At 38.8% G+C, this 72,089-nt stretch overlaps 1 protein-coding gene across 1 annotated transcript; it reads left to right on the top strand.

Annotated features, from left to right (window-relative positions):
* The first annotated feature begins 19,634 nt into the window (after nucleotides 1-19,634).
* ERICH1 (glutamate rich 1) lies at nucleotides 19,635-70,539 on the top strand. Its single transcript, XM_054383815.1, has 6 exons — nucleotides 19,635-19,656; nucleotides 28,691-28,885; nucleotides 38,637-38,771; nucleotides 62,617-62,994; nucleotides 65,220-65,414; nucleotides 70,452-70,539. The coding sequence occupies exons 1-6, from the start codon at nucleotides 19,635-19,637 to the stop codon at nucleotides 70,523-70,525; spliced, it is 999 nt and encodes a 332-aa protein (XP_054239790.1). The 3' UTR covers nucleotides 70,526-70,539.
* The last annotated feature ends 1,550 nt before the right edge of the window (nucleotides 70,540-72,089 follow it).

Raw genomic sequence — 72,089 nt, 5'->3', positions numbered from 1 at the left:
GGAGATGCTCCCTAACAGTTTGCTTTCCCATCCTTCCATTAAGTGATGTCATTTACACTACTGCTGGAGATGGTGAAGATAAGGCTGCTGTGCAGTAGGTGCAGGCAAAACAAATACACACTTGTCCACCGCTCTGCTTAGACACACACAGTTTCTCAGCATGACTCATTCTTGTTCTACTCCCACCATTTATAACTGGCCTTTCCTATGCAGTCCCTAACTGGCAGCCTGCTGACACTTCCAGCCTTTCTTCTTGCCTGGCATTTTCACTAGCAAAAGTAAAGGTTTTGGAACTGTACTAAATTCAGATTGGTACTAATGGACTTGCCCTTCCTAATTAGCATCACTCATGATTTAACTTTCCTGAGTTTCAGCATTACAATTTTATGATTTACTTTAAAATGCATTAATCCCTGCTTTGTAGCTGCAGCACTTCAGCAGGTTTCAGGATATCTAAGTTCTCTGGCTTAACTGGCCACACTGACTTAGAATAGTTATTCTTTAGGAAAAACATTACATGAATCACTTTATATTCTTTTGAACTGCTGTGGATATCTCGCATAGCAAACATAGGGTTTATATATTAATCCACTTCAGTGTGAATTAGCAATGTTGCTTCTTCTTCATAGTTAAATCATCCAGCATTTGATTAAAGAAGGGAATTTCAAAGAATTTCCTAATAACATCCATTTATTAAAAAAAAAAAAAGTAAGAAATTCAGCATCGAACTATTGGTTTCAGTAACAGCGACGCAGGTCCTACACATACACATTTACTAAAATCTCACAAAGCTATAAATTGCTTCAAAAAATATTTTTTATTACTTCTTTTGGGGACACAGACACATATATATTTGGAAGTGGTGGATTTTTGCTTCATTACTGATTACTGAGACATCCCCTACTAGTCAAAGCAGGCAGAAAACTAGCATCACTTCTAGGATCCCACAGAGATCTGCTTTCTTCCAATATGAAACAATCTCTAACTCTTTTGAAAGTGGTCAAAATCCAGTAAAATAATTCTGGGATTAAATTGTGAGGTAACAATGTCAATATCCACCTATTGCTGCAGAAGAAACACTTTATTATGGAGAACAACAAAGAATTATACCATAAATGCTACTCAATTACTTTAAAATACTAATTTATTTGCCTGGTAGGAAAATCAGCCATGCTGTGAAAGAAACAAGGCAGAAGGAATAAATCTGACCTTTTACTCTGTGAATGTCAACTTTAGATACCTTAGCAGTATGGAAGATGCATGGCAGATAACCCTCTCATCCATCTCCTGAATATGCATGTTTTACTACATTAAATAATGAGATCTTAGAAGTCTTTTGCAACTGAAATTATTCTATGATTCTGTAATAACTGACCAAGAAAACGTGAACACTCAGCATTCTGGCACCCTCTTAGATGTAGACAAGTAAATTTACAAACCCTGTTCTTGATGCAAATCTTATCAACTCTCCATATATGATGTCCTGTGCCATTCTGAGACATTCAGGTACCAGTAGCCAAGCCACCTGCACAGTGACAAGGAATGATACAGAATCTATAGAAGACCACACCTTCCTCAAGTGCCAGCAGGAGATAAGCATGGTTACAGGAGGGCATGTACTATTTCATGAGAGGTGTGGGGAACTTGCACTAAGTTCCAAGAGATCATGTTAAGGAAGAATCTATAAGTCATAGAAATTAAGAAGTCCTAGAGGTTTTCCTCAGTCCTCCACCACAAAACCTCATTCATTGCTTTGCACCATACAAGTGACAGTTACCATGGGTATTGGCCTCCTGTTTGTGTAAAATGATGAAACAATTATTTGGTATTTTCAATCAAATAAAATTCTGATATGACAATCTGTGGTAAATGCTTAGAACAGACTTATTCTGAGACACTTCTACATCTGGTGTGCTAACTGTGGCTCAGTAAAGTTAAATGTGTATTTTTGAAGACAAAATCATAGCAGTTTTGCCCACAGAACAGGTAGCATGAGATTCAGTTCTCCTACGTCTGAACTTCTCACCCCCATGCATCCTTTGCAGTCAGTCTGAGCTATTTAGATACCTTCCTTAGAATGAGATTAATTGCACTTTACACTGACTAGATCTCCGCTGACTATAAATGCAAGGGCATCAAGCTCAGATGAGACATCTGCACTGTAAGAATTCCACACACTGTGATAAATGCAAATAAGAAATATGCACTAAGTCCCTATTTACATTATTTTTGGCTGCTGAAACACCCCTACATGTGCCATTTTAGATAGCAATGCCCTCCCAGCTAGCAAAGCACCCTAGCTCCCCAGTGAATACAGAAGCAGCTCCACTACCCAGCTATAGCAGAAGTTAACAGAATGAATGATTTTCCCAGGGTCTCAGGAAGAGTTCATAGCTTCTTTTTTTGTTCAGTGCTCGTTCTCGCAGACATGGACACACATTAATAATACAGACTTTGCTTTGTTGTGATGTTAATTAATATTTGCAAAAAACATAAGAAACTTCGATGATCCATAATTATGAGGTATTGTTATTCTGGTTTTTACATTGTTTGACTTCTGCTCATACTGCCTAGTTTTACTCTTATGGGAAGGTTGCCACAGACATCAGACTCTCATGTTTCAAGCATTTGAGCTTCATAAAGCGACATTTCAGCAGTAGAAAGTCAATAAAGGACTCATTAAGAGCTTGTAGACATGACTTGCCAATCATGGTCCTCAGTACATGGATGTTGGTTCATTAAAATTAGTGATGCTTGTTCAAAGATTCAATCAGGCACAAAAGATGTATGAAAACAGGGTGTTGTTTGGATTTCAAGTGAGAATCTTGAATGAGATTAATAGGACAAACAGCAGAGAAGGTTAGTTTATGGGAAAGGGACTCTTCCAGTGATGGACTAGCATTTTGTCATATATACAAGACAACAAAGTCTTAAGTTACCAAAGGCAAAAAGCCACATAAGTGGCTGATCAGCTGAATTTCTCAGTTGCATAAAGTTTACTGACCAGATCTCAATTGGGATCTTAGGCACATAGAGATTAAGTCAGTGCATAAATACAAGTTTCTAATGACTTCTGAGGCTGCTTATTCACTCAAGAGCTCTGCTGAGGCTGGAAAACACTAGACAGGACTTAAGAAGGACTGATGCCCTTTAATGTAGTAGCTGAGAGCCTCATGGAATAACTTCGGGCTTCCAAAAAGGCACTAGATCCTCATATATGGGAGGGAAAGGCTGTGCATGTTGTTTACTTGGACTTCCATAAGGCCTTCGACTTGGTTTCTCATGGCACTCTCATAAAAAAAACTTGATCTAATTTCCAAAATAGTTGTGTGTACCGCTTGGTAGAACAAAACTTTACTTGCTTTTAAATCTCAACAGTAAGCGCTTCATTGAATTAAAATAATTTTTTTAAACCTTAAAAATTGTCAGATGTATCTGCTACTGACAAATAAAATGGACATAATATATATTGACAATTCATCCCTTTTAAGTTAGCAGGATGATGGAAATGTAACTTTTGACTAAAGACACAGTTTCAATGGCAATTTTCTCTTTAACATTCTAATGGCCAGCAGTAGATTTAATTCACAAAAATAAGTTTGACTGGAATTAAAATGCATAAGAATTGTTCTTCTACAAGAATTTTAGTTTAACTCTGGCATAGTTTAAAGGTAGGATACCACTGTGTTGATGCTTCTGAAACTGACAGCAGATCACCCAAGTAAATGCAAGATGTATATAGTCCAAGAACACTATGGATGCAGTTGGCATTTCAAGGTCACTAGAGGGCTTCCTATTTTCTGACATTTTGAAACCAACACAACTATCTAGAAATGGGAAATTTTCATGTTAAAAGGACCAACTTAGAAATCAAAGTTCCCATTTCAAATGTAGCCAGTGAGGAAACACAAACACATTCCTTACATGCCTGCTAAACTCTCCTTACCAAATTCGAAGCAAACACACTATCAGGTATTCCAAATAGACACTTTTGCCACTGCCTTATATTCCTTAAGTCCCTTTGTTTTTTATGCCAGAATATTTTATGCCTGTGATATTTTTATGTACCTCACCACAGCCAGCAATTAGAATGCTGGCACTTCCTGGCTACTAATATTTAAAGCTTCTATCACCAGAGAGAAGGAGTGTGCCATGTACTAAGAAGGAATAAAATCGTTACCAACAACTGCTATTATTGGCATGTTCCAAATAGGCTCCAAACCAGCCTTTTTCTATTTCTTAATCTCCTGTTGCTCAGCAAGGAGTAGAATCACTAAGCATCTCAGGAGACCAGGCAAAAATGCACTTATTAATTTATTAAAAAGAAAAAGAGGTGAAAACCCCAATCCTGCTCCTCTGTGGAACTACTCCAAATTAGACTTTTATCATCTAGTAAAAAAAAAAAAGTGTGCATGAGGCAAGATATACAATTCAAAGTTGATGCAATGTTATGACACAGTTTTCAACTTCCTGCAGAATTCAGTGAATGAGAACAGTGAGTTCAACTGCAGCCTTACATTAAAGAAAAATCATCAGTTACCTCTGATGGCTTTATGCACAGATGCTAATTTTTCCTAAGAGCATCTTTAGCAATAGTGAGAAACTACATTTGAAACATTAATTCCTTCGAGATCAGTTTAACAGAATGGCTAAAATCTACCTGAATGTATTAAAAAAGAAACTGCCTGTGGATTTCCCTTATGGAATTCACCATACCAATATATACATCCTTCACAACAGAATTCCACCTCTGACTCAGTTACCCCAAGCTCCAGTTTTGACATAGCCAGCACTTCCCAGGTGTTATGCAGCCAACCTGCTTGACATTATCAGAGCTGCCAACCTCCCTCCCCTCACCCCACAGAGAACCAAGTACCAGACAGAGGTAGTTGTGACAAATACTAAATCAGGTCAACCTCATACCCAGCAACCAAAGCCTCAAAGAAAGAACCATGTCCATGAGTTCACCTGCCCACAATCTTTCTCTCCTGTAAAATCAAAATGACAAAAGCATGTAAAATATATCAAATACTGTGAGAAGTAACAGATGTAAGTTATAAAAAGAATCAAGAATTTAATCAAGAGTCATAGAATTTGCTAGGCAACACTTCCTCGTAGCATACATATGGGACCAGCATTACCCACAGATGAAAGCAACGTTCTTATTTAATTCAGAAATATTCAATACAGCAAATGAAAAGAAACAACATCAGAATTATAATGGTGAGGCAAGGAGACAGCAAAGAGAGAGCATTAGAAAGACAAAAAGTTAACTATGAACGGCTTCATTAATTTTTAGTTAAAAACTTTAAAAAGCTTCTGTTGGGAAAATCCAGCCTGCTGTGAGAGCTGGGGCAGAGGAAAGGCAAAGCAGGAGCGTCATTTTACACATCCCAGTGCCCACAGAGCTCAGCCATGCAGTACCAATACAGAAGACTTTGTAACAGTGGTGAGGGAGGTGCAAACTGGGATTTTACCAGCACCTGACTTTGCAGTGGGCTGCACAAACCAGGACTGGGAAGGTATCCTGATGGCCCTGAGGAAGTCAGGGAGAACAAGGTCCAGGTTTCTAAGGCAATGAGCAAGGTCCTGCACCTAGCTTGGGACAATCCTCGGTACCAACGCAGGCCAGGGGATGATGAAATAGCAGCTCTGCAGAAAAGGACTTGTGGGTACTTGGTGGACAAGAAGCTGAACATGAACCAACAATGTGCACTTGCAGCCCACAAGGCAAACTGTATCCTGGTCTACATCAAAAGAAGCATGGCCAACAGATCGAGAGAGGTGATTTTGCTCTAGTGAGACCTCATTTAGAATACTGTGTCCAGCTCTGGAGTCCTCAACACAGGAAGGACATGGACCTGATGGAGCAGGTCCAGAGGAGGGTGATGACGATGATCAGAAGGCTGGAGCTCCTCTCCTACAAGGACATTTTCAGCCTGGAAAAATAGAAGATGCTGGGAAGACCATATGGCAGCATTTCAAGGACCTATAGGAAGGCTGGGGAGGGACTGTTTAGAAGGGCTTGTAGTGATAGGATGAGGGGCAAGGCTTTTAAATTAGAGCAAAGCAGATTTAGGTTGGACGTTAGGAGGAAGTTCACTGTGAGGGTAATGAAATACTGGAACAGGTTGCCCAGTGAAGTGGTGGAGGCCCCATGCCTGGAGACTATGCAAGGGCGGGCTCAATGACACTCTGAGCGACCTGATCCAGCTGGGGATGTCCCCACTTAGTGCAGGGGGCTTGGAACAGATGACCTCTAGAGGTCCCTTCAAACCCAGTGCATTCTATGATTCTATGAACAGGTACACCAGAGGAGAAAGGGAAGCCTGGAATAGAGGAGTCACTACACCTGCACCTGCTACTACCCATGCCTTTGAAGGACTTCAGAGTGAGAAGGTTTTGTTGGTCTTAGTAAGCTGGCTGCCTTACAGAATGGAGGTATTAATTAACTAATAAAGGCTGTCATAGCAGGTCTGACACATACAATAAATACCAAGGGTCACTGGATATTTTTAGCTCACTTAAACCTTACCTTGTATTTAATACTGCTTATTGATTTCATCTAGATCAAAAATACTTTCATCTTCTGAAGCAGTATTTAAAATAGATAATGCATTGTCAGCTCTTTCAAAGCAAATTTCTAAAAATGATGGAAAAGCACATGCAGCTCTGTTCAGGAAAAACAATACCTCTGTTCCCCTTCTTGGTCCTAACTGAAGCAGAGAGCAGTGCTGATTGTGGTCTTCCTAAACTGCTTCCTGAAGGGTGGCCGGTGTCTGAACTGTGGGGTAAGTTTTAGAGCTTTCAGTTGTGGTTTGGTGGTGAAATGCAACATGCTACTCAGCTTTAGTATGGCCTGAAGACATCATTTTAAGATGGAGAAGGCAGCAATCAGGTGACCCACTGCTCCAGGCACCTCCTTCAGGTTTCTCTGATGCCAGCAGAGGAATGGCCCAAAATACTCCACAAACTCCCACAAAGCCAGTGACTGGGGCAGTTTGCAGCATGCTCAAAGAGGCAACTCACTCACACCACAGAAACACGGACTTGCCAACTTGCAGACAATTTACAGCCAGCCCCAGAGGTCATACATTCATCAGCAGTGCAGAGGTAGGGCAGGTGCTGCTACAGCACCTCATGTGGTGATGTCCTTGGTCTTGGGCATCTGGCACACCATCAGTGGTCATGGGGACTGAAAAGTTGAGGGAGAATAATTTGGTGATGCACTCTCTTCAGGTAGCAGTTGCCATATATCGCAGGCCAGTGTTTGGCTATTTTTCTGACAAGAAAAAGGAACATGCCATTTCCCACTTTCCCATTACAACATAAATGACAACATAGATTATTTGCTCTTAAACAACATAGTGAAGCCAAAAATACAGCTTCTCCTGTAGGAAGCCTTCACTCTTTAAGACTTAAAAATCTCATATTTGCTCTGTCCAAATCAGGTGATTTTTTTTTTAAGCACATTTCACTCAAAGAGTTAATATATGTCACTCCTTCTGAACAAGGCTATGGGGAAAACAACTGAAGTGTAACAACCCCAATACAATGCTAAAACCAAAAGTTCTGCTCGCAGCAAGGGATACTCAGGGATGCCTTCACCAGCTGCCATCTAAAAACCCATTCTGAGGTCAGTGGCAAAACCTTTGTTCACCTGTAACTCAAATGGCTGAATCCAAACATTTCTAATATTTGAGATGGCTGGATTTCATCAGCAAGTACACTAATTTGTGAAAATCAAATACAAATAAGCTGAGGTCTGAACAATTGACAGCTCAGATTTGCACACAGGCAACACAATGTTCTCCAAGCCCACCTGGAGAGCACTTTATGTGTGCTCATTTATTATATCAAATAACAAACACAACTGCATTTAAATCCCTAGGATCCATTAGTTTTCAATTTGTTTTTCCAGTGAAGTCATTTCCATCAAAGTCAGTGCTTAGTTAGGTACAGCCTCCCAGACATCTCCCTTTGGTGTGGTGTCAACAGATGCCTAAGGCAGGATTTGGTTGCTTGCAAATGAGTGCTTGGTGTTATCTGGGAAACCTCAAGATACCTGAGGGTACCAAGTTGGCAGATATGGTATGTGGGCTACATGGGACGGACCCTTCTGGAGCAACAGCTGAAGGACAGAAAGCTGACTATGTAGAATCCCTAACATGGCTTTGAGCCTCGCAGCAGGGGCAGGGAAAGGGCATCCTGGGCAGCTGGTGCTCCCAGAGAGGGAAGAGGGGGCCTCTGAACTGGACACCAGCCACTCTTTGTTGTACTGGCCAGGTCTGCATGGGCATCTCAAGTGATGCTGAGCCCTAAAGGGAGTCCAACTGCATTTAGTTGCTAACACAATCCAGGGCTCTCAAAATGCTTCCTCCTGTCAAAAATGAGGATTCTGCTTTCTCCTTCACCCTTCAGTTCACTCAAATGACATATGTCAGCACGGGTAACTGCCAGCCTGCACGAGAAAGCCTGCAATCTTTGCTGGGACCAAACTACAGATGGAAACTGATTTCACTCCCTGCATCAAGAAACTAAGTGAAGGACCCAGGTTCAGGCACAAACATACATGGAGGGTATTTTTAAGTGAATTCACAAATATACCCCTTCAGCACCTGACAAAATTTCTGAGTAGTCTGCTGTGGGGAGGGAAAAAAAAAATAACCAAACCAAAAAAAAGCCAAACCACCACAACAACAATGAAAATGTTATTATCAAGGAAATTCAGAAAGATTCATTGTTTCCTGGTGGGAACAGGCAACATTCCAGGAAATTGTTTTCATTGATTTCAGAATAAAAATTTTAAGTCACAGGGGTAACTTGATCTAATGGAGGATCTCCCTTCTCACTGCAGGAGGGTTAGACTAGATGATCTTTGGAGGTCCCTTCCAACCCAAATTATTCTATGATTCTACCATATATCATATTTCAGCATTCAGTCCTATGCATTTTTAGACTTTCAGTTCATGATTTTTTCCATATATTTATAAACAACTGACTGCCTGCATATTGAAAAAAAAAAGTGACATTACTACTAGTTTCATCTTCATAATGACTGTGATATTAATTTGCTATTCCTCAGTATTGTTAATACTAGATTATCTCCTGACTTTCCACTTTTTTGTTGTATTTTACTATACTTTAGTCACTTTTTTTTTCCTGTGAGAACTTTTAAATTACTCTTTAAAAAAATCTGTGAAATCTAAGGATACTAAAGATGTTGAAAAGTTACTGTTGCATCTGCAATCTGAACTCTTTCTGCACTACCTTTTGTGGAAAGTATAGAAATTTTGGGGTATAATCACAACTTATTGCTTATGTATACAGTTGATTTTTCTAATAGGTTTACAAGTATATAGGTTGGCACAGATTTGTGTTAAAACAATAGAGGGAAAAACAATCAGTTAAGAAGAATACCACAAAATCCTCTAGATCAAACCACACAGTATTAGTATCTAGAGCCAAAAAAATAGTGGTACTAGATATAAAGTAAATGTCATAGATACAGTTTTAAAGGGAATGCCTCGATAACCTTTTAGTGAATAGTATTTCAGTGAATCCATCATTATTTCCTAACTGGGAGATCTTGCATGCACATATATTGCTGTTTACTGTGGTAATTCTTGCAGATCTTTCAAGTGAGATTTCACCCATGGTAGTGATTCCAATAGCTGGGCTTATTTATGACAGGAGAACAAGGCTGGAGGAAACATTTTTATGTTTTGCTTTGAAAAAAATAACAACTAATGATCATACTGATGTCTTTTAGAAGAGAATTCACACAGGAACAACCTGTGTGCCAAGAATACTTTGTTCCTTGTGCTCCAAATTCAGAAGCACAGGAAAAATTTCTTCCATTGGTCTGGAGAAATGCCTCTTACATGGTAAGTCATGACCAAAGGAAGATAGCTCTTCAGGGTAACTTTGACCAACCCCATGAAAAATATTGAAACAGAAGCAAATTTTATTTATCATTATGTGGAATTATGTAAATGAAGAGCGGGATAAAGTTTTCTTACAGTAAATGACTTCCTGGGTTGTTTTGGTTTGCTTTGGGTTTTTGAGACAAGTTATCTGATTTTGTGGGTAACCTGTTTTCCCAGTAAGCAACACTACAAACGCAGCCTGGCAGCTACCTCCTGTCAGCTGAGCTCCTTCTATACATTGTCACGTATCAAGATGCATTAAACGATGCTGATGACTGTTTCTATAGTCTGTGCACTTTTATCTTGTACAAGTAACAATATTTAAGTCTGTCAGTCTTTCATGATGCAGTTTGTGAAACATGTACAATACCTCAGGAAAGAGATACTATGGGAGCTTGCTCCTTACAAGATAACTTAAGTAGTTATCCCCTGTACTACTCTGCTAGGATCTCTTCACTCTTATACCCAAACACTTTCACCTATAGCCTTGATCATTTGTCTCCTTTTCTTCTGGCGCCAACCAGTACCACAATGTTTCCCTAAACCCTTCCATAATCCACCATTAGCCTGGGCTTGCTCTTGCATCTGCTCGCCCTTAGGCTGATACCTTGCAACATTAAGAATTGCAGGAAAACACGAATGTTAGCACAACTGATCTTCCAAGCGGTGAAGCAAAAAGTTAATTTTTATTTCAACACTGTAATCAGACTGTAGGGCTTCACACATTCTCTTGATTCTCAGGCATCACACTAGTTTGCTAAGTTTCGGTCCCATTTATGCACAGTAGAGTAACAGATGGACAGTGGTTTGAACAGTTGAAATCAAATTCTGTCAAATTAGGAAGCATACCATGATTTCAAAATAACAGAGTGTAAGTTTAAACAAATAACAGCCACATAGAAAATATTGTATTAAAGAAAGCTTGGAAAAGGTTTGTTATCTTTCTGGGGAAAAAAAAATATTACATTACTTGTTAGGGCTGGAAGGTTACCTACAAGAATATGCCAGGAAAGCTCCTGATTGCAGTCCGAGTGTGATACAGTTGTACAGGTAAAACTTTTCCATATTACGATGAAAGCAGCATTCTACAGCCTGATCTATACTGCACTTCTCAGCTTTGTATTTTGCTCTTTCTGCATAATCTTTAGGACAGCAATCCATGACAACTTTGGAAAATGAAAATGAACTGAAAATCATAGGGAACTGATCAGAGACCTGACACTGGTTAGCAAAGTGTGTTTCATAAGTTACCCACGACAAGGAGCATTTCAGAGCGATGTCCACTCTGCTCTAAATCATGTGTCCCTGCCCATGGCAGGAGGGTTGGAACTAGATGATCCTTCTGGTCCCTTCCAACCCTGACTGATTCTATGATTCTATGTATATGCACAGTATATATTAAAATTATTAATGTACCAGATGTGACATTTACTAAGGAATATACAATCTTCAAAAACACCATAAAATGAAAATGTTATTTTGAAATACGATCATTAAAATAATGAAATGTACATTAGAAAGAAAACTCAAAAGCCAATAATATAAAAGAACATTAATTGCACTATAAATTACCTCAAGAATGAACATTACTATAGGAGATCTTTTACTGGTGGATGTAATAATATTTCCACTGATTTATGTAACCTTGAACAATTTATTCCAGCTGTAGAGAAACATTTTTAGGGAGGAAAAAGATAAAAATTTTGGGAAGCATCCAGAATTAATCTATCAGTTCTTAATTTGAAAAGAAAGATAATGTGTCTTTGAACTATTAAATTTAACTATTTAGATCTATTATAATGCTTTGGTCATCTGTTTCATTATTTTCAAAGGTCAATGTATGTGCCTTTGAATTCATAAAGTAATATATAACTTTCTAAATCTCATTGTAGGTGAAATCTTGAAGTGTAGATATTTCCAGTTTTCCTAAGAAAAGTCAGCACAATATAAGGACGTAACACTTTACAGGAGAAGGAATGAGGCTGAAAAATAACATAGAGACAAGGCTTCTCTTTCAGAAGTGTCATGATTTTGGAGCAGTAAATTCTAAATTACCATTTAAGAAAACTGTTATCAAATTACTTGCCACTGATATTCTTATACAAGTACAGGAGATCATAAATAATTGCATCCCTCTTCAACTTCATCAAAACAATTTATTTTGAAACACCTCACTTCTTATACTCACCTCCTGTGTAATGAATAAAACCTGATCTGCATGGTGATGGGAGATGCTGAAGAATCCAATACATTTCACAACTGGCAGCAAAAGTAATGATGCATTTTCTGTATATAACACTACAAATTGCACATACTAGTGACAAAACCAGTCTGATCTACAAATCGTAGTATACTGCAGTTTAAATAATCTGTGTGCTGTGAAAGAGCCATGCCTAGACTGCTTAACGTTTTTATTTCTCAGCCTGATGGGAAAAAAGCAGCAGTCCTGTTTATCCATTTGAATTCTAGGAAGGAAAGGAGTAAATTTAAATTTCTGTTAAACCACTAAGAAAACATCACACACGTTCGTCATTTTAAAATTAATCTCTTAAATATCAGTTATTCTTTTAAATCCAGTAATTTATCTAGCTCTAAAAACTAATTTTGGACATTTGACATATGAATAAGACCTATATTAGCTATTTCTAAATGACACAATTTGTAATCAGTCCCTCGAATTAGTGAGATAAACATCTCAGACCAAAATAAAAATCAAATTACATTGTATACAACGTATAACAGGACACTTAACAATCATGTTTTTAAAATGTCTTACCATTAAGTAAAACATTACTGAAAAGATAACCCCAAAATAACCAAAAAACAGGCCAGATGCTGGAGAAGAAAGCCTCAGGTCACCATCAAAGAAATGATCAGTTTCACATCCTTCAGCCAGAAAAGGTAGAAACATCAGAGGGGCTTGAACTGTCCTTCACAGGGAAAGTGAACCTTGTGTCATTCTTACCAATGGGAGCCCAAAGTCTTCCCAGATAGAAGATATTAATACTTCTTACTTATTTGCAATATCTGGCTATATGATATCTTCATGCCCCAATTTAAAAAAAAAAAAAAAAGAAAAGAAAAAAAAAAGAAATACCACAACAAAAAACAAATAACACTGAGTCTATGTTTATACCTTCTACATCGTGTCATCATGAGGAAGCCTGGTTAAGGGCATGATATAGAATCCTGACAGTCTTTTGAAGAAACTTGTGCTTTTTCATTTCCTTTTCTAGCATTAAAAAAAAGGCCCTGGTTATTCCTGGAGCTTCAACTATGCAGGATTTGAAAGATCAAGGGAAGTAAATCAAAGGAAGAAAAGCAAGCTTTGTCCTCCTTTTTGCTCATTGGGGAGGATAATTGTTGTCAGTTTCTAAAACTAAAGAATGTATTTGTTTGTTTAAGTGAAATCTGCTGTTCTGCAAAGGATAAAAGTGCCCTTATGATCTTTGGAAAGAAATTTCACTCTGCCCGAATGAAGCAGAAGTGTTGTCTTTTAACTTACTTGGACCCTGTTTAGACAAATTCGACAGAGTCAGAGAGTTCATGCTCTAGAGGTTTATATTCCAATTACTTATAAACCCATAATTCAACAAGAATATGAAAGTGGAAGATCCTCTGGGGGTTTACCCTTCCTCCCCCCATTTTTAGGTTACTTTTATGAGAAAGAAAAGGAGTTGCAACTATTTGAGATTCTCTCTCCTCTACTCTCTGCCATTCAAGGAAAAAAAGGTTCAAAAGTAAACTACCACTTGTGTTGAATTAAGCTATTTGTTCAGCATTATTTTTATAGCCTACTTGTGAATCTAGAAGGCAAGTGTGGAAGCTACAAAGTTCTACTTTTTACTTTTCTCACTGCCAGTAAAAGACACAATAATACAATAACTTACTTCTGTACCCCTCCAGCTGAACCAGCTCCAAAAATGACCATGCAAGAGTGAAATGATTTGGACAAAATTTCCTTAAAGGCTAAGTTGATTATGTGATTCTTTAATAACACCACACATGGTTTTATGAAAAGTCACCCGCCTCTCCAGATGTATTAACTAGGAGAATCACTGGAGATTTTGCTGATATTTTATGTCATTTGCATAACATTATTAAGGCATGATAAAGTTTTACAATGCAAGTCATGCTGGCAAGAAGTAAAGAATCACAGGAAACTAATTCAGTTGACCTCCAACGCACAAAAATAAATCTCACATAGAAAATCAACATACTAAAACCCCCCAGCATGTTAAGGACAATTAGATTCCAGACAAGCTTGAACAATTAATTTGCATTCTCTCCCACACCTTAGGGATTACTGAAAATACAGTATCACCTAAATAAATGAAGAAAGATGATAAGGACACGATACAAAGAAGCGTTTTCAATTGTTACACTCCATATTGACCTGCCATCTCTCCAGAGCATTGGAGGAGAGTTGCTCCCTCTGAGAGGAAGCATTCCAGAGGCTGCACACAGCTCAAGCAACCTCTCAGATTCCAAGATGGAATATGTATCGTTTGCATGACCACTACGTATTTAAATAACTACTACACAAGACATTGGTGTCCAATTTCTCCCTAAACTTCTTTCTTAGTTCTACGCTTTCCTGTTTTCAACTCTACTCTCAAGACTTAACCTTCACATTTGCTACAAAACTTTAGCTTGCAACAACTTCTTGTGTTCGAAATGAGCTCAGGTTAATCTGACAACCTTAGGATGCTCTTCTTTCCTTTGACACTACAAATTTCCCTTTAAATAGAGTATTTAAAATGGAAGATATGAAACTGATAGTGATGGAAAGATGTTGGGTAGAGAAGGAGCAGCTATGACAGACCCAAAATGACGAGCTATAGAAAGACTGAAAGCCCTGGTATATATTTCTCTGTTATTTGGGCATATGTACAGTCTGAATCTCTAAATTATTGAATTGTTGGAATTCTGTATTTTACTGTATTTTTTACATTCCATTATTGTCAATTTATCTACTTTGCCTACACATGGTGGTAGCAGCATCTGCTGAACACAATAAACACTGATTCCCTTTGTGAGATAAATGCCTTCATCTATGCTATACTTCATGCATCTTTGCTATTTGCAGGTGTATACTGTATTTACTGCCAAAAGTGGACAGAAAGCCTTTTTAGGTCATATGAATATGTGGTTATAAAAGCCAGTGCCATACTGAAAGCTATTTGTTGCTCATTTTCAAAACTTGCAAGGACAGAGAAATGCGACAAATGTGGAATAAAAACTTATTGAAGATAAGTAAATTTTATGCACAGAAGAAGTATTTTAGAAAGTACAGTGAGAAACAGATAAAAGCAAAGTGAGACCAAATATGCATGCATAGAAACACTGATTGAGAAATCCAGCTTAAGTGATTTCCATCCTCTCATCGCAACTGAGTGTGTACTAAATGAATAAACTGCTTCTTGACATTTCTCAAATAAATACCATGAGAAGAGTACTTGTTTTATTTTAATGAATCATTTTGGCCCCTATAACTGAAAGTAGCTGCAATGAACTATAATTCCTTTTGGGAAATATAATTCTGTAAAGGAGATATACATGGACTAAAATATGAGAAGTTGTGGTCTCCAACAGGTCTGCTTTAAAAGAAATTCTGATTCATCCGTGCCCACTTCTACTTATATTTGATCATAGCTGTTGACATACTGTATCTGCCATGCAGAGAGATATTTCTCTACTAGAGGTAAGGAAGCCATATGGTTCGTGGATGACTATGAATTTTTTGCAAGGCAAACTGAACTACATATAATTATTTTTTTTCTTTCTGCAGTTATTCAAACAAAACTACCCATTTAGCAAGCAGACTACTTTTGATTCAGGTAGGATATTTTGGTGGTATATGACACACCTTTAAGAATTTAAAATATTCTTAAATACAACCATAATTGATGACCTAACACTAACTGTCTGCATTAGTGGTCCTCTCATTCATTAGGCATGGCCAGATAAACAAATTCACTGTAGTGATGAACTGAAGCATCAAATAAGACTTGTCTTGTTCATGGAGTAGAACTGAAACAGCTGTTTTTGTTTGACTGATGCAGTTTGAAAGGGCCCCCAATGGTATATACCTCAGGAAAAAAAACAGGGGGTTATTTCAATGCTCATTATCAAAGCTACTCACAGGATTATCACAGCTATACTAGGAAATTACTATGACTACGTGTAATTGCAAACAGGAAAAAAGTTCCTGCCAAAGGCAAGCGTAAAACAACATTTTACCACCTTTGTTAAGGCACATAAAAACTATCCTAATAATTACTCCGGTGTCCATGGTTCAGCCAGATAAAGCTCTCAGTCAAGATGAAATTTACTCATCCAGAGTGCATGTATGAATATTTCCTATTAAAACATCCTCTGTCAGAAGAAAATTGTGGTAACTGTGAAATGGCAACTTAACCAAGACAGGTAATGTTCAGGAAAGCTTGCCACAGGTACTTCCCCTCTAGATGGGATGCTACCTGGTCTTCAGACACAGTAGAAATCAAATATCCAAGTTTTCCTCAAGATCATGTATAAAAGTCCTACTGAGGGTTACATTTCTCCTATCACATACACCAACTAACATCAAAATGCTTCATATATTGAAATTTATTAGAATATATCTTTTAGTTAGCAATAATGGACCTTGACATTCACATCTTGATTTGGTAACTTTTTCTGTTAAAAGCTTGGCACAGCCGACAATGACACCATTCACACTGGTGGGATTTTGCCCTACACAAATGTGAAATTATGATCCCATTAAGTCATTAGGAATATTACCACCAATTCATCAAATCTGGATTTGACTGTGCAGTATTACACACTACACGGACAAAACACATTTTCCTCAACACCTCTGTGAAAAGTAGCCTATGCTTCCTGGTTGTTAAATACTTGTTTAAAGCATTTATGTCTTCACTCTTAAGTGTAACTTCAACTTGGACCAGAAATTGAAACTCATTGCAGAGGGACCAGAAATTCTAAAAGTTAACAAAGAGGTACACATAGATACACGTGTAACAAAATGGAAGTAGCACTTCATAGTACTAAAATGAAAAGCTAAAAATAATCTAAAATAGAATCAACAAATTTATTTGACAGTCCTAGTTTGTAACTGAACAGTGATCTAATAAATGCCTCTTTAATTTAGGAATATTATGTCAGATCACACAGAGTCTGACCACAGCTCTCGGAATGCATATCATTTTAATTCATAAAACTATTAGGCATCATTTGAGCCCGTTTTAACCACATACCAGACATCTTGAAAAGCGTGCCAAATGATGGGGGGATGGACAAACCTTTCAAATATAAATGACAGAATATGGTTAGCACTGTAAAAATAGCTACACACAGTAAAATCAAAACTTGTAATTCTGAAAGAAAGTGCTTTGTAAAACCATCTGGAAATTACTTGAATGTATAATTGCTATATCACTCAAAGCACAGAAACAGAAAACTTCTGCTCTTCACATTTTACCTGTTTGCCAGATAAAACACAGAAGACAGAAATGAAATTAATCAGATGTGAAAGGTTGATACCTCAAATAAATTTGTGTTATAAAGTAGTGTCACTTTTGCTCAACCTCTGAGTTGCTTTTTCAAACAAGTCCAGTACAATTATTACTCTCTCCTGACACAGCCCAACCTGCAGCACAAAGCATTCAGTTATTAAGACCCCCACAGCAAATTCCTGGCACCTGCACTTGTCCCTGTGCTCAGCGACACTGATGTGATCCTTCCTCCTCACATGATACCCACTTACAGCCACACACTACCTAAATATCTGGAGGCAGTCACTATTTCAAATTTTGGCAGCACTTCTCTCGCAATGCTGCTCCGAAGCAGATCGAAACCTAGACAAAACGCTCCAGGGCTGAAAAGGGCACTCGAGCTTAACAGCATTGTTCTGGGGCTCACATTGCCTGATGCACCTTAAATGCTTTAATTTGGAAGAGATTCAAGTATCATACGCCTTGCGCCCAAGGCACGTTGAGATGGTGCAAGCCTGTCCCGTAAGAAAGCAAACAGGGAAACTAGAAAATGTTCCTCGCTGCGGATTAGAAACCTTTGGAAGTTCAGGGAAGTTGCGGCCGAAGCACTTCCATACGCATCTATTTACCGGCAAGGTGCACGGCGCCGGCACCACTGCTGGGTTTGGGGCACCGTCAGGGTAAGAATCAGGCTATGAAGGCGGCAGAATTAGGAGCGGCAGAAGAGAAGACCCTTCGGCACTGCGCCCGCTGCCCCCCACTCTCCCTCTGAAAAAGCCGGATGGGGCAGTACCCAACCCGAGGTAGCGGCTCCGCGCCGGGAGGCGAGAGGAACCGGGGCGCGCTGCGCTGTGAGCGCAGCGTCCCTTCATTATTTCATGGTCCCCAGCAGACGGCGTTTCAAAGAACCGCGGGAGCGCTCTGACAAGAGACAGCCGCCCCATACCGCCCCGGCGCCCTGGGCCAGCGTGGAATGTGCGCGCGGCTGCGCCGAGCTCTGCGGGGCAGGTGCGCTGAGCTGGCGCGGACCCGCCGGCCGCCCACCCCTCCTGGGATGCCGGACTGCGTCCTCGCCGCGGGGGGCGGCAAGAGGTCAGGGGGAGCAGCGCGGTCCCCCTCAACGTCCCCCAGCCCTCCGCGGCATGGCGGCCGGCAAGGGAAACAGACCCTCCGATTTGTCCAGAGGGTGCTGCGGGGCGGCTGCAGCCCCGGCTGCCCCCGGTCTCTCCTGGCGGAGCATCCCTGGGAATCCCCAAAATGTAAATCGCCACCAGTACCGTGGCTTTGACCGCAGCGTTCCTCACCCCGCGGCTCCCTCCGGACAAACCGGCCGCACGGAATGTCCCTCCGTAGCACCCTCCCCGCCGCCTTTCCCCGCACTCTGCGGCCAGTACCAGTCCCGCAGCCGCCCCTCACCGGCACAGAGTACCCAGCCCCGCCACCGTCCTGCCCGGGCTGTGCCGAGGTGAGACCCTCACCACGGCGAGACCCAACGCGGCGACGGGACGCGCCGATGATGGGGGTAGAACACCACCACCGACGGCGCGGCGGGCGAGCCTGCACCCGTTGCCTAGGGCACCCATCTCTCCCCGCACGCAGCGGCCGAACCCACGGCACCGGCACCCCGTTTCCTCCGCCTGGGCGGGGGCATCCCGCCAGCTCCCGCCGCCCCGACGGCGTCCCCCCACCTCTTCCTTCCTCCCTCCCTACCTTTTTCAGCGCTGACATTCTAGTGCATTATTACCGCTGCGGATGCGGGGTGCGGAGTGCGGAAGGGCTGCCGGGTTAGAAGAAGGAGACGCGGGAGCGGGAGCAGCGGCGAGCGCCCAGCATCACCCCGGCGCTGCTCACCCCGGCGCCGCTCACCCCGCCGGGGCGCCGCCGCCGCCGCCCGCTCCCCGCGCGCCTCACCGCGCGCACCTCGACGCCCTCGCTCTCGCGCGCGGCGGCGGCGCCCGGAGGCTCTTGCGCAGCCGAGCGCCCCCTACCTGTGCCCGCGGGCACCGCGCCGGCCACGGCAGGAGGGAGGGCGGGGCCACGCGGCGCGGCAGACCCGCCCCTGCCTCCTCTTCTCAACCAATAAGACGCCTGCAGTCCTGTGACGGACAAGAGTGGCGGCGAGCAGGAAGAAGGGCGACCGAGGGCTAGCGGTGGCGTGGGGCTGGTTGGGCTTCTTCATAGGGGGCGGCCTCTGCGCCGTGGGGCTATGGCCTTGAGCAGGAGGGAAGGTAAGCTGCAGCCGTGCCGGGTTGAGGGGCATCGAGCCTTCAGAGTCGTGTTGTCATGAATGGCCTCGGGCACGGCCTTCCTCAGCAGAAGCGCGTTTTGGGACGGGCGTGCCGTGCTGCTTTCGCTACTACGGCCGCGCCGCGGAACTCGCGTGGCTTTCCCCTTCGCGCCCTGTCCCGCGGGTGAGGGCGGTAGGAAGCTGAGGGTGGGTTAGTAGAGCAGCCCGGTAGCGGACTGCCCGCTGTAGCTTTCAGGGTCTCTCCGCTGAAGGCGCCCTGGGGCGAAACTGGGAAAGGGCTGGACTGGGACTTGGGAGAGCGTTGGATGTACAGCGGGGAGCAGAGACACGGCCAGCAGCCTGGCCCTATAACCTGAGCCCTTCGCGGAGCTCCTGGCCTGTATCTGTCTGTTTGGGAGGCACCGGGAACGCTTCCCGCTCCTGGATATACCTGCCTGTGAGTGAGGAGGAAGAGTAAATACAATTGGTGTCTAATCATGAAGCGTTTTAAGAATAACGCCTTTGGTTTTTAATTCAGTGTGTGTGTATACACTGTTTACTTCTTGTTAGTAAATACACAATTTGCCTTATTTAAAGTGAGTTGATACGATTCTGAGAGAAACAATCCTCTGTCCAAGTATAACTTAAGTGCATTTGTTTTACCTTCGTGTTTTGTAAGCTAATACCTTATGCAGCAAATAGCAAAAGTACAGGAGTTCTTGAAGTGATATTGCATTCTTAAGAGGAAGTAGGGCTGAGCTATAAAAGAGCTGAGTGCTTGCCACCTGTAGTGACTGTGGGTGGCTCTTGAGTTTTCAAACGTTTCCAGCATCCTGAAACTCGAATCATTTCTGTGAGGATAACAAGGATGGGAGTGAGACTGAGCAGTGAGGGTTAGTGCTTAAACTGGCTGCTTGCAGCTGGTGGTAGCTTTGGAGGAACTATAAAAGTGTACTAGTATTCTCTGGTTTAGATGCACCTTCGTTTTGAGAAATGGAGAACTCAGTTAAATTAACTATTTTGCTTCTAGTTTAACCTATTTTGGGGAAGACCAGCAAATTACAAGTTCATGTCTCTTGGGAGAGAATTAAGAGGAGTTAATTCTCTTATAAGTAAACACATGACTCTAGAAATGAGAACAGAGGAAACAAATTCCAAAGCACTCAAATTGTTTGAAGCTAAAGGTTAAATAAAGAACTTCTTGTTTCAGTAAGGTGGAAGAGAAAGCTAAAACAGTCATGCTGAGTAACTCTACTGTGTGAAGTTAGAAATCACTCATATTTTCTTCAGCCACTCTAAGGACTGATGGTTTAAGATTGGGAAAAAAAAATGCAGCAAGGAATACAATGATGATGGGATGCCACGTGGTCACCCAGGAAGAAATAATAAAATTGGAAGAGTTTACAACCTCCTCTCATCAGCCTCTGCAGCTGATGGCATATATGGAAACTTGACTTTCTGTTGTGTAAAATTACATTTAAAAAACAAGACAGGTGTCTCGGAAAAGAGCTGAAAAAGATGATTTAGATGCGTCTCTCAAAGATTGGTTTTGCTTCTGTATATAGGAGTAGGTTGAAGATGCAGAAGATAAGTTTTTATCTGTGTTACAAGTGAGCACTAAAGCTTTTTATTTTATATTGCACTGGACCGTAATACAAAGTAAACAAGATGGTCAACAGCTTATTGCCAGTGAAGAGAATGCAAATAGATGAAAGACAGTAAGCCAGCAGTGAAGATAAATGAACTTGCACTTCATTTTGCCAGAAAAGTGTTTAAGTGAGAAAGTGCAATGTTTTGAGTTTTGTAGGGTTTTTTTTGTCTGGTTGCTAGAGGTACTAGAGTTGTCATATGAGTACTTCTGACAAGATTATTATCCTCGCTTAGACAATTGGATCCATATTTCATATCTGTTAAACATCAGTTGCATGTTTAAAGCTGTAGTCACCATTTTTGAAAGTTCGTGAAGCCCTAAGATAACATCATTGTGTAGGGTTATAGGGTGCTGAAGGGTAGAGGTACAATGTTGGTGTAGATGTAGTATATGGTATCAACCTTAACTGCTAATGAGAAGTGATAGAAAAGTTAGTGTGCCCTATGAAGGATGATCCAGTGGTACTAAAGAAGACTTCATATTTGAGAGATTAAACTGGAAATGAAATGCAGTCAGTTGACGCCCATTGGTAACAACAGTACCAGAAGGTTTTAAACAGTGAAAGTATGTCAGGGAGGAGTGCTGGGTTTTGACTCTGGTGAGTCAAACGGCTTGGGCTTGGGGCAGAAAGCTCGTATTTGTGGTAGGGATTGAAATGAGATTGTGGTTCCTTACTTGGAGGGGCTTGTTTGTTTGGGTTTGGCTTTTTAAATCAGCTTCATTTTTGTAGAAGAACACACCAGTGTTTTGTGGGTGGCTTGATTTTTTTCTTTTTATCTGATTAAGAACAAATTTGCTTCGTACAGATCTTGTTTTATTATTTTAATTTTTGTTTTTTAAACTCAGCATAATTTTGGAAATAAATTGAGGCTTTTTTTCTGGAGGGGGAAAAAAAAAGATAAACCTCAGGGAGTTTTAGGATTGTTATCTTTTCTTTCATTATTATATAATTATCAGTAAGGGAAATATGAATTGGAAATTAAGTTTGAAGCCTGACACTTCTTTTCCTCTAAGAGTGGTACCTTTTTAAGCCATTAGTGTGTAATGCCTTTCACTCAGCGCTAGTTTTGATCTTGTTATCAGTAGATTTCTGGAACCTCTGGGCAGTTTCGGAGCAATCCATAAGAAGATTGTGTCATGGTTTAACCCTGCTGGCAGCTGAGCCTCACACAGCTGCTTGTTCTCTTCCCCCTTCATGGGGTGGGGGAGCCAATCAGAATAGTAGAAGTGAGAAAACGAACAGGTTGAGATAGATAATTTAAAAGGTAAAGCAAATGCTGTCCACACATGAAAAGCAAACCAAGGAATTCATTCACCACTCCGCACTGGCTGTCAGGCAGGCATTCAGCAATCTCCAGGACAACGGGGCTTCATCAAACATAACAGTGACTGGGGAAGACAAATACCATCCCTCCAAATAAAACCCCTTCCTCTTCCTTCCTCCAGCTTTACATACTAAGCATGACATCATATGGTACGGAATATCCCTTTGGTCAATTTGGGTCAGCTGTCTTGGCTGTGACCCCTCAGGTTTTCATGTACATCCCCAGCCTGCTTAGGGGTGGGTTGGTGTGAGAAGTAGAAAAGCCTTGTCTCTGTGTGAGCACCCTTCATCCCTGCATTATAAACACTTTTTTCAGCACAAGACCAAAACATAGCCTCATAGTAGCTACTTTGAAGAGAATTCAGTGTATCCCAGACAAACCCAGCGGATTGTTGTTTCCAATACTGGTGGTTTCAAAAGTTTTCAGTTGTCTCTAGTTCAGAACGTTGAACACAGTGCTCCAGAAGTTTGTATTTCTCTTAAATGTTGCCTGATGGATTAAATTAAAACCCTTTTAAGACAAGAAAGAAAAATTGTCATTGAAACTTAGAGTGCTTCATAATGATGGGTATTTGGCATCCTATTGATTTGCATTACATATGTGTGGGGACAATGGTAGGAATTGCTGGATAATTGTGTTGAAATCCAATGTTCATGTCACAACCAAGGATGATATATTTAGTTCCTCAAGAAGGCTATGTAAACATTCAGCCGTATCTATATATTATGACATCTGAATATTCCTTTTAAATAAAACTTAAATGAACAGTCTTGTTGAACTTTTGCCTGTGCTCAGTGATAGTACTGCCAATTTCATGGTTTCTTTTGTAAGTATTACTGTATTGAGCTTCATTTTAGTTTCCTATGAGCAGAGGGAACAAGCTGGCACTTTTGAAAATTTCCATGTATTTTTCTCTTCAATAGTCTGAACTCTGAATGACTCTTTTTACTATTTTCAGCTATTCTTATAGCCCACATGTGAAGTTGAGATTCCTTAGTAAGAGTGAGCAAGATATCTTTAGATGTTTTAAGTGGAGTTTGTTTGATTGTGCCAGGTAGGATCAAGGTATAATATGAGAAGTATTTTAAGTTTTGTGAAAGATGTTTAGAAAAAGGGACAGCATGCACAGTTTGAAGTAATACTGAAATGGTCTGCTTCCTGGTACCCTAGCAGGAGTACACATCTTACAAGGTCTTTATTTATGAGGCAGACAGAGGTTCAATAGGTAAAGTGTAAGGTCCTGCACCTAGGTCAGGGCAGTCCTTAATATCAGCGCATTTACTTGCTTGTGCTGAATAGCACAGGCTCTCCTTCTTGTTCTGTGTCTTGTGGGTTATTGTAAAAACTCTGTTTAGGGTTGGGTTCAGCTGGTTTGTGCACAGCAGACTTAAGGCTGTAAAAGGTTTTGGTGAGATTCATATAATAATGTCTTTGATTTTTCTCATCTCAAAAACTGTTGTGGCATGCACAAGTATTTCTGCTGCCTCTGATATGTGCACACATGGTCTGAGGTCTGGCAGATCCAGGTAGATTCAGAACACAGTCATCTTTAGTTGATGGGTATAAAAAGTCTAATGCTTTTTCCATCTTCACGCCCTTTCAGTGTCTTGTTTTCAGTATTATACAACTCACAGCATAAATCTGTCCATTGTTGTATTAAGGTCCCATCACAGTCCTGGAGGTGAATGAGCACACACAATGTGACAAGCACTACTTCAGTTTTATTTGTGCTTCTCTTTGGAGATACCAACAATGGAAACATTTTTGCTGTGCACGGCTCAGTACTAAAATGGCAACTAAGTCTGCTATGACAACACAACTGCAAAATGTTGTGGTCCTTGGGCCACACTCAACTACCCTTGAGGCTTAGAGCTTTCTCCAGTTGTCAGTGTAACCATGTGTTCAGAGTCCTATTTTCCTTCGGTAACATATAGCCATGGGGAATTTTTTCTTCATGTTGTAGAATACATTCCTTATCAAACTCAAAAAGTATCTGTAGTCTTCAGTACATTGGGAGTAATGAGCCATCAATTATACCTCAGAAAAACAGAGCCATGATAAACTGTTGTGGTAGCTTTTAAAGACTTATCATGGGCTGGGTTTTCATTGAGTCTTGCCTGGTCTATGCCCTATAAAACTTCTTGGATTACTACCTGCTGTCCCAGATTTTGTAGGGACATAAGAACAATTTAAAGCAATGAAGAGCTAATGCTAACATTCTATGTTGCTTTCAGCTGCATCCACATCATTGCCATTCCTGGTCTCTAAACTACTTGGCTTTCTTCTCCCAGTTTCTTGTCTAGTTCCAGAGACTGTTTTTGTTATAAGAGTAGAGATACTTACAGTAGTCTGTACAACAAGACTTCCCTTTTTACCCTGTAATTGGCTTCTTATTGCTGTTCACATTTTTTTCCTGTTCAAACACAGGCTCAGTTCCAGAGATAATTCTCCTCAAACTATTCTTTCTCTTCCCAAATGAAACACCAGATTTTGTAATATATGAGTACAACTTTCAAGAATGTCCTTAAAAACATACCCAGTAGAATATATTAACTTAACTCCTTTGTACCATATGCATGAATGCTGTTTGTAAGTGTGGCAATTTGTATTGGTTGTGACTCCAAACAGCATATCCCTCATCTTTTCTTGAGGTCTCTGTAAAATCCCATTTCAAAATTATGTATGCTTGTTTAGAAACATCAGTCTGTTATGAAAAGTGTCCCCAGACTGATCTCTTGAAAGACCACAGGAATCTATAGAGATTCTCCATCAGTTACAGAAAGATAACAAATAGCTATATGTACTTGGCTATGCTACAGGTATGGTGAGAGCAACTCTTGCTCAGTTTTGGAGCTCTGATTGCTTAGCTATGTCTCTGGTAGTAGATGTCTTTTCCTTGAATTTTCTTAATTGCTAATCTCCTTATGAGGTAGGGTTTTTTGAGGGTTTGACCAGTTCTTTCCAGGTGGTCTGATCTCTCATGCTGCATAGTGACGAAAACACCAGGTTAAGGAAGTGTTTTCAATAGGGGAGAAAAGGTGCTCAGGCAAGACCAACCTCCTGTGGTTAAGCCAGTGCTCATGAATATCACAGGATTTTTTTTGTTTCTAGGTAATTATAACCTTGAAGAAAGCTCATACTCTGTCATCTGAAAAATAATTTTTGGTAGCTTAGGTCAGACGCTTTAATTGCAAAGCAGAGTGCACCTTTGGAACATGTAAAGGTGCTGAGTATGGCAGGTTAGATATTCCACAGAGCCTGATTTCATTGTTAATTGATACACAGGGCAAAGTTGTTCCAAAAGTGTTGGGCTGCAGGTGGACTTCTGGGATTTCAAATAGTTTTTTCAGGTGCTCTCTAGTGATACCATCATCTTCATTCTCCTGAGGAAGGTGTACTGCTGGGATACATTATTACCTGATGTCTTCAGAAGACTTAGAACACATCAGGTTCCAAACAAGGACTTTGCCATTCCTAGGTGTCACTGATGCTTATTTCCATTCTGTTGTGGTTATTGGGATTTACAAGTGGTCTTAAGAGATGACTTTGCAGTGCTGAGATACACTGGCAAAGGTGTGAAAACTTTACAGGCAGCAAAGAATTGCCCTACTCTGCACCCAGCTACTGCTTCCTGTATCTGCTGAAAACTCCAGTATGTAAGATTGGATGCTGCTTTGGCGTTGGCAGCTAAACCGCCTCTATGCTCAAGTATCACTGCTACTGATCTAGATACTTCTTTCTAAGCAAGAGATTTCTGTGAAAGAACACTTCCCTCAGTATTCATACCTTCCAAATGTGGGCACCGTTTCAGCTTGCTTTCTGCTGTTTCAGCTTGCTTTCTGAAGCATAGAGCCCCATGTGAATGAGAACGAATGAATGTATCAAAGCTGGTCTTGTTGCTATCTGAAGCAGTGCTGATGTGCGAGTAAGCTAGGGGTATTAAGAAGTTGGGAGGGGACACAGCTAAGACAGCTGTCCCCAACTGAGCAAGGGGATATTTTGTACCATATGACATTGTACTCAGCAATAAAGGCTGAGGGAAGAAGGTGGAAAAGGTGGGGTGATGGGTGTTGGGGTGTTTGAAGTGCTGGCATTCATCTTTCCATGTCAGCTTTATGTACTAATGGACAACTGCTTTCTTGGAGACAGCTGATCACCTGCCTGCCAGTGAGAAGCAGTGAATTAATTTCGTATTTTGCTTTGCATGTTGGGATGGCTTTTGCTTGCATATAAAACTGTCTTTATCTCAACCAACAAGTTTTCTCAATTCTACCTTTCCAATTCTCTTTCTGATTGTACAGAGAGGGGACTGAGCAAGTGGCTGAGACTTAGCTGCCTATCAGGGATAAACCATGACATTTAGTAACAACTCTACTGGAGTTCATTAAAATGCTGCTACTGACACTGTAATACTCGGGGAAAGACTCCAGATAAATTTCTTGGAAAACTTGCTTTGTAGTCAGAAATCTGCAAAGGGCAGTTAACTTTATCTTATTACATTGCTTATTTCTGTCTACTTGGTCTAGTTGTCCTCTGAGGAGAGTAATTGGGGTTTTTGTCTTTTTAGCTGTGGAATATCCTGGCAAAGGAACCTTAAGAAAAGAAACCATACTTGTTGATGCCTGTCTTTCTGGAAACAGTCTCAACCCCTAACTTGCAAAAGGAATTGTGCATACTTGATGGAGACATCACTTGTGTCTTGTCACAGGTGTTTTCATGTCACCAAGTGATGGATAAACATAGAAAAAACTAAAATTTAGGCTTCTTAAATGAAACTTTCTCCACCAATACCTCTTCAGTCTTCCATGTTGTTATCGGCCTTTCATAAGGCCACTGATTATTCAAAAGACTGAGCATGAGCAAAGAGTAAGTGATCATATAAAAGTCCAGAAAATGTCTTAAAAGACATTCTCCCCCATAGATAGTCAATAACATGACAGTTGAAGCATATTGCCAAGGTATATGTGGAGATAAATTTTATCCAGCAAGGACTAGAGGTTCAAGGATTTCCCAGCTTGATCAAGACAATTTTTGGTTTGTTTTTCACTTGTGAAGGAAGTAATTTATTGAAGAGTTGTGATGATAATATGTTCTTCTCTTAAGCTGTAGTAGGGGTCATTCTTCTTATAACAGTGTAAGTCCTTTCCTTTTAGCAGAATTATTTTGTTAAGAATCTGCACCAGTTTGCTTGTTTTATATCTGTACACTACATTGAATTTAAAATTGGAGTTTAGATAACACGCTTTTCTCCAGATCTTCTTCCCTCACCCCACATAATTTGCTTGACCATGTAGAATTTATGAAACTGGGGATGTTGTTTTGCAGTGGATAAAACTTTTCTTAGTATTGCTTTTTATTTTAATATAATATGTAATTTCAAGTGATTGAAACATGCATGCATCCATATAAAGATGATAGGTTGATGAGTAGATTATTTGCATATATTTCTTTAATCAAATGATGCTTCTGTTTGAGAAACTAGTAGCAGATTGCCAGTGTCGTCAGAAAGGGGCCCATAAGAGGAAGAGGCGTAGAAGAATACTGCTAATTCTGTAGAAATAATTGGGTTACCATGTGTTTCTGCTGCTGTCTACTTCTAGTTTTTTCTGTGTGATTAAATAGTTGTAGCTTACTGATTTTTTTAATGAGTGTATCAATTGCAGTGCCTCTGTGCCAGAAGAGACCTGCTTTTTGAGCAGTCTTACGTATGGAGAAAAATACTTTTTTAAAAAAAGAAATTTATGAAAAAAATGTTTGGTCCATAAGTGTACTGGATTAATTTATTGCCAAAATGACTTCAAAAAGAACCTCGTTTGTGAACTCAAGGATTTTAAAGGTGCTTTTATGACTTAAGTTTAGGACTTCATTATTTTTTCTTTAATTATATTTGAGATATATGTATTTTTGGCTTTACCTTTGAGGGACAGGGACTGCTGAAGACAGACTTGCATGGAATAAGAGGGAAATGATCTTGTATCATCAGTTGTTGACTTTTTTAAAATCTGAAAATACCTTTAAAACATTGCATTTTTTTCTAAGAAAGTTTTCTTACCCCACAGTGTTCATAGAGAGAGTACTGAAACGACTCTATGCTGAAACTTCACCATCTTCTCTTGCTCATACGTCAAGGAGAGAAGAGGAGGTGGTTCTCAGGAATCTAGGCTCAACATCCACTGAAAAGAGTTTGGCTGATGCTCAGACTGCGTCAGCAGATGCAAGCACTTCAACTGATAGACCCTGCGAGTCATTTCAAGGTGAGACTGCATAGTTTTTTCTGATAATGTGGTTTTAAATACTGTTACTGAAGAGAAATACAGAGATGCTGCCTGAATATGCTGGGGAGAAGTTAGAAAGGCCAAAGAACAGCTGGAGTTGAAACTCTTGAGAGATATGGGATGAAACAGAAAGGGTGGGGGTGACAACAGAAAAGCTACAGTAAATGTGGGTCCAGTGGTCAGTGGGCAAGGGGCTAATGATAGACAAGGAAAGGCAGAGCATGCTTAGTGCCTTTTTTGCTTGTTCATACTAGTAAGATTTGTCCGTAGGCCTGATCAACAGGCCCCTGAGCCTAATGATAAAGTCTGTGGAGGAATGAAGCATTGCCCACAGTAGATGATGATAGCTGGGAAATCATTTTGTGTAATCAGTTGTGTAATTGCATGTCAGTGAGACAAGATGATGTGCATCCTGGGATGCTGATGTCATTGTGAGACTGGTCTCTATCCTCCTAGAGAAGTCAGTGCAGTTGGGAGGTTCCTTGGTGACTGAGCATCAAACGTTTTCAAGAAGGGCAAGAAGGAGGGTCTGGAACACTGTCAGTGTGTTACTGGGTAAATCCTTCTGCAAGCTCTTCCCAATCATGTGAAGAACAAAAATGGAATTGGGAATGCTAGGTCTTGATTTACTAAAGGCAAGTTGTGCAATCCAGTTGCTTTCTATGATGACATGACTGGATTGTGGGTTCCTTGATAAAAGGTAGTGACAAAGTAAAGTGAGCCCAGTGGAGGGTACTGTGGTGGCCAGATGACTATGCAAGAGGAGAGACAGAGCTGAGTTTGTTCAGTCATAAAAGGAAGCTAAGAGAAAATCTTATTGCTTCCAACTACCAAACACAAAGAAGTAGTATAGCAAAGACTGAGCTGTGCACTTTTTAGAAGTGCTTAGCAACAGAGAAAGGACAACAGAGAATTTGTGGCAAAAGTAATTTCATCTGGGTGAAGGAGGGAATTCTACCTTGGGGGTGATTGACCATTGAGAATAGGCTGCTCAAAGAGTTTTGGTGTCTGTATCCTTGGGAGAGCTGAAAACCAAACAACCTACTAGAAAACTTCATCTAATTAGGCCAAATTTTTAATGGGGTTTGATCTGATGACTTCCAAAAATCCTTTCCAACATATAGCAGTCTAGAAATCTGTGTTATTGAGGGGGTAGTGGTGTTTGTTTTGTTTTGTGTTTGGGGTGGTGGTGGTGTTTGTTTGGGATTTTTGTTTGGGTTGTTTTAAATCACAGAAGATTGCCTGGAAATTTCAACTTGTGGTTTCGTTTGTTTGATACCCATTTTGTTGTTCTAGGTCAGTGCTTCTAACACTGGTTTTTGTCTATTCAGTACTGAGAGGCACATTTTCAAAAGGCTGATTTTAAAGCATTAAGGTTATTCTATAAAAAGATAGCATTGAGAGCTAACTGTCCTTTTGAAATAGGAAATAAGCTATTTTTTTGGATTTCCAATGAAAGCATGCTAAATCGGCCTGACTATGGAGTTATGTCTTAAGCTATAAATACTTTCATTTATAGCTATACCATTTATAGCTATACTTTCATTTCAATCTATACCATTCCCTATAAATTAGGACCTGGCCAAATGAAGTGGGAAGTGAGGAGGAGAATTTAGTTGACAGGGTGATATGTAACTGCTGATTGTTTACACCTGGTTCCTAATACAATGTTCTTCAGTTCAATGAACCAAAAGCTTTTGATAGAGAATCCTAATACAGGTTCTTACCTGTAGAGCTCATGGGAAAGAGAGCATGGAGCAAAAAGAGAAGTTCTTTAGAATTTTTGCAACAAGGCTGTTCTTGAAATTAACAGCACACTAACTGAACTCATTTTCTGTTGGAGGCACGCAAATGCTATGGTACTCCAGAAAGGCTTCTGCTTTCATTAATGTCCTACAAATAAGTACTTTAAGGATGATTGTTGTTGTTATTATTAAAAGAGAATGGTAATGATAAACTCATAGGAAAAAGAGAAATCAGTTACCCATCTGTGAAACCATCAGGTAACATAAGCATTCTTCTCTGGTTGTGATTCCATTTAAATTTAAGGAGCTCTTGAGTGATAATTTGCAGGTTGTAATTTTGTGGCATTGGACACTGAAAGCACACGGTTAGTGATAGGCTGTAAGATTTGGAGCTATAAATTGTGTGGCCTTGCAAAAGTCAAAAACAAAGGCATCCATTGAATGATTTTATTTTTATCATATACTATTTAAAGTACCTTCCCTCTTGTAAATCAGAGGTTATGGGCATGACTACAAAACAGCTTATCTTTAAGTAGCAGCAGTCTATAAGATGGATAATGGAAAATGAGAGGGTTGGGTTGTTGGGTTTTTTGTAGATACAAACTCCTTCATAGTTTGAAAGTGATTATTTCAGACTGGCAAAACCACCTGAAAAAAATCATGTCAATAAGAAAGGATTTATTTTAAAAGAAGCTGACTTAAAGTCTTAGGTATTTTCTAACATTTACAGCTTTTACTATAAATCATTCTACTTGCCTTTGACAGTTATTTTCAAATTGTGAAAATTCTATGACCAATATGCCTGTGAGTGTTAAACCCTCACCAAGATTCTTGTTTATTGGAATAGTTTGCAGTATTGCCTTAAATGCCTACATTTGGAAGCACAGGAGGGACTCACTCCCATAAAATTTAAAGTGCATACTTTTATGTCCTGCAAATATCTGCATTTATATGCCTCTTTTGAGAGCAAGTCGAAGTTGAGATGCTTAAGGATTCAGAAGGTAAGGACCCATGTTAATGACCCATGTTCTTATTTAATTGTGGAAAATAGATAACTTAGTATCAGAAATGGTTGTCCTATAAAGCTCCCCACATACTTTCCATAAGATCCAGAATAAGAGACTGAAGGCAAGTTTTGAGAGATGTGCTGGGCTCTGTGACTATGAAGTCATCTTCTGAATGCGTTTTCTTGGGATAGTAGTTCTGTTTGGGATAGAGAAAATATGCTGAGGTGCCATGCCTTTTCTGAACCCCAAGGAAGGAGGATAGTGTCTTGTATCTTATTTCTTGAAAATAGAATTTTAATTTATTTATCGTTAAAGCAACCTAAAAAAACCCAACCACATGCCTGTGCCCAAAATTTCTACTCAAAACCTAGCCTTTGGCTTCCAATTGTCCTAAATTGGTAGAACAGGGGGACATATCTGAAGTACTTGGTGAGAAAGTGAATATAAGAAAAATGGTTTTGCACACAGGGAAAATTTAAGTTTTTGACTGAAGTGTCTAGAGGACAAAACTTGTCTAAAAAAATATGCATGGCAGCCCTGGCTTTTACTTGATTGAGTTGATCAAGTGCATATGCTTGAGAAATTAAACTCTCGCAATATCCAATGTAGTAAACAGCTTTAGAGAATTGTTAAACAATTCAGCTTCATTTTAGTTAATTACTCTGAAAAGCTGTCTGTTGTGAATAAACTAAAGAGCAGTGGAGGTTATCATTAGTATGCTGCAAAGTGTTGTCAGACATTCTTATCTTCCCCTCACAAGGATTTAAAAATGCTTTCTTTAGAAGCTATATTACAGTGGAATTATACTGTAAACACGGGACAGATATTTGTAGAGAATTTGACTGCAAGCACCAACCTCTAGTGGATCTGGTAGAAATGGTGCCCCACCAGATCTACAAGCTAGTAGCTGTATGCTTGAGGGGGGAATAGAGAGCTAGAGTTTGGGGGGAGAAGGGAGAGAAAAACAAACAAAACCCCCAAACAAACAAACAACCCTTCACCCCCAAATAACTCTTCAGTGTGAGTGGGCTGAAAATATAGTGCCTGTAACTTGTGTTGTGACAGAAACAGCCTTGGAGGGCAGGCTCTGGTTCCCCAGTAACACTGGTTTGGTTTGGTTTATTTGCTGCTGGGTGGCAGGTTCTTCCCTTCCCCAGTATCATTAGGTATTTCTTCTTCCTGTCTTAGCTGCCATAGTGACAACTAAACACAATCTAACAAGTAGCTCTTCTGATATTATGTAGCAATTGTCTAATTGGCATAGAGAATGCCAAGTTCAGCTGTAAACAAGCTCTAAACCCAACTGTAGCCATCTGCAGGACTTGATAAAATGGCTGACACCATCCTGAGCTGAATTCAGCTGTAGCGTAGTAATTGTATGTGTAGTTGGCATCCTTGCTGTCCAGCTTGTCTCCATTTGAAATTCTTAATGTATTGAAGACAGAACAGGTTGTATGAGGTGCCTCTCCAGCTCCCATTTAGACTGTGGAGGTTATTACTGAAGCTGCCGCTGTCAGAATTGTAGTTATGCAGAGTCAAATTTCATCTTTTCTGTTCTGCCACATGCTTCACTCTCTCGTGTCTTTTGTACCAACTGTCCTCTAAGCATTATTTGAGAAGTGGAAATGCTTACTATGTCAACTTGGTACTGAAATATGTTCAGGGCAAAAGATTTTTCCATCTTTTGTACCTCTGTGATTTGCATTATTTTTGTACAAAAAGGGGAATGGACTTTTACTGATGGCTTCCAATTAGGAATTTTGAAAGTGATGGTTGAGGGGAGGAATTTAAAACTTTGAGCTTGCTGACTTTTATTCTGATGAGCATGTCTGTTTATTTCCTGGTCTAGTTTCTTGTAAGTCACAATAATGATAAAACCACTTCAGCAGTGAAGGTAATTAACTAATTGAAATTTAGACATGGTCTTTTAGATTCAATGTTGTTTTTATTTAAAAGAAAAAAAAAAGTCTGTTTATTGAAAGGGACATATTTGATTTTTTGAAAAGTGTGTTTGAACAAATAAGATCTGCAGCACTAGGAGAAATAATGGAGCTTTATCCTCTTTCTGCAGCTAGAACTCTGAAACATCTAACCAAAATACTGCTTATAATCATATCCCAGACAGTGAAGCTTTTAAGTTACGTAATTTGCAGTTAGTTTTTCATCATTACCTGGTAGCTTCAGCTTTCAGGAAAAAAATAGCTAGTACCACTTCTTTAATGAGCTGTCTTGTAATTGTAAACCTGCCATCTGCCTGTAGTCAGAGTGTGATCTGGAAGGAGTTCTGTTTCTTGCTTTCCTTGATCAAAGTGCTCTTCATATTTCACTCTTGCTTTGTGTAGTACATTGTATTTTCATTACTTTTTCCAATGGAATGTAAGTGTTCAAGAGTTTGAGGTGAAAGTTATTCCCTCAGACAATGAGTGACAACAAGAGGAAGAAGGATTTTTATTTTATGTTTAATTTGTTTTGCTTCTTCCTGTTACAAAGAATGGCACTTATAATGAAACTGAGCCTGAGTTCTAACTGCAAATCCAGGCTCAAATAAAATGGGCTGTAATGCAGCCTTTCTAGATAATGTAGGAGCTGGTGTGCACATGGGAGGTGGTGAGGGAAATAAATTTGAGCTTTTTGTTTTGTATGACTTTCCCATCTCAATTTTGAGCCTTGTGAAAGGTTATGTCTTTATTGGCCTCAATTCCCTTCTGAAGGTTTTGATTTCCATCAGCCTAAAAGACAATAATGAGGAAGTACTACTTAAAATTTCATGCTCTCCACAGAGAAGAGAGATCTGGGAGAAGAGCTGCTGTAGGAATTGTGTCTGAATTCTAAGCCATAGGCAAATATTAGCTCCTTAGAGATCTAGCTGGTGAAACCTTACACACACCTGAGTTTCTAAGAAGCATGGTGGTCATGAGAAGCCGATGCAGATTGTCATACGCAAATCTTATTTCTTCACATGAAGAAAAGGTGGGATGAAAGAGATGTTACTGGTACTTGTGCTTGTCCATACAATGAAAATGTGCTATTTCCTGAACATCAAAGGATACTGGACTTACTCTGTTTAAAGATACCTGAATAAAAATCAATCCAGAGAATTGAATATTGCTGTCTGCACTAGTATGTGGTGACCAATAGTATCATCAAAAAGAATATTGGAATAAAATAAGTGGTATTGTACTGCTTCCTCACAATGTTCTCCAACCATTTGCTGCTTGAGGATTTTCTGAGCCAGAGGACAACATGTATTTGTTTAATTATCTGACTTTTTTTAAATGCATATTCAAACAACAAATTAATTAAATTGTCCAATTTGGAATAGAACTATACACTATGAAGTTTTACTTGCCAAATGGGGAAATGTGTCATTCAAAACAGAACAGCAGACATCTTCAAAATTTTAAAGTAAAGGTGAACTTTGTGGATGAAAATACTTTTTCAGTATTTTATTACAGGTATTGGTGCAAATAAAATAAATTACAGTAATATAATTAAACGTGTAACAGACATTCTGTAAACTTTATTTATTTAAAAAGAGGTGAATCTTTGGAATTCTTTTTCATGCATCTTTTTGTTAGCCAAAAACAGGCTTCAGCGACTCTCCTTGTTTATTCCAGATAATGAGGGGCTTGGATTGGACACTAATATTTGCAGGAGAGAAAATTTTCTGTTGGTTAAATTAGTAACATTGGGCTCTAGAGGTATTTAAAACAAGCTTAAAGGAATTACGTTGCAATAGTATGCTGTATTTATTAGCTCTTTATAAAGAGAGTTCCATTATTTTGAAAGGCAAGTTCCTATCTACAGGAATAATTCATCAACTACTTTAATCATCCAGCAAGGTAGTGCATTTCCACTGATCTGTGATGGTTGTCATTTGAGTAAAACAAATGACCAGCAGTGAGTGTCTGTTCTTTGCTAGCTTGCTTATGATCAGCATTTTTTCTCTGCCCAGTGTGACTTGTTTAGTATTGAGGGAGAAAATCCTGCTGAAGACTGAAGTCAAGTCTCAGGAATTACACAGCACTCCAAGGGAAAAGGTTGTACTTTCTGTTTGCACAGAAGACTTCTTAAGCTAAAAGGTTCTGCTTTTGTGGAAAGCATTTGTATGTGCTGACTGGAGACAGGAAACACTCTTGTGAAAGTCAACCCTTGTGAACAGAGGATGATTGTACACAGTAACACCATGTCCCTGAATTTACTCTCTCTCTCATAAGTTAACTGTGAGAGACTGAATGAACTAGGATATCACAGGATAGCACAGAAACTAGGATATCATCTGAACAAAAATGTGTCTACATTGAAGTGTGGGGGGTATGTTTAGGATCACCAAATTTGTTTTACAATATACATAGTGATGAAGGACAGCTTGGTGTTTTCACACTGCTCAGCTGGAAGAGTACCTATTTTTCAGTTCCTCAGTGCAGGAGGACCCTTGAGTTGTGTATGTTCTGCAGTTAGTCACTGATGTCACCTCTACTACAACTCATGAACGTTTTTTGGAGGAGACATGCTTTGTGTTCAGGCCATCTGAAAATCATGCTAGAGCTGTGCACCACCATTCTGAGCTGCAGGTAGGGGATGATTTAAGGATACTGAAAAATAGCCTTAAAAGAAAATATACTGTGTCTGTCTGAAATAAAAGCAGACTGGGCAGTAGGCAATTTTACATGGCTGAAAGCTTTACCATAAGCTCTTTCTTAAAAGGCCTGATACTTGTTTTAGTAGGATAGCAAGAGGTAACACAGCTAGTCAAGCTACTGACACACTCCTGGATGTAACCTTGGTAACAGAGTAGTTCAGATGCATTTCCCTACTCTCTGCACAAGGGTTGTGTACAGCAGAAGGAGCTCTTTGTGTGGAGAGTGTTGTGGAGAAGAACATGAATAGGAGACAACTCAATTCCAAATATTTATTCTGTATCCTTAGCTTGCCTTTAAGACTTACGTTCTTTGTGGGTTTTGTAAATATCCTTTGGATGTCATAGGTTGTGTTGGGGTTTTTTCCATAAAATTTCAGAAATGGCATTCATGACTTCTGACTAGTAGAAAGAAAGCATTCTTGGATATCTCCAGTGTCTGATTACTTTTGTTAGCCAAATTTTGTCACATTTTTATAAACTTAGCCATTTGCTTTGTGACAATGTTTACTACTGTATAACCAACTCATCTCTTCTTAACCCATGAAAACCATGGCCCCCAGGCTGGGAAAATCCAGGTTTTAATGTCTTGAGATTAGAAGATCAACTTAAAAAAAATTGTATGAATCATCACTCATTTACATGCCAAAAGTCATTATTGTTCTTTGTAAGATGAGGTGATACAGATAGTCCCCCAAGTTCATGTAACTGTTTTGTCCTGGGAAGTTAATATCCGAGTAAATCTACTGCTTTTATGATTGCAGCATTCGAATTAAAACTGCTGTAAATTGAGTTGAATATTTTCTAAAACAAAGATGACCATGAAAACCTAAATATAAAGGGGGATTATTCATAAGGCAATAACTCAAGAAACATACATGTCCTTCCACCAATTAACACTTGATCACAAATCAACCTATATGTGGGTGGGGGGCTGGGGAATCAATGCAAGTACTGCCATTTTAGTGGTTTGGCATCATCTTGATAGGAAGGAGGATATGTTGAAGGTTTATTCCAAATGAGTGGATCATTTTCCAAATCACAAAATTGGTTTTTATTTCTGTATTGTATATTCCTTTTTCTTTATTATCCTTTCAAGAAAGCATCCTCAATATCTGTTTGAAATTTTCTGTCTTGTTGGGAAAAAAAAAAAAAAAGTAACTTTTTAAGGTGTTCTCAAAACACCTGTGATGTAGTTTTTCAAAAATGCCTTGAATGTTCTGAAATGTACTTTCTCTTCAGTATCAGTCATGCTGTCTGAGAAATGTCAGAGTGCATATTTCCACATGATGTGTATGCTGAAATTGCGTATCAGAAATACAGAAATAAATCAGAAGAACACATTACATGTTTAGGTATTGGTCCAACCATAGCCACGGCTTGATAATAGATTTTTATCTGGGATCTTGCAAGTTGCTGGTGTAAGGAGGTTAATTGTGTCTACCTGCCAGAGATACTTACTCTGTATTATTTTAACAGTTCTGTCTGGTTTAGAGAGGGGAAAAAGGGAAGGCTAGTGCCATAGAACTATCTCAAATGCAACATGGAGACATGTAACTGGAGCAGAGATGTGTATCTGTCGTACCTACAGCATTACTTCTTGTCTGGTGAACAAAAAGTTTATACAGCCACTCTTGCAAGTGTTTTGAAATATCTTATTGGGTAAAGAAATCCTACGAAGTCAGTCTACTGCCATCATCAACAATAGTTGGAAAGCTGGCCCCTGGCACTCTCCCACCTCAAGAAAACCAAACCAAAGACAGAAAGGCAGCAGAGAAAGGATGAGCAATTGAGCTCTCTTGGGCAGGCACTGCTGAGCTTAGTCAACTGTGGCTTTCAAACTCCATCTTTGCCCCCCTCAGAACAGTGTAGAATATGTTTAAAAGGTCTGCAAATGGACAAACCACAGTTCTTTGATTCTATTTACATTGCTTCTGTCATTTCATAATCAGCTCCCCATCCATCTTGTATGAAACAGTTCTTAAAGAAATAGCATCTGTGCATGCTGAATGGGTAAATGTGTAGAGTGCCTCTTAAAATACTACTTCAAGTGGAAGGTTCTTCTCAAGTGAGGGCATAAGAGTTGTCTGACACAAGGGGAATTTCTGGTGGGAAGAACTAACCTGTGGAGTATTTGTTTATTTGTATCTGCAGCAGAATTTGCAGTTTTGTTGGTTACAGGATAATTTCAGTGTTCCACACTGGAGGTTTTCTCGCTTTGTTTTTCTCTATAAGGGTTTTCAAGACCACTTTCCATCATTGCCATAGTTGGGAAAATACTTGAGAATCTATACCAAGATCAGTAGCCAGACACTTTGTTTGTTTTTATTGTTCTTTAGGTAGTGGAAATACAATTCTGTCTCCAAGAAGAATTTACACAGTGAGTCTTCCACCGGAGGATTATATTGCAGTTACTCCAGACACTACTAGTATTTCAGTTTCTGAACATTCAAGCAGTAGTGGTGACTCAACAGGTAAGTCTGTATGCATGTTACTATGAGCAATATTTCTGAAGAGAAACATCCTGGCAACTCTTACCAAGTAGATCCACATTGCACCAATTAAGTATTTAAACTGTTGCTGCCAGTGGGTGTCACTGTTTTGCAACATGAGCAGAATGAGGATGTTCATCTAACACCAGGATTTCATTTCTCTTGTTAGAATTTGAAGACCAGTTCCAACATTTGATTGGAGCCACACAGTGCCACTGTCTTACTGAAGTTACATGAAGTGTAACTGAAGATAGTCTCCAGCTTCTCTCACTCAAGTGCCATCTATATCTGCTTACAATTGTATTGGTTTTAATAGTAAATGATAGATAAATCTGTTTTAATAACTCTCACTTCCGCTGTTCTGAGGAATTGGGCAGAGACTGTTCAAATTTACTTCTTCCAGTTAAAGATAATGTTTACTTGATGGAAGGTCAGGGAGCAGGGAAGTAGCAGTCCTTTTTCCAGTCCTTGGAAACTGGCTCTGCCTCTGAGCTCCATTGAGAATCTGAGTATCAGAGTAACTCAAGAGACTGAAGCATGACTGGTGGCACAAGAAGAATGTTATTTCTTGGTGTGAAATAGTTTAAAAATGTTCGGTGTTTTTGTTGGTGGGTTTGTATTTTTTTTTTTTTTTTTGGACTGGGGAAGAAGCAACTTTATCAGAATGATGTAGCAGTAGGTCTTGATAAGAAGGCACTCTAATGCACAGTTTGTGCATTTCCCTTAATGGCTCTCTTCTACTGCATTTCCTGAAAAACAAAGCATGCTGTATATGTGCTGAGTAGCAGAAGGCTGATGTGCTAGCCTTTCCTAGCGTTTGGATTTGGTAGTAAAGGAAATACAGTTTGTGGAAATTCCAGCAAACAAATTTATTTTAATAACATGAGTTTGATAAAGAACAAAATGTGATCATATTTAGGGATTAGAATGTTTCGGTTATAACCTAGTTGATATATCAGTCTTGTTTACTTTGTCATTTCAGTAAGACATGGATTTATAATTTTGTTTATCTGATTTACTATGAAAAGATTATCAAGAGAAACAGATATGCTATGGCTGATATTTCATTGCATTAGATTCATCTTTGGGACCATATTAAGTTACTAGAATATGAATTTAGACATCAGCTGTTTCTGAAGTTATTTAGAAGTTGAAGTTAATTATAATTATACATTGAATCTTGTTAGCTATAAATTGTGTTTTGGATGTTTTTTTCTATCACAGTTCTTTAAACTAGTAGTTACATTGTGGCTGGTGCTGTCAGAATGAAACAAATACAGTGGAGACTGGGGAGGGGGGAAAGGCAGGTCTGTGTGAATATTTCAGTGTTTTTCTCCATCTGTCTGCATGTTGGTTTTAGCACTTCAAATAATTTTTCAAGTACTTTGAAATAGTGAAATCGTTTCCTCTCTGTGAAGTAATTCTGTCCAGTTATGCCCTTAACATTATGCAGTCCACTTGCATACAAAAATGACTAATGGTGTGGGGATTTAAAGTTTTGTGAAGCATCTCAGCTTCCTTGTGTAATTCTTTCGTGCATTTCCCAGAAGTGGAGGGAGTAAAGCTCCTCTTTCAGGATTGTTTTCTTCATGAGAGCAGGTGAGGAAGCTGTAGAAATAAGAAAAATCTAAGACTGCCTTGTCTTTCAAGAAAATTAAATTTATCCAACATTATTCAAATAATACATTTGAATTAGGTGATTCATTTTGAAAGTCTCCCTTTACTGTCTAAGAGGAATCGAGTCACTCTGGTGGCATGATCCATGTCAAGCTTCTGACTAAGTTGAGTAACTGGAATTAGGCAAAAAGGAAATAATGAAGAGAATTTCCTCTAGTTTTCACATGGGTTTATATTGACTTTTAGAAATGCATCAATATGTACTACATTCTTTTAGCATATGATAAAGTTAAATTGTGGCATTCCTGTTTCTTATTTTAAGACAGGTGATACTGTATCTTGCCTTAAAATATGACAGTTAAACATGTAATCTTATTCCTTCCAAAAGATAAACTGTTTAATTTTTATTTCTTCAGAAATGTTTCCCCTGAGATACTCTAAGCTACCATAACAGAATATAACACAAGAAGTATTTTCAGTTTCATGCATGAAACAGAAGTTCTAATCCAGTACACTCTCAGAAGTGTTTTAATATTAAATCCATATTTTTAAGTAGAGCTGCAAAGTGATATTTGCTGTTTCTTAGACTCATGGCAAAGCATGTTCCTGACCCAGTGACTGTGGAAAATAAAATGACTCTGTGTGGAGCAGTTCAGGAATATGGAGTAGTTGAAGGCACTTGGAAGAATGGATCTATTCTTAGGATTTTTTTTTTTTTTCATGAGCCACAATCCAATATTCATCTGCTAATATCCTATGATTACTCACTTGATGACATCCTACCCAGTTTTGGTGAAAACCTTTATATAGACAAAACAAGTAAGACGTAACTGTGCTTTATCCTACCTCCTCATGGGTGTGATATGAGACAGTTTTAGCTAGAAGAGTCTGGTCTGGATGCTCTGTTGCCATGCTGAAAAGTCACCAAGATAAAGAAATAGAAGCAAGTGACTTTTTTTTTTTTTTCTTTCTCCTACCTTTTAGCTGCTGGTAAGTCTGAAATAATGTGGAAGGTGGTACTTTTGTGGGACACTTCCCTCACATAGTTAAATTTGCTTGTTGGCCTGAGACATTGGAATTGTCCATGATAAGTGTAGTTATTAATGTAGCTGGCCTTGGGACTTCTGCTGCTTTTATTGGCTTCTGTCCGAAAGGGCAATTCTTGAAAGTATCAGTAGTGCTGCAGCAAGAGGTTCAGCCTGAGAGAATGAATTTAGAGATCTCTCATGTACATACAAGTAAATCAAGATACTTAAATATTTGGACTTACAGCAGAAGATACATTTGGTAAAGGCATAATCAAGTAGTCTCTTCCTGTAGTGTCTTGATTTACTTAACAGTTTAAGGTGACCATTTTCAGAGGAATTAATAACACTTAAACCTGTGTTTGTTGTTAAGGAGCTGCTGGTATAAATCATGTGTTGGCTGCTTATGTTCTTGGCAGGTGGTTGGAAATGTGATGTATTACAGAAGTGATACTGAGCACACCAAGGGAACGATGCGTTTTAAGCATCTAAGGCTGGCAGCAAACCTTTTGCAATGGTAGGGTCGCAGGTAGCATCAGTTGTGAAACTGAAGCATTATGAATCTTTTTGTAGCCTTCAAACCAGAGGGGTCATTAGACTGTAATTTAATCTTCTGTACCTGTTAAGAGGTCTTACCCCATATTGATCTCAGCAGTTTGTGTTCAAAAAATACAAAAAAGTAAAGTGAAACTCCTGCACGTTTCAAAGAACTCATGGAAGCTCCACAACTTCCCTGTGATTTGCTCTGATAGTTAATTGGCCTCTATTAAAAAAAAAAAAAACCCAAGCAGTTTTATAATTGCTTTTTTCTGCCTTCTTCCGTTTGAGTAAAAAGTCTTTATGAAGCAGTATTTTCTTCCCACAAAGAAGCACAGTAATCAAGTCACCATCAGTCTTTTTGATTGAACAGATTCACTTGTGTCTTGCTCTAAGATATTCACTTCAGTCCTCAAGTTTGTAACTCTTTCATGTATCTCCTTTTTAGTACTTCATGCAGCATTTGTGGTTTCAACAAGGCCATGTGTTGAAATAAAATAATCTTTGTATTTGTACTCACTACTTCGGGAGTTTGTATGTCAACGTTTTTTTGCCACAGCATTCTACCAAGAACTCCTGTTACTTGCTACATTGACTGTTGCCAAAAGTCAGTCTCTTGAAAAATCTTTTCTGATAAAGAGCTGCATTTGACTGTTTTAAGTCTCCATGGTTTAGGGTCTGATTTTTTTGGTTGGTTGAGGGTTGTTTTGGTTTTGTTTTGGTTGTTGGATTTTTGTTTCTTTTAATTTAGGCTTATGTATAACCTCTCCTCAATTGTGTTTGGTTTTTTTGTTCTTTTTTAATTCATCAGTAATTTTAATGTTCATCACTACAGAAAAAGCCAAGTAGCTGCAATCTTCCTTCCACTCCCTGCAGAACCGGACCTTTTGTTTTTGTTCTTGACAGCTTGGGTTTTTTAAGTTCTCTCAAACCATATCTTAGAATCTCAATGCTGCAAGTTCTCAAACTGTATGTGTTGTGAGAATAGGGTATTCAAAGCTGTAAGTACTTTTATTTTCCCTGTGTATTAATAACTCATGTTGTGCATTTGCCATTCTAGGATTCCTACTATGTGATTTCAGCACCACCCAGCATCCCAGTTTCAACATTCCTATCACAACAGATTTCCCATAATTCCTTATCATTAAGAAGTTAATACTAGGTCAAAGTTTAAACATTTTCAAGTTAATCAGAAGGGCTTGGAACTCCACATCAGTTCATTTATACATACAGTTATCTCAGATGTTACAATATATATATTATCTGTGTAGTACTTCCAACTAAATCAAAATGTATAACAGTACTGAGTGCTGATAACTGATTTAACTATTTAACTGATGCAATGACAATTACAGTTGCTGGTTTCAGTTCAGGAAAGAATTCAACATGAAAAGCTCTACTTAACTTGAAGACTGTCTGGTATCTAAGAGAAAGAGCTGTGAAGAAAAAGCCCTGTGAATCATGTTGACTTGTGTGTCACCTTCTAGTGAGGTGGGGGTCAGTCTCTTCTCCCTAGTAAGAAGTGATAGGGGGAGGTTTAGAGTAGGTATTAGAAGAAACTTCATGAAAGGCTTCTCAAACACTTCATAGGCTCCCCAGGGAGGTGGTTGAATTTCTGTCCCTGGAGGTGTTTAAAACACACAGATATGTGCTACTGAGGGACATGGGTTAGTACCAGACATGGTAGAGTTAGATAATGGTTGGACTCAATGATATTAAAGGTCTTTTCCAACTGAAATGATTCTGTGATTCCGTGTTCTGTCAATTGCTCCTAGACTGACCCTCTGGAGTCTTGTGGCAACTTCCTGTTCTGAATATTTATAGCTTTTAACAAGACACATTGAGGAAATTGTGATGATTTATGGGTGAGCTTTCTGCATTTGCAAACAAGGAGTAATAAAATTTTCTTCTATACAGTTTTATTCCATTAAAAAAAAAATCAAACAATAAACCTGTGGAAGAAGGCTTACAGATAAAAATCATACCTGATTTAGAACTTCATTAAATATGCATGAATAATGAAAGATGCTAAATAATCACCCTCAGTTAATGAGATGCTTAAGTACAATTCTTAATTTAGTATTATAGTCAGTGTTCTGCAACATAGATCCACAAATCCTGTTTCAAATGACAGCAATAAGTAGTGAATACAATTGCTATGCTTATGTCCAGATTTTTCTTGTAACTTGCTGAAAAAAAAAATCCTGTCTTGCATTTAGCTAGTTCTAAAACCATTGCTATAAGAGTTTTGTCTCCTCCTTTCCTCACAGTTATCATGGGCCTTTCCTCTAAAAAGGAGGGTAAGGACTTGCAGGTTGAAAACTTTTTTGTAAAACAGTTACTACTTTAAAAAGTGGTTTTCAATAGTTTAGCAAGGAAGAAGTAGCTGACGGTTCAGGCTCTTTTGTATTTCTAATGCTCAGGCTAAGTTGTTTTTAAATTGTCTTAATGAACTTCCCTTGCTGGTTTTGGATGCTCTGGTTTTAATTCTCTGCTGGTTTGGATGTCACTGTTTGTTTATTATTAAAACAATGTCTTTGTTCGTGATAATTGTAGGTAATTTAGCTCTATTTTTGCAGAAATTGTGACTCCCAGTTTGTGAATGTCAGATTTTCTTGAGTTCCCAGCAGCTTCAGGCATTCTTACAGGTATTCATCTTCAGAAAGTAAGCTATAGTAACAATGACACCTCTGTTGAGGCTGATAATCTAAGTCTTTCTATCATGTTGCTAGTGTTTATAGATTAATCAATAACTTGGGAGATGTTCAGCAACTTTCTCTTCTATAGCCAGTTTCTTCTTCAGCTTGAGTGTACTTGACATGTTGGAACCAGTTACAGCAAAAGATGCCACAAGCAAGTAGTGATTTTGCACAGCTTTAGCTAGAGAATTCTGTACTTCAGAAGTGTTCTCCTTGAGTATCCTTTCTGCTGACCCTGTATGTGTTGATAGATGCAGTGACATTCCTTAGTAGATAAAATCTTCACAGATTTTGTTCTGAAAATTACTAAGATTTCAGTTCAGATGAAGTATCTAATAATTTAAAAATATAATGCAAAATCTAGGTCCAGTGGTGCCACTTACAAGCTGACATCACAAGAATGAAACTTCATGGTAACAAAAGACTTAAAATCAATTGTTCTGGTTTAATACTGTCTTGGAAAATTTTTAAGACCTATGACACCTGATTTAAGAGTCATCCAGAATTCTAGTCATGTGTTCAACTGTTATTATATTGACTTCCAATTAAATAAGTGTATGCTTAAAGAGTTACTTGCTGATGTACTGTGCTGCAAAAGCTAGATGATAACTGTGATTATTTCTTTTTTGAAATCTTTCTTTAGTCCTCTGCATAAAATACAGATTATAAACATTTGAGGGAGGTGTTAACTTGGGCAGTCACTTGTGGAAAACTTCTCCAGACTGTGTCCTGCAGCAGTATTATAAGCAATTTTAATCATCTGTCAAGCAGCCAGCTAGAACTGAGTACTCACCTCTCCTTGACTTGACAACAAACAAGTCCAAACCTCCAGAAGATAAGAAATTCACCTAGAATTTCACTGCTACCCACTGAGGGTTTTGAACACAAGATTGGGCCATCAATTTAAACTGTAAATATGAATCACAAGTTCAGGTTTATGTACAATGTAGAAACCAGTCATTTCCAACTACCACTATCTGTAACTATTTACATCTTCTAAATGCCAGTATATCCACAAGCATATGGCACTATTAAAGAACTTATATATCATGGTATGGATTAGGAGTTGTTTAATGTCACTGAAGTTTCAGTAGTTTTCAAGTGATAATTTCTATCATTAAGGCATTGGTAGACAACCAATTTATTTTTTAAAGAAGAACATACCCACAACTGAAAAAAACTCTGGCAATTGTCTTTAGAAGTGGAATGGCAAAGAATTCTACCCCATATTTTTAGTCCAAATTTGCTGTGGTGTTAGGAAGGGCTGAAAATGCACTAAGTAAAAAATAATTACAGTAATGTAATACACTGGAAATGGTTTCCTTTAGCCATGGCTGCCTGTTAATAGTTTATTAAAGACCTTTGATTTGTATTTCTGTAACTGGAAATAAGTATTCTTGTAGACACTACAAGTATTAGTTAACTTTCTGCATGCTTTTTCTGCATGCTTCTAAGAAAGCCTTCAATATTTGAATAATAAAAATGTAGCTTTGAAATGAGATCTTACTTGTATGTGTTTCTGTAGTGCAGAAAACTGTGTACCTCTAATCCTGAGTTGTGCCTTTACATTTTAACAAAGTACAGAGAAAACTTGGTTGGAACCCAGAGGGCAGGTGTATTCAGAGTACGAACTTGCCAAGTACATGTTTGATGAGGCGTGCCTATTCTGGTCATTGCTTTTATTTTTTGTGGTGGTTCTTTTCCTTCATCTTTCCTTCATTTCTCACTCCTCTGTGATACCATCGCAGTGTCTCAAACTAATTTGATTAGTTTCCACTGGTCAGCTGACAGTATGTGAAGCAGAAGAGAGAATTAGGGCCTTTCTCTCTGTAGCATTTCTCTTTTTGTTTTATTTTAAATTACAGTGACAGACATTTTGGTTGCACCATCTCCTCCTCTAACAGATTAGCTTCACAGAACGAAGAAGCACTTTGGCCTTCTATTTTCTTTTCTGACTGCATCCCTTAGCTTCCCATATCATTTTTCTCTCCTTGCACCCCACCCCCCGAGTCACTTATCTCTCAGCTGGATCTCACTCCCCCTCTCTCCTCCCTTGCAGCTGTTGCACTGGTTTCCTGTTGTCATAGTGACAGTAGGCTACTGATGGGGAAGGAAGAGAAATAAACAGAACCAACAACTACCTTAAATCCCAGCAAAAAGCCAGTGCTGTTAGAATTGCTGCTTCATGAGCAGCCAGGGAACGCTGTTGAAATCTGACGCTGCTTGACTACTTCCACCTCCTTTTTTCATAAAGAAAACGTAATCAAGACCTAAGCTTTAGTACTTGAGTAATCATGGAGCAGCATATAATCATAGTTGGTTTGTTGGAAAATACCTTGATGGTCACTAAGTTCTATGGACAGTCACCTTAATACCACTGCTGTTAAACCATGTCTCAGAGGGCTTGTGTATATGTTTCGTTTTCATGTATCCAGGGAAGGTGATTCCACCACTTCCCTTGGCAGCTCATTCCAGTGCTTGATCACTCTTTCAATAAATAAGTTTTTCCTAATATCCAATTTAAGCCTTCCCTGGTGCAACTTGAGGTAGTTTCCTCTTGTTATATCACTTGTTACTAGGGGGAAGAGACCAACACCCACCTCAATACAACCTCCTTTCAGGTAGTTGTAAAGAGCAGTAACATCTCCCCTCAGCCTCCAGCAATGCAATGCTCCAGTGGAGAGGGGCCTTCAGTATGTATGAATGCCACAGCATTCGGTATGTGGCCTCACCAGTGCAGAGTACAGTGGCATGATCATTTCCCTGATCCTGCTGGCTGCACTATTCCTGGTACAGGCTAGGATGCTGTTGGCTTTCTTGGCTACCTGAGCATGCTGCTGGCTCATATTCAGATGGCTGTCAACCAGCACCCCCAGGTCCTTTTCATCCAGGAATCTTTCTAGCCTCTCCTCCCCAAGTCTGGAGCAGTGCAGATGGTTGTGACCAAAGTGCAAGACCTGGTACTTGGCCTCATGCAACTGACCTTTAGCCTGTCTAGATCCCTCTGTAGAGCCTTCCTACCTTTGAGCAGATCAATGCTCCCACCCAGTTTGGTGTCATCCGCAAGCTTACTGAGGGAGCACTCAATCCCCATGTCTAATATATCAACTTATCGCTGATAAAGATATTAAACAAGACTGGATAAGGTCAATAGGATGCTGGATTAAGGAGAACGGCATGCTGGTAAACTTACAGCATGGTCTGATTGCTTAAGTACTTCATCATTCTGTGTCACTGTTCTACCTACATATCAAAACCCAAATATCCATGGAAATGTGACCCTGGTTCATCATTTTACTGTTAGGGTTCAGGTTTGGGATGTTCTTTCTCACTTTGTTTCAATACAGTCTTCTCAATTCTCCTATTCAAAGAAATAATAGGCAGCAGGGGAAGAGGAAAGCTGTTTGAATACAGAGTGTTAATTGTTATATATTATCCTGCTGTTTAAATATTTTGGGCTTTGTGAAAACAGAGTAGAAAGATTTTTTTTTTTTTCTAATATGCAGCAACTTAGAATTCATATGGCTGAGTGGATGATGAAGATGAAGAGGGCAGGAAGAAGAATGTTTGGGTAGTAGTAACCATGTTTGTGGTTTTTTGGGTTTTTTTTTCTTAAACAGTTCTGTGTGGCTGCTTTGCATAATGTACAGAAAATGTTGCTGTCTCGTGGTGAAAGTCAGAACCAGGCCAATGCAGTGATTTCATTTTATTGTTACTCTGTTGAAGGAGCTGTTTTAATTTATGGTAGCTTGTAGATGTGCAGCCACACATTGGCATAGCTTCCAGGAGACTGTCACCATTCATTCTCCACTTCAGAAATTTCTTGACCTTATGTCCTTTGTCGCTGGTTTTTGCATCCTGCAAAATTTACAGGTAGCAGTCTTTTAACATACTCAACAACCCTCTGTAGAACTGTAACTTTTGCTGAGGAAGCTGAGAAAATCATTCTCCATTCATTTTCCTTTCCCAATACTTTCACTAAATAAATTTTGGCTTGCTAGTTTCACGTATCTTCCTTGCATTTTATCTCTGCAGGTAGAAATTGCTTCATAATTGGAGTATGCCCTCTTAATAATTTGAACTCTATCCAAGCCTTTTGTGCAGTAGACTAATGCGGAGGAAGGAAGTCTCTTACTTCACTGTAGGGCCCTGATTGCTCAGTACTCCAGGCTTTGCATCGCACATGCCCTCTCTGTCCAGTGATCTATGGAAGGCTGAAGAAAAATGGGAGTTATGTTGATTAAAGCAATGGCACTACAGGCTGTCTAAGTGCATTCCAAACATCCCTAGTTGCTTTGTACAGCATGTTCTGGCTGACCAAAGCTACTGCAGTTTGTCTTCTTTCTACCAAAGCTGTGCATTCTTTTACTACATCTATTCGTTTAGATAAGATTAGGTTCAATTAGTTTCATTTCACAGCTGCATTGGCAGCATGCAACTGCATCAGTGGGCATTGGGGCAAATATGCAGTCTCTCCTAACAAGAAGAAAATCACCAGCTGTATCTCTGGTTCACGGTACTAGATGATTTGTATCCAGCTGATGATGCTCCATCTCACAAACTCCTCAGCACAAAATTTGAGTGTTCTCAGACTCTCAGCGGAGCACAGCTATACTGACATGGATGAGTCTGCTTGTTTAGAGTAGCCAAACACCTGTGGTTGTAGTGGCCTGTGAGCCAGTGCCAGCATCTGTTATTTTCCTTCTTTTATTGATGCAGGTATTTAAAGCAATAGTCTTGAGCCTCCAATCTTGGCCCAGCTAGCTTAATGAAAGGTGAAGTTTTATGTGAGTTTATACCTGTTCTGCGTGCTTCTGTAATTTTCCACAAAGAATGAGTTATTGTACTTTCTCAGAGCTGTTTATTTCTGTGTGAGTTGATTATACTTGGCAAGAACTTCCATATATCTCACCCTGGAAATATTTTTGCCTCATTAGGCTGATTATACCAATTTTTCACCAGCCTAATTTAATAATAGAGAATGAAAGGTTTCCTGAGTTGCTTTTTTAGAAGGAATTACTTAAAAGATAAATTCATGAATGTTAGGAACGTTGAGAGAATGTAACATAAGCCTAATTCACTGGTAAAACCAACTTCAAGGTGTGTGGAAAAATGCCCTGCATCAACCGAAGTCCTGACTGCTGGAAACAGATTGTGCCAGTTCAGATGTGTTCAGTGCATTAGTCTCAGTGGATAATGTGCAGGTGGGATTTTGGGACACAGGATCGAGGTGTGAGTGTAACTCTGAACCGGCTATCAGCATCCTTGCACAGCTAACCACAAAAAATAGATGTATTTTGTTGCTTTGCTTTTCACTGGCAAATAGAAATTGTGCTGTTACAATGCTAGCTATAATATGAGATAAAAACTTTGTTTTAGTAGCTTGAATAATAGACTAACCAGATGCAAAAATCTTAAGTATAATGAAACTGTAATGGTTGGAGCGCCTTAAAGAGAAATTAGCAAACGTTGAATAAAAAAGACACCTCCTTAATGCTTTTATCCTGAATCCAGCTTAGGTACTTTCTTATTTGGGTGGCTTAGGTTTGCAATGTGTTCACAGACTATTCTGTTCTGTTTGCTTCTTTAGTGTGCACTGAACTCTATTAGTGTATCAGCATTTCTTGAGTATTTACAAATGGAAACAGCTTCTCTCAGTGTGGATAAATCATTCATTTTTTAATCATTGTCTCTCTAAAGATGATGAGTTAGATGATGTGTGGACTTTGGGTTTATTATAGTTTGCTTTGTTATCCTGATTAGTGTAAGATATGATTCCCAAACGTGATGAAAGTATGGAGCTGTTTAATTGATAGGAAAATTATTTACTCTGGAACTATGAAAAGTGACTACCATCACAGGAATTACGTCTCTAGCTATGCAGCTAGCATTCCAGAAGCAGTAGCACATAATGTGAAAATGTCTCAAGTAGTTTTTAGTGCTCAAGGGTAGCACATATTCTTCTCCAGCCTTCATTCAACATTCTTAAAAGTCTTAGTTCTTTTCTATTTAAGAAGTTAAGGTTAGTTTTTCATTAACTGTGAAGTTAGTTATTTGTCTGGTTTCAGTCTTAGCTGTTCCTTTGTGTCTTTATCTTTGGCTATCATCTATACTGATGCTGATACAGTAAGCTCAAGCATCTTTGCATGATGTTGTAATAAACAATTGTGTTGGGTTTAAAGACAAGACAGCTAAATTTTCACCTTTATTAGGAGTCGTTCCCCAGGGAACTGGGCTTTACTGAATGCTCAGATCAATGCACTTTTCACATCAGGAAGCTATGTAAAATAGTAAAGATTCTGCTGTGGAAGCCCAAAGGTATAAAGACATGAGCAAAAATCTGCATGTAGGAATGTGGCCAAAATTGAGACAGCGTTGATAGATCAGCACAGAGAGGCAGCAACTGCTGCAGGCTCCAGGGCTGGTCTGCAGGTCTGTAACACTTCATACCCTGAACTGCTTTATGCAAGGACCTGATTTTCTTCCATCTCTTCACTGAAGGATATGAGAATACTGAGAATACCTTACTAAGCTGCTGGTATAATTAGAAGAGTGAGGCATCTAGTGATACTAGAACGAGTGGTGGTTATCAGGTCTGGCTAGGATGTGACATAGCCTTTGGAGAAGCCTATCTCTTTTTATGTGACAACAGAAAAGAGAGTAAACATTATGATATTTGATAGATCTCCATTAGATACCTTAGCTGAACTGTAGCATCTTTACTGAATGTCATTCTTTTGCTGAAAAGAATATAGTGTCCCTCCTTCTCATTCTTCTGCCAGAGAAAAGAATTGATTGATTCTTTGTTCAGTGCTTCTTTATTTAGTATTTAGGTGAACACTGTAGAAGAGAGAAATGTTAATTTCTGCTTGTTACAGCTCTATCTTAATAAATGGAAATATATAGCCCTAGAATAAATAGAAAGGCTTAAAGTAATAAAACAGTGATACAGGTCTTCCACTTTCATCTCAAGATACAAGGTTAATCTTAGTGTTTTTCCCAACTTTCCTCTTCTTGGAAAAAAAAATGCCAGATTTTCGTGACATCTCCTTTGTAGCACTTGCCAATGAAAATCTCACATTCACCTCTGTTACTCTGTTACACTGTCTCTTCAGCTTTTTGTGTCTTTTGGGTGCTTCTCCCTGCCTCCCCTCCCCATGTTTTCTGATGCCCCTTTTGTTTTTTCTACACGTCATTGACTTCTAACTGTGTTTGCCTATGATTGTTTTAAAGCATGCAGGTGCCTGGTGAAGTAGCTGCTTGTAGTCAGTTCAGAAATGCTGATCAGCTGGACTTGGGTACCATAATTTTGAGTATGCTATTGATGTCTGGACCCTTTAATGCTAACTATTTTATAGCTTTGTGTGGGATTTTTTCCTCTGAAAGGGAAGAAGAATATGACAAGAAAAAGATGGATAATTATCAAATACAATATACAGTACTTCCTATGTATTACATGTGTATCTCTGTTCCTAATTTCAAGCAGATTATTACATACTTTAGTGATTACACGGAATGTAGATATATAAGTAATCTCAGAATTTACTTTCCCCGAAGTAAAAAAAAATCTGTGACAGTATTTTCTTTGATATATGTCTAGATATTGTAATGGTTGGTATACAGCATCCACTAATAATCAGAAATTTTTGCATTTGAAAATAAACATCACACTTTTAGGGCAAAGCCATATGTATAGAGACCTCAGCAAAAGCTTTAGAGGTGGTGTTACGCACATATGGAGAATGCAATGGTTAAAGCACTTGAATCTGTTCTATAGTGATCATTCTTCTGTAGCTACCCGGTAGAGAAGTCAAGAGGGGGCCCTTTGGAGATGGGACATTACTGAGAGACAGTAATTCCCTTGAATGTGAAGGACAAACAAGTTGTGAAGGTATTATGGTGGCCAAGGAATAAGCCTTAAGTGTAGCAGAAACCAGGTGTCTGCTGAGAACAGCAAGAACCCTGGCTACAGAGGAAGTTTCCCTAGAGACCCAAAGCGGACTGCAGACTTTTTTGCAGCTCTGGAAGTCGCTGACGTTCTGGACTGCAAGCAAGCCTAAACAAAGACGATTGATTTACCAGGACACAGTAGACAAGGTGGAGATATGGTTATAGATTGTTCTAAACTTCCTTGTTTTTTTTCTCTCACCTAATCTAGTGTCTGTTCTAATAAAAACTTAGCTTTCTTATTTAAAGGTAATTTTGGAGTATTCACTGTGGGCAGAATAAAAAGGGGGTTGAGAAGTCTGACCTCACAGCTCTGGCCAGAGCACAGCCCCACTGCAGGATAGCATGCAGTCAAGGACAAACCTGCATCACTGGAAAGACTGTGGCACCAAATTCCCACCTATTATACCCTGGCAGATCACCAGCTGTTAACAGCTGTTTCAGATCTACCCTGTGGTGTTTCTCATTTTTACAGCATACCTGTCTGCATATCTATATTAGCTTAACATAGAGCACTTGGTCATTAAGAAATTACTTACGTTAGTGTTTTCAACTGTTCTTTAAAATGTAATTAATTTAGGATAATCATGATTAATAGAAATAAGCTGAAGCCAGACCCTAAAACTTCTCTGGTTTTACAAAACTGCCTAGAAACGATGTAATTTAATTCAAATTAGAGTTACGGTCCAAAGATAAATGGATGACGGAAATAATTTAAAATAAAAGAATTGCAAGATTTGCATTCTTTCAGACATTACTTTTCCAAAGTGGTTTGAAATATAATTTACCCAAAGAACCATGTAGTAAACTGTATTTGTGGCAGCTCTTTCATATCTGGTGTTGAATATGATTGGTTATTGGATGCTGTGTAAAAAATCAGAAATGTAAAATACTGAAAAAAGTGAATTGAGGTGTCACATTTAAATATTTGATAACTCTGATAAATTGAAGCTGAGTTTTGTTGCTGTCTTCATTTTGCTATGTCAGTGTCTATGTACTTTTAGATAGCTCTCATGTACAAAAGGTTGTATTTCTAGTTTAGATCTGCTGTTTGATACTGGTTTTACACAGGGAGAAACTAAATATCAGTTTTCCATTGGATTGCTTATCATTTAATAGTTATTGGTCCTGTAGTCAGTTTAGGAAAGATGTTGAATTGCTGGAGCATGTCCAGAGAAGGGCAACGAGGCTGGTGAGAGGCCTTGAGCACAAGCCCTATGAGGAGAGGCTGAGGGAGCTGGGACTGTTTAGCCTGGAGAAGAGGAGGCTCAGGGGAGACCTCATTGCTGTCTACAACTACCTGAAGGGAGGTTGTAGCCAGGAGGGGTTTGGTCTCTTCTCCCAGGCAACCAGCACCAGAACAAGAGGACACAGTCTCAAGCTGCACCAGGGGAGGTTTAGGCTGGAGGTGAGGAGAAAGTTCTTCACAGAGAGAGTGGTTGGCCATTGGAATGTGCTGCCCAGGGAGGTGGTGGAGTCACCATCCCTGGAGGTGTTCAAGAGGGGATTGGACGTGGCACTTGGTGCCATGGTTTAGATAGGCATGAGGTTTAGGGTGACAGGTTGGACTCGATGATCTTTGAGGTCTCTTCCAGCCTTCTTGATTCTATGATTCTATGATTTTAGCTGATATATTTGGAAAGAACATTTTAAGTGATGGACAGGATTTTAAGATTGCGGCTTTTCTTTGCATTTTTATTATTCTGAGCAAAGGGAGAGCTTTGGATTTTTAAAGTACTGGTTAAAAACAGCTCTGGGAAAGGAAGATGCTAGTTAAAACTCTGGATGTGTATTTGTGTCTTGCTAAGCTAGCAGGGACACAAATTTTTGAAGTGCAAATTTTAAACATCAAATGTTTAAAATATTTCCACTTTTTTAATATAAATGTTAGGAATCTCCCCTTCTTGTTGATGCTGATGCCTTCTGTTCAGATACAAGGACATAATCTTACTAGCCAAAGATTTAAGATTTCTGCATTTAGCAGCAATTAGTCTTTGTGGCAGCTAAACCGTAGAAACTCCATAGGCAGCCTTAGGATCTTTGAACACTTCAGATTTAGCAGCCTTCCAAACAGTTACTGATTGTTGGTGAATCTCTGTTCTTCTTTCATGTCTGTGAGTATACTCAGCTCCATGACCTTGACTTGATTTTCCTCACTCAACCCATGACACTGAGTCAACATAATAGTTCTCAGTGTCTTTGCGCAGCACCACGAAGCTGATTTAGGACATGGTGCAATGCATCTTTGTGGTGGTGACTGCCTCTGATTGCACGTCACCCCAAAAAAGCTAACATGAATGACAACAGTGAGCTAGAATTTTGAAAAGTAGCCATGAGAAAGATCAATAAAAGGTCCAAATACTTGCTTTTGTTTTAAAGTTAAGTCACCAAATGGCACAGAGCCTTACATCAGAACAGTTGTGACTGAAGAAAACCAACCTAGGGGCTTCATCAAGCATAGCTTTTGCATAAAGTGACACGAGGCCCAAAACATTATGGGCAAAATAAATTTATTCATTGGAATAATTTCAGATATCTCCTGCATGCCTTAGATCAATGTGTGTGTGGACTGAGTGTACATATCGAAAAGCAAAACAAGCTTAGAGTCTGTTTCATCGTTACCCAGCTGGGACTGTGAATAGTCATTGTTGTGTGCTGAAAGATGAGGGGGCAGCAGAGAGAGTAGTAATAGGAACTTCAGTTTCCACCAGTTCAGGTGGCATGACTGTTGAAGCAGGATGTTGTGCAAAGTGAGAATTTCTGGCCGCAGTCAATAATGGAGGCCTTGGTTGGTGGGGCTGTGGAAGAAAATGGGACTCTTTGGGTGAAGCTCAGTTCACAAGAGACACATTGCAACAACAACCATTAGCCTGAACATCCTCCTGAAATCACAGCAACTGTGATCCACTTCAGTAAGGGACACTACAGAAAAATAAAGGTACTTGTTAAAAAGAACCTAAAAAAGGTCAGCTAAGAGAAGGAAGTTGTGCCAGGTGGTGTGGAAGCTACTTAAGGACACCATATGTGGTATTCGAGGCCAGCGCCCACCACCTGTCTTTTATGAGAAAAAGTGAAAGGAAGATAGCAGAGCTAGACAACGGAGTAAAAGAAGTTGTTAGAAAGAAGTGGGTGTCCTTTAAAAAGCTAAATTCACACCCAAACGGTGTTTCAAGAAGTTTTAAATGTGAAAACATGGTAAAACAAGCTAAGGAATGTTTGAGCAAATGGTACAAAGAATTAAACTGGTAACTGATCTTACTTCTGATGCTTCCAGAGCGATGTGCCTGCCAGTATTTTGAGCCAATGGTCATGGTGTAGAAGGAAGTTAAAGAAGTTAAATGAATTATTTCCATTGACATTATCTGTGGAAAAAGCTATGAAGAACGCTGTGCTGTTATACTCCTTGAACTGTCTCAAAGGATATGTGAAATTGAAGTGATTTTAATGGTCTTGTAACAAAATAAACGATGAAGTGACCAGTACCTGCTTTATTCACATAACATTTCTGAAAGAATTTAGCAGGGGGGGAATGAGGGGGGAATAACTCGCATTAGTGACAGTGATGCGCATAACCACTTGCTTTTCAGATTGCCTTGTTATCAGAGACTTTGAGGCTGGATTGCTTTTTTGTAACAGTTCTTAAATCGTCTGAGGAGCCAAAAGCCTGTAATCCTGATGTTTACCTTTACAATACAAAAATAAGATTTGTGGATGCCCAAAAATATGTGATCTGCATGGGAAAGATAAAAGAAGTTTGCAAAGAGGAAATCTATACATGGATAGGAGAGCTACAGCTGATGTGGTCTCCTTGAATTTCCACAATGTTTTTGATAAAATCCTTCACCAAAGTGGGGGGCACATAGGCACAGAATGAAAGGCCAAATCCCAGAACAGGTAAGTCAGATGGAGAGAATGCAGCAGTTCTCAAAACAGGAAAGTTGCAACCAGAGGCTTGTGTATAAATGGTCAAGTAAAAAGAGTGACAGTGAAGGCTACGCAATTAGTGGCTGTGCTAAAGGTGAGATCCAGGTGCAGAGTAATCTCATACCATGATTTGTGAAAAATGACAGGTGAAGTACATTTTAGAGAGTTGATGAGGGATGCACTTAAAGAATGGCCAGTCAAAATTCACCTGGGCTTGGAGATGGCTGTTAGCAAGCAGGAGTAAGATTTTGCAGTGTGATAAATAACTCTTGTGGAAACAACATCTCAAAACTGGGTAGCCAATAAAATGATGACAATTATTAGGATAAAAAGTACAAAAGAAGGAATATTATTATACCACTGCTGAAATCCAAAGCTCACCTTATTTTGAGTGTGGTGTGAGGCTACTGGTTTTTTGATGCAGGTTCTTACACTAGGTAGGTGGTGTTGTGACATAAGTACAATGTCTCTTATGGCAGGAGTTTTCACATAGCTTATGAGAAAGAGAACTTCATCTGTATATACAGTTGGATAAACATTTAGGGTTGCAGACTATTGCAGATTGTGATATCTGCCTTTACGTCCTATTGTCATTACTATTAATTGGATTTGCTTTAAATCCCAGAAGTAGTGCTCTGTCGTGATAGGCTCTATCCTGAAGAGCTTCCAGACTTTTGCAATTTTCTAGAACATCCGAAGTGTTGTAAATCACTGAAACATTTGAAGGGGGGGGGGTTAAACTGATTTCAAATAATGGTTTGAAACGCTTTCCATTAAAGCAAAAAAAAGTAAAAATATTAACATTTTCTTGCGCTCCTGTGATCCTTTCAGCATTGCTCTTCTTCTAATGGGCTATTACATTTTATTGCATTCATTAGCCACAGCTTTTCACTCTTGACCAAATTGTAGCTGCTGCTATCTTCTTAATTGGCACTAAAAATAACTTTTTTTTTTTCTTTGCAAGATCCTAAACCAAAATTAAATTCCTCTGCTTTGACACCTTGGTACACCACAGAAAACCCATCCAGTGTATAAGAGAAAAGAAAAGCATTTAAACCAGATGAAAAATCAGGAGAGGACATGGCCTATCTCTTCTGAGCAAAAGAACAAAATTGCCAAGAACAACATCCGGAAAGCCTGCTCTGGGACTTGGTTCTTGAGCACAAGAGCCAGCTGCGTACTTGAGTCATGATGAGCAAGTTATAGAGCAGTTTTCTGAAGTTCAGAGGATGTTCTTTAACTGTATCTTTTCCTCAGCCTGCTTCATCTCTCTTTTTTTTTTTTTTAAATATGCTGTTTGAAAGGTTTTTTTCTAATAATATTTATGGATCTGATTTTTAAGAATCCTTACTATCATCAGCTTGTTCTCAGATATTCAAAACCAAACTTCAGTTTGACATTCTGTGGAACTTAAGATTTGCAGACACTTGAGTAAACAGGCTTCCAGTTTTCATTGTCTTCTATCATTCTTTCCCTGAATGTTCACATCTGTCGTTGTCTGAAGGAACTGAAATAATACAGACAGACTTGAGGAAGCTCCTCTTTTCAGTTACAGAGTTGCCACCATCATGTTGATGGTTAGTCTAGATGGGAGGAGTAATCAGCTATTGCTGGTAACTTGTCTTAAGCTTTGCGTTTAATCTCTTTGTGGTTTCAAACTGCCCCAATGATGAATAAAGTTAAGAAATAAAAGTATGCTTCCTCAGAGTCTTGATATAAACAGTTATTTTTATTAGTTTCCCTCTTTCTCTGAAGATGTAAACTGAATGTGCTAATTTTTCATTATCAAGAGTCAATAAGCAGTATCTATTAACCTCTATTTCATCTTAAGTATATTTTTTACACATTTTTGCCTCTGTTCTGTTAAGGACACATGCAGTTTGCATGGAGAAAATTTTTTAATCATAGAATGGGCTGGGTTGTAAGGGCCTTCCAAAGATCATTTAGTCCAACCCCCTTTAATTCAGACCAGATTAGGTAGGCTGTTAAAAGATCCCTGGGGGTATTTAAAAAGACATGCAGATGTGGTGCTGAGGGATGTAGTTTAATGCTTACCTGATAACAGCTGGACTTCATGATCTTAAAGGTCTTTTTCAACCAAAATAATTCCATGATCTTTTCTTTTGGTGCTGACTCTTCAGTCTACTCCTTCCCACTTCCATGTCATTGTCTCAGTCAGGCTAGAGTGACTGTGCATCTGCATGGTGAACGACATCAGGAAAGTAAGGTAGACTAAAAATCACACAGAATGAAAACCTCAAACAAAAAAAAAAAGTTGTTTTCAACTCTGAACACTTCCTGAGGAGGGTACTCTCTCATTAAGGCTGAAAGAAATGCTTATCAAATTATAGTGGTGGCTGGAAAATGTATACAGGTGTTCAGTCTGGCAGCCAGTTGACTCAGTCTGAGAGGGCACCAAGCACAAACTACCCAGGTTAAAGAGAGTTGTTTCTGGATAACTGGGTTCTGTGATAATTGAACTACTTGTGGAGCAGAGATGGGTCTTAGGAGAGAAAGAGGTGACAGGCCATTATGGAACAGCAGGAGACTGATCGTGTGGAATTAGGACAAGGTGTTGTGGCTGTAGTTAGTGTGTCCAAAAGCTGATAGTCCTGTCAGCTGTTCAACACTTTCCTGAGATTGTTTGTGCTGTATACATTCCCTACATTTTTGGTAATTGTGTTGCCTCGATGCAACAGACCTGCAATGTAAAGAATCAGTCAAAATGTTTGTTATTTGTTTGGTTTTTAATCAAACAGTGAATTTTATTAATTAGTAAAAATCATCCTGATGAGCAGACTCATGTTAAGAAGCATCTTACTCCACACAGTTAATTTTGGATGAAGAGACTAATTCTCCATTGTGCAAGCATCTAGTCCAACTACATTGTCTATATTTCCTTTGTAGCTAATGGAAAGGAAGAGAGAGGGACAGTAAGACCTTCAGGAAGTGTTCTCATCCATCTGGTTTCAGATGGGGTAACTTGCTTTCTGAAGATGCTAGCATGTCTTGCTAGCACAGGTCTAAGGATGCACTTGATAAGTGTTTTGAGAAGGCGAATCCCACTGAACAATTCATTTGGTAAGAGCGTTGTATAGGCTGTCACCTACACATTATGTTTTATATTTCTTGTACAACTTGTACTTTATCATTGCTGTTATAATCAGGTAGCCTTGCTCGCTATATAAACAGCCAGTTCTTGAATGCTAATATGCTCTTGGCTTCCATGTGTGCCACACTCATGTGAATTCAATAAGCTAACTATCCTTTGTAAAACAAATAATTACTTTCTTCTATTTGCTTGTGAAACTGCTTAGATTCATTAAATTTCACCTTGTTCTTGCATGAGGAGGGAGAAACAGAGCCCATTTTATTACTCTTACTTTCAAGTTAAATCACAGAAATCTTTTGGGATTTTCTTTATCTTGTAGCTCTTGTTTGCCAGGCTTAATGTGCTAGGATTGTGCTATGAAACGCAGCATTACAAGCTTGAAAAGGAAACAGATTTGTACTATAGCTTTGGGATATTGTTCCTGTTATTTTCCATCTTTCTAATGTATGCAAACAAGGTGTTTGCTGTTTTGATTGCTGGTACCCACTGAGCAAATGTTTTCATTGAGCTTTCTGTACTGATGCATGGGTCTGGCTTTTGTTGTGGTTTTTTTTTCCTGAGCTGCTAGCAGTTCCCTCTAACCCTAGCAGTGAGTTGTTCAAATTAATCCCTTCTGTGTGCATTGCTTTGCATTTTTCAACATCTAGTTTCATCTTATCCTGGTTTTGAATCACTAGTAGCACCCACACATGGAACACCAGGTACTAAAGAGATAGTAAAATATGGAGCAAAGAGTGAGAACTGCCAGTTGAAGAGAAGAACTAGGTAAAGTCTTGTGCTTGATTTGGCTTTTATATTGAAGAAAACTCAGCATAGCTCCGATTTCTTTTCAGTCAGGTGTTTATCTTAATGACATATATGTGAGAAGACTATGCTTAATTGGCTTTTTGACAACTTCATCCTGGTCTGTTCAGACCTTCTGCTGTACTGAGCTAACAAGGATAAGAAAACTCTTGGATTTGACTCAAAACATCGTCTTAAGCCAAATTCTGCCTTCTGCACCAATTTTTTTTTTAAGTGGCTTCAAACCAATTGAGAATGCTTAGCTGCACAACTGCTGTAGTTTCACTGTTTTAATGATTCGTGGATGCTTAAAGAGCACATTGGGTCACTTTGCTGAGAGCTCAGTTTAGAGTAGCTTTATGAGCAACCAGAATGGTTCAGGTTAACAGGGGGCTGAGAAATTTTGTGTTGAAATGTGTCTGTATTTACAATTAAATTCACCTTTTATAACACAAATACTCCTTGAAAATCCAAATTAGATTGTAAAGTGAAACATTGATGTTGCATTTATAGCATCTTTCACTATTCATACCTGCCTTCAGCTCTCATATTTTATTCCTACAGGACAACACAGACGTTATTTTTCCCACATTCCATATGTCCAACTCCTGTATAAAGATATTTAGCTCAAATACCATACTTGCAAAACACTCCACACTGTGGGTATGAGGTGACGTTTGGTGTGTCATTAACATGCTGTGGTGTTCAATTACAATACAGCAAATTTATTTTTATGCAGCCATCTTTATAGAAAGTACGGAAAATTGCTTTGCAATGAGTCATCTGTCAGCTAAAGAACTAAAAGTCTTGTAGTGATATTTTAAGAGGGAAAGTGGCTCAGAGCTGACAGAGTTCAAGACAGAAAAAGAAACAGAAATGAAAGAGAAGGCCTGCAACCGTGGAGAAAATAGAGGCAGACTAGTAGGGGGAGGAATGATGAAAGAGTCAAGCTGAGAACGTCCAAAGCAGTTCAGGAGAGTATGCAGATCATCCAAAAACAAGTGCACTACACCAACTTTAGCCAAGCAAAAGATTCTTTGACCCTAAGGAAATGGCATAAAACCAGATAAATAAAAGCACTGGGCTGTGCACTGTGCAGGTAGAGGTTGAGAGAAGAATAAATGGCATAACTGTCTTGAGAAAGATGTTAGAACACTGAAATTCTACAGTTCATGCTGTTTCAACTTGTGAGGATTTTGTTAAACCATGAAAGAGGGAATTCCACTTAATTAGAAAGGAATTATTATAGGCATGAATGTGGACTTGAGCAGCAGTGCAGTCAAAAGGAAGATGGATCCTGGCAGTCTTCCCTTGCTGGTGCTAGGAGGGCTTACACTTAGAAGTAAGCGTGTGGGCAGGCAGGCAGTTGAGGGTCAGAGGTGACTTTAGAGCCCTAGTTTTGCATACAGAGATAAAATCTGAGTAAAGAAGTATGAAAGCTGTCTTAAAGAGCAACAGGGAATTCTTTCCCTTGATATTTGTGCTTTTTGAAGAATTAGCTAGTGAAGAAATTAGAATGTAGCAAGGGAATGACAGAATGAAAAGAGACTGTTAAAGATATCAGAGATAACTTGTCAAGGTCATTGATGCCTTGCATGCTTTCCCTCTAAAGTTGATGTCCAAAGCTGAGCTAGCAGTAAGGTGTCCCAAAGGAGCATGTTTAAGGGGGAAGAAGAATCAGAAACAGATGCCTGGTGTTATTAAGGCACAGCATTATCATGCAGGGATAACATCATAAGCATTATTGTTTCTTATTGTGAACTGCCTGCATTCTCTTTGCGTTCTTGGTGAAATCTACCACCTGGTGGTGTGGGACTCTTGTGGTAGCTCTCATCCTTTGTCCCTTTATGCCTGCCCATACTTATTTTTGCCCTGGCAATTTTTTTCACCTCAGTCTTTGTATAAAACCTTTTTGTCTGCCTTAAGAAAGTAAATGGGATGCGAGGTACGTAGCATGAAGGAGAATATAGGCTTTACTGAAAGCAGAAGGGAGAAGAACTTGTCTTCTTAATGCATTCAGAAATGTTGGTTTTGGCTGAAAGGCATTCTAAGCATGAAAGTAAGATTAAAGCCACTCAGACATACCACAATTTGAAGGGACTAATATTTCATTGTACATAGTTTTAAAATGCTTATTAGAGATCTTCCTATTTACAACTGTCATGTCTCTTTTGAACCTGCAGAGGAGGAGTATCAAGGGCAAACCAGGAGAAAGCTCATTCGAAGGAAGAAACAAAAGAACTGCTTGCAAAACTCTAATAATTTACATGGAGAACAAACCGAATCGGGAATGCAGGAGAATCTTGTTCAAGATAATTTACAGTTGCAGCAGACGGACAGTCCCAAAATAAGTAAAAACAAAAGGAGGAAAATGAAAAAGAAGCGACGTAAAGAAAAAATGAGAGCAGCTGGCTTGGTAACAAAAACGACCAGTGTGGATTTTACGTATCAGCCCGACAAAAACAACAGAGAAGAAGCAGCAGGCTTAAAAGGCGTAGATGACAAGGCAGATAGCATTCTGGACTTCCTGCAGGCAACACAACAAATTTATTTTGCTGACAGTATGTACCACTCTTTCTCCTTTCTTTTCGTGAGTATTACCGCATAGGGGAAAATAGATGTGCACTTAGTGTTGCTGTAGAATGGGCCAAATCTACTATAGAAGTGTCTCTTTTGAACTCAGTATCAGTACTTAGTATTTGTTCCATTTTCTGTTGAGAACATGCATATGCAAGGATCCACATCAGTACAAAGAAACTGTGTTCCTGTCTTTGTTTCTATGTCTTTGAAAATGCACATCATGTTCCTTTCTCTGGTTTTAAAACACTCCAATGCATTTGGGGTAAATGTAGTTGTTAAAAGGGACCAAATCCTCCCTTCTTCTTAAGCAAACATGTAGAAGGATTACTTGCTTTCTGAGAGCTTCAAATGAGGGCAATAATTGCTATCCTAAACTACTTTCATGCTTGCTATCTTTGAACCAACCTGCTTTTCAGAAAGTTCTCCTTCCCAGGAGGAGATTTATTTGTGATGTATGAGGAAATCTAGACAGACAGCATCCAAGAGGAAAGGGGAAGATACTGTTGGCACCAGGGAAAGTGTATTGGCATAAAGCACTCGTGGACAAAATGAATGTGAACTGACCACTCAGTGCACATTCCACAGCAGCTTAAAAGGGGCTGCATGGATGTTATCTCTAATGGCCTATTGAATGCCCCCTAAAATCGGGAATTCCTACTGTAAGTTTCTTCCATTGCCTTCTAAAAACAGTTGCTTGTATGATGCTAAGTGCATGGCCTTGGCTGTCTTTGTGAAGCAGAACGACTGTAACTCCATTGTAAGTCAGAGCTGTCAGCTCCTAGTCCTATAAAATTCATCTATAGGTTACAGAATTACTTTAAAAACCCTGTTAAGATTTCATCAGGGATTTCATGCTAATCTTTTTCTCAAGATTTATACATAGAATTTTCTTTGCTTACTGTTAAAATTTTTCTGCTGTGTCAGGTCTTCATACTAAGCCTAGCACTGGAAATCCATCCTGTCTTCATGGTTGATGTATTTCTGTCACTGAAACCCAGAATTTTACTTTTTCCATGTACGCAACTAACGTATGTAAGCCAAAACCCTCACGCATTTGCTGTGGTGGAACTCATCTGTTGCAAGATTGCATGTTCAGTATAAGAGTTCTGCTGTTAATAGATGACCCAGAACACAAACTTGGTTAATTGCCTACAGTTGTGCTACACCTTGAAGTTTAAGAAAAAAGTTATGAGCTTCCAGCTTTTCTGGAAGTTCAGATTTTAGCAGCGGTTGACAGGCTGACTGATCCTGCTGTCAAACCTGCAGACTGAATGCCTGAGCTAGTGAAGACCTTGGAATCCACACAGAGAAATTCTCAGGTAAAAGAAAGTTCGTTGTCAGATAAGATGTCACATCCGAAAATCAGTGTGACTAACTTCCTGGTTAGGCAAATCCCAGGTTATAGATAGTTTTGACAGTAAGCTGCTTCCCTTTTCTCATTGAGCGTCTTTAACACTCCTTGGGGCTTTTTCGTTTGGGTTGGTTTGTTTGTAGGTTTTGTTGGTTCGGTTTGGTTTTGTTGAATTAAATTGGAAGCCATTGCTTTTAGCAGCATTTTCAAATGGTCATATCAGATTAATGACTCTTGTACTTCGGTCAGAGAGCTGAAAATCTGTTCTCTGATGGCTTGCTAGTAAAAAACAGAAGAATTAAAATGAGTTAAAGTACTTTGTTACTTTCTACACTATAGTAGGGTAGAAACAATGTGTGTCCTTCTCTGCTGTCTTGCATTCTGTAATATCTATTTTTTAAATAAACGTGTAAAAGTGCAATAACAAGATATTTGAATGCTTCCAAAAGTGCTTTGTGGCAGTTCCTGAGTAGTTCCCTCTCTCTGTGTGTGTCTGCATTTTTATAGCACAAAGTATGTACGAAGCAAAACCACAGTGCTTTGGCCACAGTACAGTTTCTTCAGCATACCTTCTTCCTATGTTAATCTTGAAAATTTAGATTGGTCTTGCATTCCTGACACTATGACTCCTATTGCCCTTTTTACTTTCTGAATGTGATACACTCCCCTCATACCATTGTTTTTCTATTAAACAAAACAATGGGAGGAGCAAGCTGTTCCATTAGTACCTGATACTTGATTTTAAGTTGTATTGAAAAAGACAACACTGATGTTGAAAAGAAGGTAAAGGTATAATTAGGAAAATTCTCTGTGCTCACTGAGTATTTTAACACGGTTTTCCAATTGTTTTTCCAGATAAATCAGCAGGCACAGATTCTGCTGTAAATTCAGCAACTGCCCAACAGCTTTTACAGTCTCTTGAATCTCGCACCATCTCTTCCTCAGATGTGACTCTTCTGCATCAGCTGAAATCCCTTGTATTACTACAGGATATTGACAGACTGAAGGATGCTTTGAAACAATTCAAAGAACAAGCCAGGATGCCTCCTGGTAGGTACCATTCACTATATCCGTTCACTGATGTTCATTTTTTGCACAGATTAAAATTGAGATTTGTCACAGGACTTTTTGTTAGGAAGCTGTAAATAATTATATAGTGGCAAATCTATGCTTATATAAAATTTGGAAGCATAATTTCCACCAAAAAATGCAATGATTTTCCTGGTTTCTTGTTTGGTTACAGTCAATACAAAAACTCTTCATATGTTGCAGCAACTATAGATTACAAGATGATTCTGGTTCTTAAAACAATATTTTTTGAATCTGAACTGGTTTAAGATTTAATCATGTTTACATCATTTTTTTAATACATTGTCTTTGTAGACTTTTTAAATCACAGGAAGTAACTTGTTTGAGAGTTCACTCTTCCAGTTAAGGATTAATTTTACATGCATAAGAAGCAATAAACCCCATCATTTCATTTCTTCTTGATTACCTATGTGGCTTCTGTAACATAGATATTGAATGCCTAAGTTTGATTTACAGCTTTGGGTTTGGTTAGGTTTCTAAAAATTACTGTTGATTATGTAAAAACATAAAGTCGGTCTTTATAATGAATGATCTTACAAAGTCATTCATAAAAAGAAAAATTATTCTGTTACTACATCTTTTTTCATCCCTAAGGCACAAGTCTGATTTCTTTCATGCTCCTTTCTTTCTCTATTGTAAGCCCTGTAATTTTAGTAAAATTTTTTCTTGGACAGTTAATAGTTTCTCAAGTGAATGTGCAACCAGCATGTAGTCCACAGACATTATAATAATAAATTTTCTAAGTAGTCTTCCTTTAGACACTCATTGTTACTTGTCATTAGAACATTTGTTGCAGCATCAGCCAAATCTACAAGATGGGCTGAATTTTCTTGCTTCCCAAAGAATTCAGTGAGAGTTAAGAGCACTTGCTATGGCACAAGAGGTTCTTTGCTATTTTGGAAGGTGCTCTAAGTCTTTTGAAGGGTAATGACTGAGCTCGTTGTAGTGTGATAACAGAGTAAATAAAGATCATAGCCATCAGAGGCTTAGCAATGACAACCAGAGAAGAGACTACTGCTTGCAACATCATTAAATAATTTGCAGTGTGATAGTGGTTAAAGATCCCAGTCAAGACTGGTGCCTACTGCATGCTGTGTGTTGTGAAAACACAGAAAAAAAGAGAATTCCTGCTTGTAGAGTCCATGTCTAACACATTCTGAAAGACACTCCAGCAGTAGTACATATGTATTCTTTACTGTGTACATACATACTCTTTAAAGTGAATGTGTAGAATATGACTGACCTTAAGGTTCTGATAGATCTGAAATATCTGCATATAGATGGAACAAAATCCTTCTGTGCATTCAATAATTAATTTCAAGCCTAGATTCTATGTCCTTAATTATAATCAAACAGTCTTGTGAATGTAATACACATTTGCAGACTAGATAGGACTCAGCAGGAATACTGGTAATGGTGTTGGCCCACTGTTAAATTACCTGATGCAGCTTCTGTTGATTAAATCAAAATGGAACTACTGAAGTGACCACATTGAAGATACTCCTTACAGGCCTTATCCAAATTCTGCTCAATACAGTAGGAATTCTCTTGGGTTTTGCAGCCTTGAGGCAAGCTGTTCTGTTTACTTTTGCACAGCAGCAATGTCAAATTGAAAAGAGAAACAAATGAGAAACAAATTAGAAACAAATACATGCAACTGCCCTAATTTTCTGATAGATGGATTTGTCACTTGAAAAAGCAGAAAACAATTTTCTGAGTGATTTTTTTAAATTCACTTATGTTTCCACTGATGCAGCCTGAAATTGTTTACCCTTCCAGTCGATTTTTTTCCTAGTACCTGTTGTCAGTCTGGGCTCAATTCTAATCTCATTCACAGTGATGTAACCATAGTAGTTGATTTGATATTCATGAGGTACAACAACATAAGAAAGAGGAAAATATATTGTTACAAATTGTTAAAGGATAGTTAAACACCTGCTAGATAATAGTTTGCCTCAGCAGATTTGAGCAATACATTCTATTCATAATTCAGGAATATCAGTGAATGATAATACCGTGTTCTGAAATTTTACCTTGAATTTGGCCTTTAATTATATGTGGTCATCTTGCCCACTATTTCTAAATTTTAAACTTCCTTTCCAGTGAAGAGGTAATAAAAGTTAAGAGTTTTTACAAAAACTTACTGTCTCAGCAAACTGAAGTTCTTGTTATAGAAACATAGGTTAGGGCTGTTTATGAAGATAAGAATATACAGTACATCATAGTAATCTCAAGTTTTTTTTTTACTAGTTTCTCTGATTAACCTTCCTTTTTTATCTTTTTGTGTGTGTACTAGAAGAAAAGGTCACTCCTCATTAGCATAATAAAAAGAACATTATTTTTCTTAATTTCACCAAGGTGTACAATTTTTACAAAATATTTTTTTTTCTTCAAGAAGCAATATGTTAACCCTTTAAGATGCTAGCATGAAAGGAATAATAATGGGTACTATCTTAGGTTCAGTTTTGTCTTTAATTCAAGGAAGGAAATAGGACGACCTGAGAAAAGATCAGTCTTTTTCATATAAGTGCACATTTTCCATTAGTAAACTTTACAAAGTAAACATATCCTTATATATCTTTTATTTCTTCATATGTGTATATACATACATACATACATATCTACCTATCCATCTATCTATCTATCTATATATATATAAAGGTTTAATCTAATTTTCACTGAGGCTACATAGTCCCACTTGGCAAGTTTATGCCTACTCATGATAAAATTACTTTTTGTGTAAATTTTACAGACCCTTTAGAGTAAAGCCATGAACTGACCAAGGTTTGCAGGCCACAAATTGAAAACCACTGGCTCAAGACCATGTTTTGCCATTTCCTTCACCACCTCTTAGCATGTTGTTCAGATTGGGAGTCATGGTACAACCAAAAGAAAAATTTTCTGAATTATCTTAAGCTCTTAGATCCCAATATTTGCAGTATCAAATATTCTGCAAATATTGCAGTATCAAAGAAATGTCTAACAAGGTCAGTGGTAGGGTCTGAAATTTTTTGCAGGAAGAGAAAATTGCTATGGAGATCGAAACAGAAAAATTATCAACATTTAAGGTATTATCTTTAACATTTCATTTAAATGAGAAAACTTACTTGAACAAGAAATTATCAATGGTTAAGAGATACTGATTCTTCTGTCTAGTTGTCATCTTCCTACCAATTACCTTATCCTTTGTTCTTGAAGTTGTTCAATCAAGTTACCTTTGACCTTGTACTTTAAAGCTGAGATTGGTCATGGGTTTTTGTTTCAACATGTCTAAAGTGTCATTATTCTTGGTATGAAAACCCCAAATGTCCTATTACTTTTTCCATTTATTTGATAGTTTTTAACAAATTGAGGGCTTAACCTCTACCTACAGTCTTCTATAAATGCAGGGAAGACAATGTTTAGGAGTCAAATACACAGATATATTTCTCATGATGGGTGTTTGTCTGACCTATGTCCTATGAGGACAGACTGAAAGAGTTGGGGCTGTTCCATCTGGAGAAGAGAAGGCTCTGAGATGACCTTATTGTGGCCTTTCAATATCTGAAGGGGGCCTACAAGAAAGCTGGGGAGGGACTTTTTAGGCTATCAGGTAGTGATAAGACTAGGGGGAATGGAATAAAGCTGGAAGTGGGGAGATTCAGGCTGGAAGTGAGGAAGAAGTTCTTCACCATGAGAGTGGTGAGAGCCTGGAATGGGTTGTCCAGGGAGGTGGTTGAGGCCCCATCCCTGGAGGTGTTTGCAGCCAGGCTGGATGAGGCTCTGGCCAGCCTGATGTAGTGTGAGGTGTCCCTGCCCATGGCAGGGGGGTTGGATCTAGATGATCCTTGTGGTCCCTTCCAACCCTGACTGATTCTGTGATTCTGTGATTATAAATTCAGTGGCCATTTGCAGAAGGAAGCCAGTTACCTTCATGGTCCTGCATAGTGCACTGGGCAAAGAGTAAGAGCTGTGACTGGAAGTAATGCTCCATTTGCTGATTGGAAATTGTAGCTTTTGAAATGAGGGCTACTTAATTCCTGTTTCACATCAATTATTAAAGCATAGGTGATCACCTAATTAAAAAAAAAAAGTCATTATCTCCTCTAATTTATGAACTCATTCAGCTTCTACTCATCAACTTCATTCCATTATCTATTAACATTTTCCCTTTGTTGGTTAGTATCAAGTCTCAAATATAGTCTTCCCTTGTTGCCTAGGAAATTATCACTCACAGAAGGGCTAGAAGCTTCTTTCAACTGCCTGTTTTGGAGCGTTGGCCGTTTTGTATGTCTCCATTGTGGGGAGTGGATGAGGATACATTTTGCAGACCAGAATTAATACAGTTACTATGTGCCAACAATGGACAGGCTGGGTACATAGAAGCCCTAAAATTACTACATTTAACCATTCTTTCTTTTTTTTAATTGAATGAACATTCAAATAAAAGGAAATGAAATGTGGATACTATATTAGCATAGCATTATAGAAACACCTTAAATGTGCTATTATTTGCCAAGTACTGTAGAAAGTTCTGTCATTAGAAATAAATGTAGTCAGAGGGATCATCTCTGAATGAAGACAGGAGCTATGGCATTTTGAGACTTTAATGCACCTGTCTGTGCAAGACGACTCATTCTCAGCTGGGGCTTCTGGGTGCTACTGTGAGTTAAATAATAATGTGTAAAATGACTCTCCACACAGAAAGAAGTAGAGAAGATTGTACTTTTTTAGCCTTACATATATTGGGGTTTTTTCTGAATTATTGAATCATAACAAGTAGTACATCCCAAAATGCAGAAATGAAAGAGTTTCACATAAAAATAACTTATGTCCTAAAAGGAAGTGCACCTGTTGATTTAAAACTGTACGTATATATTAAGCTTCAAGCGCCAATGTCTGCACTGGTTTTACTGACATGCTAGTATCTAGTGGAAACAAATCTTGCACAAATCTTTTCTGTAATACTCAGAAATGTCCTAGAGGTATTTCAGGAGGAATGTGTTTTCTTTGTTTCAGATCATACCAAGATAGTCATGTCTCTGTTCCACTACTGGATTACAGATATCCTTCCGGTGAAGAACAGGAAATAAAGCCTTGCCTGTGTCCGTATGTGCAGGGTTAAAATTTAATATACTGACTCTTAACCAAGTAGCAATTGTTAAGGAAGAGCAGTGTCAATGCACATTCTACACTTTCAGGTAAATGAATTGTTTTTCTGCACTACAAACTCCAGAAGACAATAAATGGGATTTTTGTGTTTGGTTGGTCAAAAATATCTGTATGGTGTGTGGCCTGCATCTTTAGCTGGATTAGCATGTACGGTTCACTTTAGGATAGTGGACTTACCTGGAATGATAAAATCTGTATCAAATATTTTATTTAAGAAGTATAGTTGTTGACGTTTTGTTTATAAATTGGTTGTTGCTTTCTGGAAGTTTTTTTTTCTGACTTTGTTTATCTGATACTTCTATTTACCTAAAACAAACAATCAAACAATTTTCATATTTAAATCTAAGCAACAATACGTTGAAGAGTGCCTTTTAGCTGAATAAACTGCTGAATTATGGAAACAGGAACATTTCTATGCATGGGTCATGTAGGTACTGAGCAGAGTTAAGCAGAAACTTGGTTGGCATTTTCAGAATGGTTCCACAGCCCAGCTTGTTGCAATCCAATGGGCTTCATTGACTGCAGAATGATGGAAATGGCTTCTCTCACTGATTACTGTGCAGTCTTTCTGAAACTCATTTTATCAGTGTGTAGATGGTGCAGTAAGTAATATGCATAGTGTAAAATGTTTTGGAATGCCGAAGAAAAAGTGCTTCATTAGTGAGAGACTCTTCTCTCAGCTGAGTCATTCACCTGCTAGGTGATGCAGAGCAAACCATTTCTCGTACCTTAGTTGTTATCTTCCTCATCAGTAGGATACAGCAACATATTTATCTCCTCCAGCACGTGCTTAGAGATACATTACTGATAAGATTATGTAAACGTTGCCTGGGGTTTTTTTATTTACTTTTTTATTCTATTGCCTGATATCTCCTATTTCAGTGATACTCAAAAATGTGTAATAAAAACACAATCGTACTTCTTTTTCATTAATCAAAGAAGTTAAAAGGGATTCAGTAACATGCCAAAGGAGAACTTCATTTAGGTGTGTATCTGCTAGGCAAGATGTTTAAACCCAGCTTTGCAGAGGGCAAACTAATACTGTGTTCCCTGCTTTAATGTTCCTGACTTGCTAACACATAAGTGGTGTGAATTTTCACTGAGATACTGTGTGCCTTAGTCCCACATCTAGAGAAAAAAGAAAATCTTATTTGAATGTGAAGCAACTAGATAATCTACTGACAGAGCTCACATAAAATTAATCACTTCATCCTCAGATCGAGGTTTGAATGTTGTGCAGTACATTAGAGTAAATGTCATGCCCAAAAAGGAGAAGCTCATTGAGTAAGCATCACCCATCCTATATGCTGAATATGGAAAAAAAATGATGAGGTCATGTAATTAAAGACAATATTTTGAAACACAAGTGCAAAAAAGGTCAGATGAAGACCTTCCATACAACTGTATTGCCTATGTTTCTCAAGTGACTGTGCTGAGGGATGTTATAAGGCTTCTGCCTTGGGTGGACCCCAGGACCTGGGGATT

This window comes from Indicator indicator, chromosome 9 (genome assembly GCF_027791375.1).
Source record: "Indicator indicator isolate 239-I01 chromosome 9, UM_Iind_1.1, whole genome shotgun sequence".
Taxonomy (NCBI): domain Eukaryota; kingdom Metazoa; phylum Chordata; class Aves; order Piciformes; family Indicatoridae; genus Indicator; species Indicator indicator.
Note: the sequence above shows the minus strand (reverse complement) of the source record. Positions and strands in the feature narration are given on the sequence as shown.

Excerpts from the sequence above, each read along its gene's own strand:
- ERICH1 (XM_054383815.1), top strand. The coding sequence starts at position 19,635 with ATGGCCTTGAGCAGGAGGGAAG. Across the intron at positions 62,995-65,219 it reads ACAAATTTATTTTGCTGACA|ATAAATCAGCAGGCACAGAT; the intron begins GTATGTACCACT and ends TTGTTTTTCCAG. Across the intron at positions 65,415-70,451 it reads ACAAGCCAGGATGCCTCCTG|ATCATACCAAGATAGTCATG; the intron begins GTAGGTACCATT and ends TCTTTGTTTCAG.